A 69,426-nucleotide genomic window follows, 5' to 3' on the forward strand; every position below is an offset into this window, starting at 1 on the left:
AATTTTACAAAACTATGCAGGATAAACAAAACATAGATGGTCTCCTTAGAGCTGTTCTTCTCTTTGACTGCCCCCAAGGCATTTTATAAAGTACTTTATTAGTAAAGATAACTCACACTTATTGAGGCCTTACTATGTGCCAGATACTCTAAGAGCTTTGCATGTATTAACTCATTTAATCTCACAGCAATCCTATCAACAATGTGCTATTATTATTCCTGCTTTATGGATGAGCAAACTAAGGTGGAGAGCTTCAGTATTTTGTCCTGGGTCTCAGACATACTGAGTTGAAGAACCAGCATTCAAATTCAGACAGTCCAGCTCCCAAGCTCAAGCTCTCAACTACCACACACGACTGCTTTCTTCACTCAGCAGACAGGGAAACTGAGGTCCAGAGAGATTGAGAACTTGTCCAAGATCACAGGAGTGTAACCGGGCAAGTAGGGATTTGAAGCTATCACCACAGAGATAATACTTGCACTTCCTGCTGTTCTAGGATTAGCTACCTGTTTCCCTGCTAGACTGCAGCCCCAGCTCCCAGATCAGGAACTTGGATGCAAGCAAGCGTTTGACAAATGAGTGCCCCCCAACAGTCCATTCACTTCCGTTAATAACTTCATTTGCTTCTCGTACCAATCCCAAGGTAAGACAGTAGCTGACACTTAATCAGCACTTCCAGTGTGCGTTATTTCTTTTAACCTCTTGAACATACCATTCCATGGGGACTATTATCATCCCTATGTAACAGAAGAAGAAACTGAGGCTCAGCGCAGCTCAGTGACTCGCCCAAGATCGGGCAACTAGTAATCGGCAGAGCCAGGATTCTAGCTCAAAGTATATGACAGCAGAGCCCTCATTGCTGACTCCAAGGCCACAGTGTCGGTTGCACAGATGGGGAAACTGAGGGCCGGGACGGGGCACTGGCTTGTGTCCGCGGAGCCGCGGCTACCGGCGGGGGGGGGCGGGGAAGGTCCCGCTTCATACCTGCCCTTCCTCCTTTAGGTAGCGGGGTGCCGCTGCGGGGTTGTGAGGGTAGGCCACAAGCCGCAGCCCCGCCCCATAAGGTATGGAAAGCGGCGGGAGAAGCGCGTAACTCCGCACCAACCCCACGGGCACCTCGGCAACACGGCAACGGCTCAGACTGGAGGGCAGGAAGTGCGTCACCCGGTGGGAGGGACGAATAGGCGACACCTACCAATGGGAGCGCCGAGCCCGCGTTCGCCCCGCCCCGAAGGAGGAGCCGTGCCCGCCTTTCTGCTTTGGCCGCCGGCAGTGGGGGCTGCACCCGGGTACCGCGGTGGGTAATCTGGGCGCAGGGCCGCGAGGCTGCCGGGGATGGAAGAGGGCCGTGCAGAGAGGCGACGGAGGACGGAAGGTGGGGGTCAGGCCCCGGGGTCGGCCCATGTCTGTGCCGGAGTGCGGCGCTGGGGGCCCGGGGGCTTGGGACTCCTCATTTCCTGATGAGGGAACAGGCCCAGAGAGGGGCAGGAAGGCCAGTAGGCTGGAACGTAGTGCCCCCGACACACAGACGTTGTTAAATCGTAGTATTAGGTGCAAAAGTCGGTTTAATCCTAATATTAGGTGCCAAAGCAAAATACAGAATTCTGCCTGAACAGAATACGGAAAATATGGTCATCACGGACCACCTCTCCGTTACTCGCCGCCATCTGTGCTTGTGCTGTCTGTCGTGTTACAGAAATCCTTACTTTGTACAAGTCCACAGCCTCGTATTTTAAAGCCCCGAGGCTAGGAGTGCTCAGAATCCCCAGTTTTTTGGATTTTCGAAAGGAATGTGATGCATATGTGAGATGTGATGTCATACCTTCACTGGGGTCTGGGGCAGCTTCTTGTAATCAAATACATGAATATTTTCACAGCTGAATGTGTGCCTCTTTACCCCAAAGGAGATAAAGAACAGCCAGAAATAGTCTCATCTTAGGTCAGATCAGGTTTTCAAACTTAAAGGATTGGGTTTTAAGAGCTTTTTTTAGATTTGAGAATTGTAGGTAAGGGATCCCTGCCGATGAAGGATCATGATTGAATTGTTGCCTCCTATCTCTGGCTTACCTGGACAGGGGGTGCTACAGTTCCTGAACTCTGCTTTTGTTTTGCCACCCCCATGTACATCACTAATTCTGTGCATTGCCCTGTGCTTTCAGTCTGTTTCCTCGTCTGTAAAATGAGGTCAGTAATGCTTCCGTCCTGGTTCTGGCGAGGATGGAATGAGACTGCAGGGAAGCACTCACTCTATGCCTCGCCCATGGCTCAAATGGTGACGGTTGAGATCTACTTGTTGCACAGACTTTTCTGTGTTTTAATTATTTGGGTAGGCAGTTAACCATGGTTAACCTCTGTTACCCAGTGGCTCTTCACGACTGCCTCCTGTATATAAACAGGCCTATCTGTATCTATTCTCCTTTCCCCCAAATTATAGCCTTCTATGCTGTTCTATAGTTGGTCCTTATTAGCATTTATATTGGCTGTTACGTAACATATTTACACCATTTCTTCTTTTTTTAATCAAGATAGCTGACATTTCTATAAAAATGTTGGCAGTGTAAGTTTGAAGGATAAACACAAAACACTCATATACTCACCATCAAGTTAAGAAATGGAACATTATCATATCCTGAAAGCCCCAGAGGAATCCTTTCTTCCCCTCACCGAAGAGGACCACTGCCCTGAGTATCGTGTTACTCATTCCCTTGTTTTTCTTTGTGGTTTTTACTATGTATCTGTAATGACTGCTGCATACGGTTTCACTAGGTTTTGAATTTCATGTAGGATCCTCATACATATATTTGTGTGCCTTTATTTTTGCGTAAAATTACATATGTGAGATGCACCCATGGTGATATGAATAGCTCTACGTCACCTTCATTGCTTCCTTGCTATTTCGAATTCCAGGGTTTGATTATAAATGCCTTACATAGACATTCCTCAACTGACCGTAACGGATACTGTTGCCAGATTTTTGCTACCGTGTGGTGAGTTTATTACCGAATAGTGGCTTTCTGGGGATAACCCAAATTTGCCCGTAATATCGAACGGTCCCAGGTGGTTCATAAGAGTTTACCCCCCACCAGCAGTGGCCATTCTAAAGAACTTTTGCCTATCTGGCGATGAGTAAGACGTTGGTCACTGTGGTTTGAATACTCATTTGCCTGATGACTTCAAGACTGAGCAGCTTTTAATATATTTGTTAATCATTTGTCCATCCTCTTTGAAAGCTTCTCTTGCTTATTTTTCTCTTGTCGTTGTCTTCCCCTTACTGATTTGTAGGAATTCATTACATATTCTGAATATGAATCTTCCGTGGCTTCAGTGTGTTTCATATGCTTTCCAGTTTGTACCTTGTCTCCTCTCCCCCGCCCCCTGCCCCAGTATTTTTGGTGAACAGAGCTTCTTAATTTTAACAAAGTGGAATTTATCGGTATATTCCTTTATGGTTTGTGCTTTTTGTATTTATTATTATTATTATTATTGTATCTTTTAAAGAAATCCTTCCCTGCCTTCGGCTCATAAAGAATGTTCTGTATTGTCACCCAAAGTTTTATAGTGTTTTCTTTCTTACAACCCGACTCAAAAGTTTTTTGTGCATAGTGTGAGGTGAAGGTTGAGTTCTCTGTTTTTTCACATAAGGGTAATCCGTTGTCCTGGCATATCTTTTATTGAAGAGCTTGCTTTGATCCGGAGTTCCGTTTCTCCAACATGTCAAGTATCCATATCTGTGTGCGTTTCTGTGTCTGGGTTCTCTTGTTCTGTCCGCTGGTCTTATTTGGTCCGTGTGTGTAATATTTTCGCACATTATTCATTACTCTAGCTTTAAAATAAGCCACTACCTGGTAGGACAAGTCCTCCTGTCTTTACTTCTCCCAGAATGGCTGTTTGCCATTATGTGTTCCGTGTAAATTTTGGAATCATCTTGTTGAATCACACACAGACACACATAGTCTGTTGGGATTTTGATCAGAATCACGTGGGGTTAGTTGCATTGGACCAATTTGATTCGAAAGTGATCGCTTTCAATATTCCATCCTTAAGTATTATGTTTACCATGGGTTTTTGTAGATAGCATTTAGTAGATAAAGGAAGTTTCCTGCAATTCCAACTTTGTTAAGATTATTTACTATGAGTGACTGTTGAATTTAATTAATCATAGTTTATGAATCTGTTAAGATGGTTGTCGGCTTTTTCTTCTGTATTCCGTTAATATGGTGACTCACACTGATTGATTTTTTCAGCTTTATGAAATATTATTGACATATGACATTCGATTGATTTTCACATCTTAAATCGTTGAGGGGATAAGCCCAATTAGTCACCATGTAGTATCCTTTCTATGTTGTTAGATTCGATTAATAATGATTGAAAGGTACTGGCCATTTTATTTTCCTTTCTTTTGAAGCCTTGGTTAGGTTTTAATGCCCAACTTATGTCAGCCTTATCAGGGAGGGTTTGCTCTTTTGCAGGCCCTGGGGTAGTTTTGGGACATTTGAAGTCACTTGCTTCCAGAATGTTTGGTAGGGCTTCTTGATAAAACCATCTGGATCTGAAGTTTTCCTTGTGGGAAGATGGACTTCCCACAGAATGAATGTCTTCAGTGGTTATAAAACTTGTTAATTTTCAGATAATTTATTAGTTGGTTTTGTATGGCTTTCCTCTAACTTTGCATATATTTACAACTTGAGATTATTGTTAGGTTGTTTATGTCTTTTTTAAAAATATGTTTGTATCCTCAATTAGTTCCCCGTTTTCATGCCAAATAGTGTTTATTTGTCAGTCTTCTTTCTCTTGGAAAATCTTGTCAGAAGTTGGTCGCTTTTATTATGTTTTTTTTTTCCAAAAAATAATTTTGGTTTTGTTGATCTCAAGTGTACATTAATTTCATTGTTTTCCGCTCTTTATTATTCACTTTCTTTAACTTTTTTTGGATTTAATTTGCTGTTGGATTTAATGTTGCTGATCCCAGTGATAGGAAATAAACTTTGGCAGGACACAGTGACTAGCTGGATCTGGGGGGGGGAGGATCAGATTTGGATGCTCGGGCCTGTGGTGTTTGTGGGACTGCGTGGACCGCCCCCCCCCCCCCCCCCCCCCCCCCGCCCCGCCAAACCAGAAGATTCGTGAAGAGGACTCGGGCAAAGAAAAGGGTTGAGGATGGGGGAAGGAAAAGATGAGCCCAACTTAAGACCTTTTGAGGTTGAGTTCTCGCTGAGCTGTTCTCGAGGCTATCTAACAGGCAGTCCGAGAAACTGGTCCTGAGCTCCTGTGTCTTCCCACCGCTGAGGTCCAGCTGATGTGCCTTTTAAAAAGAACAGTGAGCAGCAACCAACCTTTTTGCATCTCTCCTACATGCCAGCTCCTTGTCAAACCTCTGGTAGTCATATCTCATTTAAACGGCATCTTCTGTCTTAAAGATAGTTTTTGTTATTCCCATTTTATAGCTGAAAAGACTGAGGCCGAGGGAGAGGAAGCTTGTTAGGTAGAAATGTTTTTGTGCTGTATTTGCCGAAGGGAACAGCGGATTTCTTGGCCGATCATGGCATCGCCTGAAGTGAATGTTAAACCCTCAAAATTCTAGGCCCCTCGGCTGTTGGAACCTCCAGGAACGGGGCCCGGGAATCTGTATTTTTCACCCGCAGGTTCGATGATTCTCGAGATCAAGCAGGTCTGGCAAACACCCGTCTCAACACCACCTGCCGATTTCTAAACCCACGCTCTTTGCCTCCGCATGGTGCCACCTCTCCGTGGCGAGAGCAGGCCGTTTGATCAGGACTCGTGCAATGCTTTTATCAGCTCTGATCTTTGTGGTTTGTGGAAAGATAACTTTTTAGTAGAGAGCAAGAGATTGAAAAAGCACCCCACGGTGACAGTTGTTTCATTAGTGGTTTGGGAGATGAGAAGGAAACTAGTACTGGTTAAGCGCTTACTAGCAGTTCTTTAGGCAGTGAATGCTGCTCTAAGTTGAGCGTGAGAAAATGGGGCCTCAGCTGCCTTTATCCAAGGTCATAGATCTGTTAAGTGGCTGAACCAAGCTTCAGACCCAGAATTGTCTAGGAGTAAATAGAGGTAACGTTTACATAGTGTTTAGCCTGTTACCCAGCTTTTATTATGTATTAACCCACTGAATGGAGTTAATTCCATGGCGGAAGCTTCTATCCTTAGTCTCGTAGATCAGAGACGGAAGCGCACGGAGGTCAGGTTGCCCGATTCCACACACTGAGTCGGTAGAGCAGGCCGGGTCCAGGCGTGCTGGCTGGTTCCAGAACCCATGCTTCTGCCCACCTGCTGGGGCTAGTCTTCTTGCCCCTGACCCCTGTCCTTTCATTTCGGGCCATTCGGCAGGATGCCCTTGATTTTGAGAACTATAACAAATGTCTAGCCATGAATGTAAGTTAGTACACAGCGCAGAACTTGGCTTTCGGAGCTCCCAGAGGTGACTGGGTTTCCTTTGCTTCTTTTCTTAGCTCCTTCGCACTCGCAGGGCGGTACCAGGAGGGCGGGTGTCATGACTGATGTCCACCGGCGATTCCTCCAGTTGCTGATGACTCACGGAGTGCTGGAGGAGTGGGACGTTCGGCGTCTGCAGAAGCACTGCTATCGGGTCCATGACCGTGAGTACCGTCTCCCGGGTCCCAGGATGCCCCCGGAACCGTATGATCGGGGCCGAGACGTGGGTATCAAACCACGGAGCCAGCCAAGCAATACACCTCACCTGGGCGCTCAGGTCTCTCACACGGTCTCATGCCCGCCCATGTGTTTCTCATCTCATCTTCCACTCTTTACTTTTTATTTTTTGACGTAAATCTGACATTTAGCCCAGGGGATAGGAATTTGGACTTTGAAGCCGTATAGTTGGGGCTCACACCAAGGCTCCAGTATCTTCTCCAGCTTGAGTCTCTTCATCTCTCTAGTGAGGACAATTCATCATCCTTGACACCTTAGGGAGGTTCGGAGGATTAAGAGACAAGATGCGTACAAAGCGCCTGGCCCCTCGGAAGGTGCTCATTTGGCTGTTGATGGTCAGAGGGCGACTTAGCACAGTGGGTCAGAGCGTAGCCTGGGACTCAGCCAGACCTGGAGATGGTACCGTCCTGCCCTGGGCCAGCTGTGGCCATTTGGAGCATCGTCTCAGTGGGCTGCCGAGACAGGAGGTAAGATAAGACACACAAAGCATTCAGAGACTGGGCCCGGCCGAGTTGTCAGTAACTAGAGGTCACAGCAGAAACAACAGGATCAATGCTGGCAGGTCAGTAAAATCAATATTAGTAGCTCAGGTTGAGTTGAGTGTCAGTATGGGTAGATCCTGTTGAGTGTAAAAGAAAGTGGATAAATTATACTTACTGTATGATGTCACTGTGCTACGCTTTTTGTAAAACTTAATGATGTTTTTTTAAAGATTTTATTTATTTGAGAGAGAGAGAAGAGTGTGAACACGTGATGAGCCAGGGGAGGGGCAGAGGGAGAGGGAGGAGCAGGCTCGCCACTGAGCAGAGAGCCAACGCGGGGCTCGATCCCAGGACCCTGGGGTCATGACCTGAGCCGAAGGCAGATACTTAAACGACTGAGCCCCCCAGGCGCCCCCACTGAACGATTTTTGTTGTTCGTGAATACAAACACCTGCATGTAAGAAAAATAAGGGTGGACGAGAAGGATACGTAACACACTTGTGAGGTGCTTGCCTTTGGGAAGAGATCGAAGGACACGGTCATCTTTATCGTATTTTGTTCTTTTATTAAAGAGCGAATTGAAGCAAACGGCATTTGTAGTGTGATCTGATGGTCATCACTTCTGACGAGTGGAAGTACAGGTGTTTGTTTATATTCTGTGCTTTTGTCTTTCTGTGTTTTCACTTCTCAAAAGAAGAGTGGAAAGCACGTAGAGGTGAGCCAGCCAAGAGGGCTGAGGAAAGGCGTGCGGGGCCCCAGGTTTACAGGTGAAGGCCCATGAGAAGAGGGGCGTGTGGAGAAGTGCCGTCGGTGGCATGGCCAAGGCAGGAGCCACGTGTCCGAGAGAGGTGAAGGGTAGGGATGGGAGCAGGACGGGCGAGGCGGTAGGTACAGAGACAGACCCTCTTCCACGATGTGCAGAAGGGAGACGAGAGGCGGTGTGTTAGGGCAGAGGCAGGTTGGGAGGGACTGGCCCCTCGAGGTCACCCACGTAAAGTGCCGGGAGCTTGCTGCGAGGGGCTGAATGGAGTGCTTGCAGGGATTCTACAGTAAGGAAACCTGGGGGACCTGGTTCAATCCCATGTATCCAGACTTCGTTGACCTACACCTGACATACTTTGGGAAGTCCCAGACGGGAAGATATGATATGTGGGAACGGCTGTGTTCTTTTGGTGTGTGGGTTTACAGAGCAGGGAGAACCCACCGTATGTACACCAGAATAATGGGGTTTCTTTTGTACTTCATGCTGGGGACAGTGCAGATGTCTGGAAGGGCTTGAAACAGGAAAGGGCCATAATTAGTGCTGTTAGAAAACCGTCCTTCTGGTGAAAACGTAACCGCTCTACTTGCGTGCACTGGGGGGGCTAGAGGTCTTGGTAAGGGCCTCCCGAATGGGAAAGGATTAGTACACCCGCCAGGCTAGCTGCCCCTGCTCCTTAAAAAGCACCACACGGTTTTCAGCCTCGCCCTCAGAATGCTCCAGTGAAGGGCATAAGAGTGTTTTTCTTAGTCTTTTATCTATATGACAAGTTCATTCCCCCTCCCCTTCAGTTTCTCAAGTAAGTCCTAAATGTGGGCTTTAATGCTAATGGGGAAGTTTCGTAGCTCACTGCAAGGAGCCATATGGTGCCTTAGTACTAAGAATGAAAGTGTTTTTGCCTTTGTTTGACCTTTAAAGTTGTTATGACCTAATTTAGGAAAGTCCTGTAGAATATATCTAGGAATTAATTTATTCTTCACGCTTTAGGTGCCGTATCTACGCGTCAAGATATCAAGATATGGTTATGGCTAGGGTAATCAGGATAGAGCTGGAGTTTGTTTTCCCCTACCCTTCATTTAAAAAAAAAAAAAAACTTTTTCTCAAGCATTATTGTTATTTTAGAGATTTTAAAATGAGAAGTGATGGAAAGAAATGATCTCAAATTAAGCAAATACTTACAAGACCCAACATCATTAATCTGTCTTTGGAAGAGATGCCCAGGAAAGTCCCCTTTTAGGAACTGGAAACATATTCAGCGTCTAAGATAATTATGAAATAGAGGAGTAGTTGAATTTATGGGTTATTCTGATTGCAGTTTCCCATGGCCTTTTGTCCAGCTTATCAAACATGCTTCCTATTCTGGGCTCTGGTTCCAGCTCTTCTTACCATCATGAAGCTGGAAGCAAATTCCCCAGTTCTCTGGGCTAGTGAGAGTTCAGGTTTTGTTGTGACGCTCCAGCGGAAAGCCTTGGGCCTGGGCTCTTTTTTTTTTTTTTTTTAATTAATTAATTTATTTATTTATTTTATTTATTCAACAGAGATAGAGACAGCCAGCGAGAGAGGGAACACAAGCAGGGGGAGTGGGAGAGGAAGAAGCAGGCTCATACCAGAGGAGCCTGATGTGGGGCTCGAATCCCATAACGCTGGGATCACGCCCTGAGCCGAAGGCAGACGCTTAACCGCTGTGCCACCCAGGCGCCCCGGGCCTGGGCTCTTTGAGTGGCACTGAGGGCCTGTGTGCTCTCCGAGGGCATCTGAGGTTGTGAGCTGGAGCTTGTGAACGTGCGTGCGGTCACCCAGCACCTCTTGCTGTGGCCTCGTGGGGGCCAGGCCCCTGTGCTGGGAAGTGTTGACACCAAGACAAAGCTTTTGCTTCGCCTTGGGTTTCATGAATCATGCAGACACAGAATCATATGATTCCGGTATAAGCCTCGCCTGATGGAAGTAGGTACAGGAAGCCGAGGGAGTGGTGGCTAAGAAGACTTGCATTTGAGGATTTCCACTTTTGACCAAGATCGAGTAACAGGGACCAATTTGCCTTCCTGTGTGAAACAATTAAAAATAAATGAAACAATGGACATTAGTCCGTGAAGGACAGTGAATCCTTGAGAAACAGGCAGTGAAGGTTTCTCCCCGCCTAGTGTTGTCTTTTCCAGTACCTCCTCTCCAGTTGTCTGGACAGTCGCTGGATGTCCAGTAACACAGCTCAGTTCTGACACTGTTTACCTGGAGTTAGCCTCAGATCCCACAGTTAAAGGGGTTCAGCCCCACCAGGCTGCCCCCACTTCAGATGCCAGTCTTAAGTCCGGGCCTCCAGTGCTTCTGACCGACTGGCTATAAATCAGGTCTTCTAGCCCACCCCTCAGGTTCAGTAATTGGCTAGAATGGCTCAGAGAACTCAGGAAAACCCTTGACTTACATTGCTAGCCTATTATAAAGGATACAGCTCAGGAACAGCCAAAGGGGAGAGATGCATAGGGCAGGGTATGGGGGGCAGGGGCGGCACCCTTTCTGGGTGTGTACCTTTATGTGTTCATCCCAGTGGATCTCCAAATGCCTCATTTGGGAGTTTTTGTGGAGCTTTCATGACACATGTGTGATTGATTAAATCATTGGCCATTGGTGATTAACTCTGTGTGTAGTCCCTCTGCCCTTCCCAGAGTTGGGGATGGGGCTGAAAGTTCCAAGCTTCTAATCAAGGCTTGGTCTTTCTGGCAACCAACCCCCCCATCCTTTAGGTACCTGCCAAGAGTTGCCTCATTAGAGCAAAACACTTCTGTCACCCTTGTCACTCAGGAAATTCCAAGAGTCTTAGGAGTTCTGTGCCAGGAACCGGGGATGACAACCAAGTTTTTTTCCCCCCCAAGCATGTTTTTTTGCACCACAGGCAAAAACAGAATGAGCACTCCAGTGGCCTCAGCTCACTGCCTGAGCATTTTCAGGCCATGGCGCAGGGGAAACCCAAGCCGAGCTAAACAGACTGTCTGAGCTGAGGGGATGGAGGATGAGAGCTCAAGGAGACCAGAGCGTTTGCAGGTCAGAGCAGGAGAAGGGGTGTGCAGAGAGGTGGAGTCGGGCGCCTCTCCCCACTCCCTGGCGGGGACCCAGCTACAAACAGATACACAGGGAGCTGCCCAAGGCCAGGCAAAGATGCAGGTGAAAGGATTAACAGAGAATTGGTGCCTGATGTTCACAGTACCTGCTGCAGGTAGAGTGGCTTCGCTGGGGAGTTCTACCAAGCGTTTAAGGAAGAAGTGCTACCAGTCCCACCCACACTCGTCCAGGAAATTGAAAAGAGGGAGCACTTCCCAACTCATTCTTCGAGGCCTGCATTATCCCAATACCAAAACCAGACAGAGACATTGCAAGGAGAGAAATCTGAAGACCGAGATCCGTCGTGAATATAGATGCTAAAATTCTAACCATAATTTTAGCAAATCTAATCCAGCAATATATGGAAAAGGATAATATAATATGACCAAAGTGGGGTTTAGCCCAAGAATGCAGGGTTGGTTTAATATTTGAAAATCACTCCATGTGGTTTATTTACTGTATTAACAGACTAAAAAAGAAAAACCATATGGTCATCTCAGTAGTGCAGAAAAAGCATTTGACAAACTCTGGTATCTCTCCTGGCGTGATGCAGCAGAAGTTTCATTCAGGAAACTGGAGATCCTAAGGGTCAGGGGAGAAGCAGGTTTACAGGGCCTTGTGGCTTAGAGCGGGAGAGAGGACTCAACTATCTGCACAGAGTTAAAAAAAAACTAACATCTGTTCTCAATAAAATCCCTCAGCCAAGTAACAAAAGAAGGGAGATTCTTTAACCCGTTAGAGAGAGTCTATGTAAAACCTACAGCTAACATACTTCACTGTGAAGACGAAATACTTTACCCTAATATCAGGAGGAAGACAAGAATGTCCATTCTAATCATTCCCGTTCTAGCCAGTGCACTTTGGCCAAGAAAAAAAAAAAAAGTCATTCAGTTTGGAAAGGAAAAAGTAGAACTGTCTATTGAAAGACATGATCATCTATGCAGAAAATCTGATGGATCTTCAAAAAACCTACTAGAGCTAATAAGTGGGTTCAGTAAAGTGGCAAGATACAAGATCAAGATCCAGAAATCCATTGTATTTCTGTATGCTCACAGTGAATCATCAGAAATTGAAATTTTAAAAAGCACTGTTCATAATAGCATCAAAAAGTATGAAATACTTAGAAACAAATGTGATAAAACTTTGTAAGCCCTGTACTCTGAAATGTATAAAATATTTCTAAGAGAGGTCAAAGAAGATCTAAATAAATGGAGAGACATACCATGCTCATGGGCTGGAAAACTCAATGTTGTTAAGATATCTGTTCTCAGATTGATCCAAAGATCCAGCTGAATCCCAATCAAATCCCAGCAGGGCTTGTTGTAGAAATTGACAAACTGATTCTGAAATTCACATGGAAGGGTAAAGGATCTAGAAAAATCAAAACTATTTTGAAAAAGACAATCAAATTTGGAGGATTAACACTGAGTAATTAAAGTTAATCAAGAGTCACCTGATCGTAAGATGTGTGATATAGCTATCCTATTGAGACAGTGTGGTATATGGCATAACGATAAACTCGTAGATCACTGGAATAGAACAGAGAGTCTAGAAGTAAACCCACACATAGATGGACAGCTAAGTTTTGACAGAAATGTAAAGGCAATTCAGTGGAGATAATCTTTTCAAAAAATGATGCTGGAATAATTGGATACCCTTTTATTTTATTTTATTTTATATTTTATTTATTTATTTATTTATTTTTATTTTAAAGATTTTATTTTTAAGCAATCCCTACACCCAGTGAGGGGTTTGAACTCACAACCCCGAGATCAAGAGTCATGTGCTCCACTGACCAGAAGGTGCCCTGGATACCCCATATTTTAAAAAATGAACCTTGAGCCATGCTTTGCACCATATACAAAAATTAACTCGAAATGAATCATAGACCTCAGTGTAAAACCTGAAACTATAACACTTCTAGAAGAAAATGTAGGAGAAAACCTTTGTGACCTTAGGTTAGGCAAAGATTTCTTTGATATAACACAAAGATGTGATCCATAAGAGTACAAGTTGATAAATTGGACTTCAGAATGAAAAACCTCTCTTTAAAATACACTAGGATAAAAAGACAAGCAAAATACTGGGAGAAAATATTGCAAATCTTATATCCAGTAAAGTGTTTGTATCCAAAATATATAGAGAACTCCCCAATTCAACAGTTAGAAAACATACAACTGAAAAAAATGGGCAAAAGACTTGAACAGACACTACACCAAAGAAGATATATAGATGGCCAATAAGTACACAAAACGTGCTCAGCTTCATTAGGGAAATGCACACTAACCAGAGTGAGGTACACGACATGCTCGTGGCTAAAATTGAGAAGACTGCATACGGAGTATTGACGAGAAAATAGAGGAACTGGAACTCCACCTGTCGGAATCTAAAATGGTATAGTCATTTTGAAAAAACATGGGCATTTTCATGACACAGCCATTTCTGTTTCAAGTAGTTGTTTTTAGACTCAAGAGAAATGAAGATACATGTCTGCACAAAGGCTTGTACCTAAACGTTCAGAGTAGGTTTGCTTGTAATGGCTGCAAACAGGAAACACCTAGCTGTCCATCAACAGGCAAACCGACAAACGGGCTGTGGGCTGATCCATCTGATGGAATACTACTCAGCAGTAAAAAGGAGTGAGCTGGGGCTACCAGCTCCTGTATGAGTGAATGTCAACGTGGTTATATGCTGAGCGGAAGAAGCGAGGCAAAGGGGATTATGTGCTGTAGGAATCCGTTAACATACAGTCCTAGACAGTGTGTAGTTGGGTGGAGTGACAGGTCAGTGATGGCCTGGGGATGGCGTAGGGGAGGGCGGTGAGGGGTGAGATAGAGATTACAGAGAGGCACGAAGGAGCTTTTGGCACGTGATGGATATGTTCGTTGTCTTGATTGTGGTGATGGTTTCAGGGGTGTATTCGTTTGTCAAAGCCTATTAAATTGTGCTCTTCATTGTATGTCAATTATATCTCACTAAAGCTGTTTTTTAAAAAAATCCTGAATTTAAAGCCACTTTGCTACTCAGTAGCTGTATAACCTTGGTCAAGTTGCTAGACCTTCCGTTTTCTTAGCTGTGAAGCGGGGCTGGAGATATTTGGCACCCGGGGTTATTTGTGAAGATTACGAATGTGATATGTATTATGTGCCTAAAGCTTGTATGTGTCCAAGATGGCAAAATGTAGGGGATAATCAGATTCACACAATAGAGCTCATTTTCTTGGTCTGGTGAGGCCCTGCGTCATCTGTGTGGGCCTCTAAGAAAATAGATGTAGCAACCAGGAAATAGAGCGTTTCTGTCCTATATCCAGGGTTCACCCAGAGGAGCTCCTTCCTTAAAGTCTGACTCACAAGAGAGTTGGGAAGTAGTTATGTAGTAGTCAGGTAGCCATGGAAAGTTTCTTCGGTTCAGTTTCCTAGAAAACAGAACAAACACGGAAGCCTGAATCCTGAAGCCTTCACAAGTGGCCCAAGGTCCTTTTGTCATGGAATGGTGTTGCTCAGCACGGGGTTTGACGGTGCCCCAAACCAGAGCCTGACTCTTGCTTGGCCTCTTTATTTTATTTCTCATGAGGTGTTACTAAACAGAAGACGAGGTCGCCATAGCTCCCAAGTTGCATGGCAACGATTCCGCTTTCCAGACCTTGTTAAAATGTTTTTGGGTCTGGTCTTTTGTTTTTGGATTGAACAGGTTGGGTTTTTAGGGAATCACTGGGTCCAGCCTCCCAGCACCCAGGTGCTTCTCACGTTGGCTCCGGCCCCACCACTGCCAAATGCTGCCCTCCGAATCAGCGGCATATTCGCTGTGGGCCTTCCTTGCCTGAAGCTCCTTCGGGAGCCTTTTCAACTTATTTTTTATTTTGAAATAATTCCAAACTCACAGGAAAGCTGTAAGAATAGTACAAGGAACTATTTTCCCCCTGGATCATTTGAGAGTTACCAATTTGAAGTTCCATCACCGCTAAATTCTTTAGGGAATGTGTCCTTCTAGCAAAGACATTCTCCTAAATCGTCATGGGATAACCATTCAAATCAGGACATTAACACTGATAATATCACTGCCTTCTCATCAGCAGACCCCACTAGAGTTTTCCAGTTGTCTCAATACTGTCTCCCGTAACCAAGGATCTGCCACAGGGACACGTGTCATACTTAGTTATGTACGTTTCTTTAGGTGCCTTCGTTGGGAATCATTCCTCAGCCTTTTCCTTGACTTTTATGATGTTGACATTTTTGAAGATTATAGGTTAATTACTGAGTAGAACAGAGCTGATGGAAATTTGATGTGAGCCACATAGGTAAATGAAAATTTTCTGGGGGCCACCGTAAAAGAGGTAGAAGGAAACAGGTGTAATTAATATCCCAAATAATATCATTTCAACCTGTAATGGCTATAAAAAATGATTCGTGAGATCTTTTCCATTTTCTAATATCACGGCTTCGAAATCCAGGATGTATTTTGCACTTGGGACACGTCTAAATTTGGACAACCCACGTTGCGAGCGCCAAGCCGCCCTGGGCCCGGTGGCGGCTGCTGTCGGACGGCAGAGCTGTAGGCTGTCCCTCAGTTCGGGTTTGTCTGCTGCTTCCTCCCGATTCGGTTATGGGTACGCTCTTTACTTTGCAGGAGTGATGCAGAAACCGTGTTCTCTCTGCATGCCGTCTGGTGGTGAACGGTGTTGGTGAAGACGGTGTCTCCGCTGTAAAGCTACCCCTTCCTGTGTGCTTAGGAAGTGTTTTGCAGGGCGGTTCTTTGAGGCAAAGTAAATATCCCACTTGTACCTGCTAGATAGACGCCCTGCGCTCGCATTTTGTAATTCATGGTGCTTATTGTTACGTGTTCATGTTAGCGGGTTTTTCGATTATCTGCAGTCCTAAGGACAAATTGGGTAAAATATCTCAAATTTTAGCTTAAAACAAATGAAGATCTGACATGATTTCAGGGGGCAGAATAAATAAGACGGTGTTCAAGCAAAAAAACCAGTTAACTGAACTGCACGTACCAAAAATAGATTGGTGAGCAGAGTAGGAGAAGAACAATGGGGTCTGACAGGTATTTTCCGTGTTTGTCAGACCTTCTACCTGCCTTCCCCGTGGCTCTGTTTTTGTCCTGCTGAGGTGCAGGGCTCCGTCTGCCCCGCCGCCTTGGTGCCCCGTCAGGATCCCTGCATATCATTAGGTGGCGTGCGTTACTGGTGAGTCACCGCGATGTGGTTGACACTTTGGCGTAGTGTTCCATCCTGTGTGTGGTCGTGAGTGTCTTCTCTTTCCAGGAGGGACTCTGTGATCATTCAAAGCCGACTCCCAACCAGGTTTCCCCCTGTTTTTAATGATTTCATTGTGTATTTGTCCCCTTTGGCTGCAAGGAACATTAATAAGCTTACCACCGTCCCAGCCCACCTGCCTTCCCCGTTAATCCGGGGTGGGGGGGATTAGGGATGTGGTCATAACTGAAACGTGGCAGAAATTTAGCATGAAAAGTCACCCTTACAATGTAACTGGGTGAATTTTTTGAACATACAGAATTCCATAATGGGCGGCTGTTTTCATGCTTCGACAGGACTTTGGGCTCAGCAAGCTCCGTAACCATGAGGAAGCGAATATTGCTTTCACGGCCCTGGCTCCCGAAGGACTTGGGTCCAAATCCCAGGCCACTCTTGACTGTGTGCGTCGCAGCCCCCAGGGTGGGACGGACCCCGGTGGCCAGCGCAGGTTTCCTGAGCCAGGACCTTTGGTGCTCCACACTCTTCTAAGCGTGGACATCATTGGTTTGGGGTTGCCTTTTCTACTGGATCCCAGGCACGAGGGAGGTGCTGTGTGGCCAGTGGAGGCCCGGGAGGATTTCTTCCACAGGATTGTCACAGAGGCCTTCGGCAAGAGCAGGGAAGCAATTTTTTTTTTTTTTTTTTGGCAGACAGAGTTCCAGTCAGGGACTTGGGGAAGTTCTTTCAGTTTCCAAGTCTCAGCTTTATTTTTTCAAAAGGAAATCTTAGTTGCGAGGGTTAAACAGGGAAACTTCTGTTATGTGCTGGTACGGGTGCTTCCTGGTGCATGTTCAGTACGTGCTCCTCGCTGCCCCTTCCTTCCTGTGTGACTCTTCCCGTGTCATCTGACCCTGCATCCTGGGGATGGGGGGTGGGGGTAGTAACTATCAGAAGTTCCATAGCGCTGATACGTAACATGATTGGGACCGTAGAGCTGAATTTCTGGTGCTGGCATTGTCTCCTCAAATCCAGAAAGTGTGGTCCCTGTGTCCTAGCGGAAGGAAGTCACAACTGTGGATGTGGAGCTGGGCAGGGGCCTTGTGGGCAGGCAGGAGGCCCACGTGATGGGGGTGTAGCGTGAGGGGGCACACGATGGGATCACGGAGTGTGGCTGAGGGTGATGGAGCCCCCCATGGCTGTGTGGAGGGGGGTGCCAGGAGCTGGCCCTGTTCCAGCTGTGTATGGGGGGCAAGGGTAGAGGGCTACGGTGGGTCTCCCAGGAGACCGTGGGAAGCCGGGCCACATTCCAGGGATGAGCAGAATTGGCCAGAGTGGCCAGAGTCTCCCGTCACAGCACCACAGGCCTGCACACACCATTCTGCCCCCTCGTTCACACTTCCAGGGGCAGGGCCCTGAGCTGAGGCTTGGCGTGGACCTGAACAAAGACCACCCGAAGGGGGCTAGGCAGAGGTGTTTGTCCGAGCAACTGTGGCAAGGGAGGCAGTCCCCTCGCTTGTGTTTCCGCAGAGAACCAGTGGCAGGCGGGGGAGTGGGAGAGAATGGCAGGCGTCGGGTGTGCCGGCCTGCAGGCGGGGGGCTGGTTAACCGGAAGCAGGACATCCTGCGGTTGGTGAGGGGAGCGTATTCGGCTTTCTCTGGCCGGTCCTACGTTGGAAGCAGGAAGCAAGAACTGGGCAAGTCGTCACAAATCACGTCCTGGTCCTCTTGCGCCGGTTACCACGGGGCTTATCGTTGGCCACCACGGGGCTTATCGTCGGCCTTCCGCGACTGGTAGCTAGAGGCCGTGGTCTGGCTTCTAGGTGGCGGGCTGGCTCCCGGGGCTGCTTACTCTACATGAGGGGTTGCTTCTCTGGGCTGGTGGCTGCGGATTGTGGGTCAGAGTCCTGTTCTTACGTGTGGTCTGGTCCTGGGCTGTAGATATCTTTTTCTTGCACTTCTCTTTATTGCACTTTCTCGATGTTGCTTTTCTTTCCTTTCCTTTCCCTTTCCCTTTCTTTGCTTTGCTTTGCTTTGCTTTGCTTTCTTTTTTAACAAATCAAAGGTTTGCGGCAGCCCTGCATCAAGCAAGTCTGTCGGTGCCTTTTTTCCAACAATGTACTTAGTGTCTCTGTGTCACATTCTGGTCCTTCTTGGCGGTATTTCAAACGTTTTCATACGATATTTGTTACCGTGGTCTGGGACCCGGGGTGACAATTTGCTGAAAGCTCAGATGATGATTAGCATTTTTAGCAAGCATGTATTTTTAAATGAAGGTACGTGCATTGTTTTTTCAGACACGATGACCTTGCATATTTAATAGACGACGGGGTAGCATAAGTGGAACTTTTATGGGCACCGGGAAGCCAGAACATTCGCTTGACTCGCTTCACTGTGGTCCTGCTTGATTGTGGTGATTTGGAATGGAGCCCGAGCTATCTCTGAGCTATGTCTGCCCTCAGTCTCTCAGAAGAATGAGTGTGTCACAGTCCCTTCCTTTGAGTTATTCACAGTTCAGCCCACAGACTCTTTATCTGGTGGGTCAGGGAACAGAGTGGCCCCATTAGTCATTGAGTCTCTTTATGGCAGGGTCTCTCAGCCCACATCAGGATTAGAAAACCAGGGACGGTCAGTGGTATCTAGCTGACAGGTACAGTATGTTTGCCCTATAGTGTTTTAACAATTAATGACCATGTTAAAGAACAAACCAACCGGGAGATTTCTGATAAAAACCTGAAGACTGGGTACGTGGCTGAATTAGAGTAGTCCTGCAGCTCTCGGCGGGATGCACGTCCTCCATGTCACCCACTGCGTCCGCTCTTGTCCCCATCTGGGCTTCTGCCTGGCCTCCACGGGCATCCGATTGAGTCAGGACCAACAAGCTTGGCTCAACTGAAACCCGGGGAGGAGGAAGCTCACACGCCAGGGATAAAGCAAAGCCACTTTGCTCCTAGCGGGTGGGTGGTCAGCCCCACACACCCTTTCCTCTGCTCCGGGAGATTCCCTGGGGGGCTTGGGAGGGTGGGAGTGAGGGCCGCCTCTCGTCTCAACGGTTGATGGCCCACCTGTGTTCGAAGGCTGAGATGAAGTGAAAGGCACATTAATAGCATCAACAGTCAAGTTCTGCTGAAAGTGGCTTAGTTTTCTGTGATGACTCACATTGTAATTCAGGATGCCACCTGCCCCAGCACCGTAGTGACAGGAGACACCACTGCTCAGTTGCCGACTGGAGTACTGACCCACGGAGCTCTGGCGAGGGGCCTGGCCGATCGGTGGGTTTACTGCCACACGGAGACAGTCGGCGCACGACCCGTTACCACCCCGGCAGTGCTGTCGTAGGGCCCTTGGTGCCTGTGGCCGAGATGCAGGAACTGTGCTGAGCTGTGTGAAAGAAGTTTTATGTACTGCCATTTGAAGGAAGGCCCAAAAAGCAGACTTTCTAACTAAAGTCAGACGAAAAAAAAAGGTCTCTGTGTATTTGGAAACAGCTCTCTAAACAACAGATTTAAGAACAGTCTGTTATTCAAAGCCTATCTGCCCCCCTTACCATCAGAGGTCTGAGCTCACCCGCCTTGTCACGGGGCACGGCCATTTTTCTCTTTCTGGATTCAGAAGCCTGAGGGTGAAGGCATCAGGTCACACTGTTGGTGAGGATTGAGATTTTTTTTTTTACCCTTAAATGGGATAAGTCGAACAGAAGTAGAATACTGCAGCGAAGCCCATTGCCCAGCTAAAGTGGCAACTCATGACTAATCCTGTTTTGTCTACACGTCTCCTACCTACTTAACCCATAGTATTTTGAAGTAATTCTCATTGTTGCGTATCTAAACAACTTCTTTGTTTCAATGAATGCTCAAGTCCTTTTGTCACCAGACCCAAATCTAGAGGCCAGACATCGCATTTCCAGTCTGCACCTTGTCCCTCGCTGGCCCTGTGGTCTTGGGTAAGCCCTTAAGCTCCATGACCCTTGGTGTCCTCGGCAGAAGCGCCCAGACCGTGCTGTATCCCGGCTCACCTCCGTGGTTGTTCACGAGGCTCTGATGAGATCACTAGCGGGTGGAAGCAGGGTACACGGTGAACTGACGCACAGATACAGAGAATTACTCTTCGCACGTATTTGCCACATGAAAGACCGCTCCCTCCCTGCTCTTCCGGCGCCGTTCACCGGCCAGACTTTGGAAGTGGCATGGTTGTCCGTGCCCGTCTCTCTCCCACGTAGCTGAACGTCCAGAGAGTCCTTCTCCTGGGCAGTTGATGGGAAGGTCGCAGGCTGAGATGTGATGCCTTGTACAAGCTCTCCGGCCCCGTGTCCCTGCCCGCTAGCCTTTCCCAGCCCCGGGGCTGGGGGCTCTCTCTTCCCGGTGTGCCCCAGCCCCTGTGTCCGATCCAGGGCCTGGCCTGCCCTGTCCTCAGTGCCGTGCTCAGGTGGACCGCCCGGCTGGCCCCATCAGATGAGAGGCCTGTCACAGGGCGAGTTGGCCCACAAGTGGGTTTGGTCCCTAGGGGTCTTATTTTTTGCTGTTATTTCCTCTGCCTAAAAATAGCATTTTCTATCTATAGTTGCCTAGTTTGGAACAGAACTATTTGTTGCTCTGAAGTTAGGGCAGCAGACTTCCTGACCGCCTGCCACCCAAGTGTGGTGAGCCCCAGGTTCCAGTAGTCTTCTGGGAAGCAGGGACCGTGATTAGCAAGAAGAGGTTTGTTGGTTAAACCAAAACGGACAGAAAAAGCAGTCTCAAAATGAAGCAGCCCCGCTTGTCAGAGGAGCGGTGTCCCCTCTCGTGTGGTGCCGCCCTGGCCCGTGCACTGCGCTGAGCCCCCTTTCTTTAATTGTCCCATTGGACGGGTATTTCCTGCTAAAGAAAGAACCGATCTGTCCTCTCCTGGGCCTTGGCCTCTCGGACCCCCACATGGCAGGGTGCGTGTTCCCAGAGATCACTCTCTTCGCTTTGCTGAGGCTCTGTGGCTTCGTGCGCCGGAGCTCGGGCTGTGGGGTCAGGCTGGCCTGGGTGCACTTGCTAAGCGATGGGGACTGTCCGCAAGCCTCTTGTGTGTCACGATGGTATTCGTGACGTGCAGTGTCTGGTAGTGATGACGTGAAGCAGGCGAGTGAGCAGTGCCCGGCACGCACACCGGTGAATTACAGCCGCACGTTGTAGGCTTGCTCTTGGTAGCCCGTCTCGAGCAGGTTTGCCTGGCCCACAAGGAAGGCCCAGGGACACCCTGCTCCCAAGGAGAGGGGACCCAGGGGGCTCCTACGATCCGTAGACCTCTGCTTGGTTGGGACGCGGTGCCGCGTGCCCTGGTCCGGGAATTACCTGCTCTCTGAGAAGAGACAGTGGTGGTGGGTCCGGGGCCTTGCCCGCTGCTTTTTAGAGCTGGTCCTCCCACGGTGCTGGCTGCAGGTCCATGGTGTCGAGGGACCCAGCCCCTGATCCAGCTCAACCTGCAAAAAAGCTGGTAATCAGTACTTAGCTGAAGCCTGTCTTTTTTCTCAATGGGTTTGGGGTTCTGAAGGGAGGAGTGATGTTATTAATTCACTCTCATAAGTCGTCAACCTGGCGGGACTAAGACTGGAAGTAACGCCTCAGAAGTGTGTGGTTCAGCCTTTTATCTCACGCACTTTATCATGACCGTGGCCTTCCAGGATATTGGGGCCCAAGGGCTCCTCCGAGCCTCCTTTGGCCCGGGGTGTTCATACAGATCTGCAGACTGGAGCTCCACAGGGGCTTCGGGAGCAGGGCAGGGGGTGGAGGCACGACCATGAAAACCACTCCTCAGAAGACTGGAGGTCGGGAAGCACCGGTCCAGTGTGCCCTTGACATTTGATGGGCCCGTCAGGGAGCTTGGTAGCAAGCAAATGACCTCAGTTCTGGCTGACTTTAAAAGAACCATGTTGGAAGGGCACTGGGGACAGGGGCACACAGGACTAGTTGGCAGCCAGGGGCCAGGCTGGGGAATGGGCAGGACCCGGAGGGCACCAGGACACGGGATGACTTTCTGGCCAAAACCTTCTTCCTACCTTCCCACCTCGAGCTCTCCTTTTGTCCCTTCCTAGATTGAGAGTGTCCGTCCGATAGGCTGAGCATGGGGTCTGGGGCCATTCCTCCTGACCTCAGATATGGTCCCTTCAGCTTCCTGCCTTCCGGTTCTCTGGATGTGGGTACCTGGAATTATTCTCCTCCCCAAATCACACATATAGGGGAAAGACCAAAAAAAAGGCTAAGATCTGGTTAGAGATGGCAATGGCTATCGGCAATCAAACGTTACCAGAGGTCTCCAGGTGTGGGGCGGCCAGATTGGGAACTGGAGCAGCCAAGTGATTGGGGAAGGCAGTGCTTGGGAGCTGCAGGAGGCCAGGCACAGAACCTTCCCTCGGCTGGTCTGCTCAGAGAGGCGTGCCCGGGAGGGGACATGTCCAGGATGCCGGGGGAGTGGGAGGCTGGGGGGTTGGAGCGAGGGGTGGCGCTAGAGAGAGGGTCAGAGGGATGTGTTCTAGACTCATGAAGTTGGAGGTGAGGCAGTGGGTGGCCTTCAGGGATGAGAGAAAGGGCGAGACTCACGTGGGGTCCCCCAGAAAGGCGGGGTGGAACTGGCTTAGCCCTCGGCACCATGCTGTGCCCCCAAAACTCAAGTCGGGTCGGGGTGTTCCTGGACACAAGGGAAGTGTATTCTCAGTAACGAATAAGAAGGAGATAGTTTGTCACAGGGCGTGAGACACATGCACGGTGTCAGCAATGGGCAGGGACGCGGACATGCCCTTGCCGTAGGAAGCCGTGTGGTCAGACACGGTGAGGCGAGAGAATGTGAGCTTGAGCAGGTGGCTGGTTTCTGCAAGGAGGGCAGCAGTAGGAAGTGGGTTTTTTTGTTTTTTGGGTTTTTTTTTTGTCTTTTTGGGTTTTTTTTGTTCAGTGAAAACACTCATGTTTCTGAAAAATGAGAGTGGACGACACGGTGGAGGGGCGGGAGAGGGGGAAGCGCGGAGGGGCTGTTAGCTCACCTCCATGCAGACGAGGTACCTGGAAAGTCCGCCGTCTTGGAGTGTTTGTGATCTGCCCACAGGGTACATTTTTGTGAACGACACCCTAGAGTGGCCTTTTCGGTGGAAAATGTGCATTATCACTTTCAGAGGGAGGCGGGACTTGCCATTGTGTCATATTGGGTGGACAGAGCGGCTCCTGCCCACGAAGAGCCCTGTCACCCACCCCCAGGCGGTGAGAAGTGGCTCCTGAAGGCCCAACTGCATGCAGCCGGCTTCCCAGGGTCGGGCGCTCTGTGGCAGAAGGGCTTCCCGCCAGCCGAGAAGCTTCCTGGCCACCCTGCACAAGCCCAGGTCCCCATGCCATGCATGGCCATCTGTGTGGCAGAGGAAGGATGGCAAAGGCCCTGTGTAATGGGGGCTGCAGAGAACCTTTCATGGAAAAAGTGCTATTTGAGTCGCTTCCGTAACGAGTAGGCAGAAATGGGGGTGAGGAGGAGGGAGGCATTTCGGAAAGGAAGGGTGCGAGTGGAGGCAGGAAGTACCACCTGGGCCGCCTTGCTCCCAGGCACTCAGCAGCTGGGGCCACATCCCATCGTCGTCTGTCCTCGCCGTTTGTCCCATGTCCATGCACCACCTATTTATTACTACTGATTTTTTATTTAAAGGGCTTTTTTTTTTTTTTATATAACTTAAGTTTACTTAAAAAAGGAAGATTTGATCCCTGCTGTGATTTGCGTGTTAATATTATCGTCCTGGTCTTTGTCATTAGCTTTTCTGGGCCCTCTCTGCCTGTGTCAAAACTGTCCCTTGCATGCCTTACATGCCTGTGAACCTTCACTGCCACCAGTGTGACTGGGCATTTTTTTTTTAAACTTCAGCTTTTTAAAACTTCAACTCCTTAGGTGCACAAGGAGCTCAGAAATCTCTCTGTAGGAAGTTAAACGCAGATAAGGTGCCTGGGCTGACCCCTTCATCTGTCTCCCTCCTGGCAATGGCCTTAGCCATCAGCTTGGTGGGTACCCTTCCAGGCCTTTCTCCTGCAGTATTTCATTGGTTTTATTGTTGTTTTTTAACATAAGTGGTATCATATTGTCTGTTGGTGTACTGGCTTCTTCTCTTCATAAATCTTTTGAAATTATTTCAATAAGTTAAAACAGTAATAAAGACTTCTTGTTGAAAAAAGTATCACAGTACACAAAAGGGTAATTCCAAGACGCAGAGCTGACCGTATCCTTTCTCTGCTTCTGACTCTGAAAGGCTCCCCATTGCCACCTCCCCTGAGCTGCAGGGCCCTGCCCTGCCTCCTGCTGCAGCCTCATTGGCCCCTGGACCTCTTCCATCCCCAGCTCCCCTGCACACGGGGATGGTGATCGCTCCCCGGGTTCTGTACGGACCCCTCATCTATGGACCGGTGGCACCGGGCAGCATGGAGGTGGGATAGCATGTAGATCAGAGCCCAGGCCTTGGCCATGCTGCCAGGCTCCCCGCTGCTCACTGTGCCTGGGGGTGCAGTGTGGGCACGTCAGCCCCCCGTGCATCTGGGCCTCACCACCGAGCTGGAGGAGGACGCTGGTGCCTGCCTCGGACAGCTGCTGGCAGGATGGACTAATGACTGGAAAGTGCTTGGTGCAGGGCCTCTCCCAGGGCCGGGGGTGTGCTCAGTGTGAGTTGGTGCTCTTTCCCTGGTCTGATTATTTAGTTAGACTTCACCACTGCCCCCCGCCCCCCAGCCCCTGGGCCCAGCACGCAGGCTGGCACGGGAGTGTTCAGTGTGTGTCTGGATGGCGGATAAAGGGAAGAAGGTATAGAGACAGACCCAGCACGGGTGAGGCTGTGTAGGGACAGCCTCCTTTTGGGGAAGCGTGTGGAGAGCAGCACAGTGTGGGGGGGGGCAGCAGGGGGCAGCAGGTGGGGGCTTCCAGCAAGGATAGGAAGAGCTGGGCAGGCTCAAGACACCATTTTGCTGGCCTTCCTGCTCACAGCACCTTCCCTGTCTGAATACTCGAGGAAGGAAGAAGCCACACAATTGGCATTGACCCAGGGGGCCTGGGCCTTCACCTGCTCCTGGCCTTGCTGTCACGGGCTCAGGTGGATGGAATGACTAGACAGCCACAATTTCCTGGTGCCCATCGCCCCCCCACCGCCCCGGCCTGTTTCTCTCCAGGCACTGCCGCCGTGGAGGAGCTGGAGGACTTTATCAACAACATTAACAGTGTCTTGGAATCCTTGTATATTGAGATAAAGAAAGGAGCCACCGAAGACGATGGGAGACCCGTTTACGCGCTGGTGAGTGCACGCTGGCGCCCTCTTGTGGTGTCCGTGAGGAACTGGTGGGTGGAGGTGGAGGTGCCCCGCCCCAGCAGCCCTGCAGTGGGGGACACAGACACAGCCCAGCATGGCCGCCCCGCCCTGCCCGGGTCACCGGCACTGCTATCAGTGTCCTTTGCCGTGATCAGGGTGGGGGGCGGTTACCTCCGTGCTCACTTCACTGTCCCCCATGGAGCCCCTTGCCCAAGACAGGGCAGCATGTGTTAGGCTTGGTTTTGTTTGTTGACAGTTCAACATCAGAAGTCCCCTCAAATGTGTGCAACACTAGGATTAAAGGGTGGGAAGTGATTTTTCATTTGGAATAAGACATGGACACTGTGAGAAGGAAGAATGTGTGGCGCTGGGATTGAGAGCCCTCTGGGCCTCCTGTTGGGCTCCGGTGTCCCTCCTGGCTAGGGAGCGAGGGGAGAAACAGGTGGGCGGAGCAGACAACACCCCCACCCAAGGTAGGCCCATCCAAGGAGGCCAGGCTCCCCCCAGCCAGGCCCACCCAGAGAGGGGCACTGGCCAGGGACTCCCACACTCTTCCAGGGCAAAAGGGTTGTGGCATCAAATAACTCTGGGAATGCTGAATTAAATCAGTAAATCGGATTTGTTTACTGCTGGGCTTCTCAGTGCCTTTTGCTTGTGAAGCTCCATTATGCGTGCAGACAAGTTCCCCAAATGTATCTGAGTTTGGAAGATACTACACGAGCTTTGGAGTTCTGAAACTCCCCGAGAAGCAGACGTGCTGACTGAGCTCGAGCTTGAATGTAGGACTGGCCACAGATCCAGCCCCGTGGCTGGCAGCGCCTGGACCCCAGTGCTCAGTGGCCATCGAGGGGCCTGGCCTGACTGCCACGCTGACCTCTTTTGTAGGTGAATCTGGCAACGACGTCTGTTTCCAAAATGGCCTCAGATTTTGCAGAGAATGAGCTGGATCTGTTCAGAAAGGCTGTAAGTACAGTAGCTCCTGTTTATCGGCCGGGCTTCTTATGGGAAACTTGCTGTCTTCCATCATCAGAAGTGGAAACCGTCATCTTGGAGGGTGACCACCGCTGCCCCAGGGGCCACGTGCCAGGGGATCACTGAGCAGCTCACCGCCGTCGGGCGATGACGGGAGGGCACGGCTGCCCGGGAAGGAAGAACTTCTCTAGGTTTGAACCGGATTGGTTGTGCCCCAGGCTTCTGGGTGTGCGATGCAGGCGAACAGGGGTTACTGCCTGGTGCTTGCAGCACGGTCCAGACCCGCAGCAGCAGCAGCAGCAGCAGGGGGCTTGCTAGAAAGGCCGAATCCCGGTACCCCTCCTCCCCGGTCTGTTGAATCTGGGTCTGCATTGTAACGAGCCGCCCTGACGGAACGTTTCCCTGTCCACGTTTGAGAGGCGCTGCTCTGCCTCCCCAGCATCAGAGCCGTTGGCTCAGCCCTCCCGTCACTCAGCTGGCCACGCACCTGGCCGCCGCAGTGGTTCTCGGTCCTGCGTGCACCGTCGGATAACTGGGAGGTAAAGAGTTGAGACATTCTGGCCTCATCCGGGTCTGGCGAATCCAAGTCTCTGACGACTAGTCCTAGAATCATTCCTTCCTGAGCCTCTCTGGTGACCATTAGCCCCTGAGCGTACCTGCTTCTGGGCCCACCGTGGCTTTGCGGTCCCGGCCTTCCTGCCTTCAGCTTGCCCCTGAGCCCTGATGTCCTGCGCACGTGTGAGGAGGAGGGTGCCGCCTCCTGATGCATCCGTTCCTCAGCTGCTCTGCTTTCAGGGAGGCGGGGGGCAAGAGAGGACTCTTGATTTGGGGGCATTAAGGTCGTTCATGGGGCATGTCACAGGGTGAGCGTGGAGTCAAAAGGATTGGCCGTGGTTACGGCTTTTGGTGCTGGTTAGGAAACCGGCTTCCTGAAGAATCGTCCCACCCAGAGCCCAGTTCTGCCTGCGACTAGGAGCACTTTCGCTGCCCGCTCCCCGCCCCCCGCCCCCCGCCACCATCGGCGCTCTTGCTCCAATGTTTTTGCCGATTTGATCGATGAACGTGGCACCTGCTGTTTCTTTCAGTTGGAACTGATTATTGACTCCGACACCGGCTTTGCATCTTCCACAAATGTTTTGAACCTGGTGGATCAGCTCAAAGGCAAGAAGATGAGGAAGAAGGAGGCGGAGCAGGTGCTGCAGAAGTTCGTACAAAACAAATGGCTCATCGAGGTCAGTGTCACGTTATTCCAGGCCTTTTGCTTAGACGCTGGCCCGTAAGGAGCCGAGAGGACGGGTGGGCGGGTGCTGGAGAGGAGCTGGGGCTCTCCGGGAAGGGACCAGACGGTGTAGACGTTCCCATTGCTAGACCCGTGGCTGCTTCTGCTGGCTGGAGCAGAGCGGATGTTTCTGGGCTTTTCCCACAGAAGGCAGCAGCGCTGCCAGGAACCCGAGGCCGACCAGCCGCGCTGGCCCCTGACCTCGGCCGAGTCCCCAAGCGCTCAGGTCAGCCCTCCACTTCCTCACTTGGTGGTCGGAGCCGTGGCTGGAGGCCGAGCTCGTGGTGAGGCGCTGCTGCACTTCCCTTCCCGGGAGAGCCTGCCTCTGGTCCCCAGAGCTGTGGTGCTGGGTCCTTGCTCCCGCGGGGGTTTGTCCCTGCAAAGTGGCAGTGAGTGCTTCTCTGGCTGCAGAGGCCGTGGGGCCGAAGGCAGGGCTGCCGGGACCCCCGGGCATGATCGTGCCCACTGCAGCCTCAGGTCTTCCTGCAGCCCTGTGATGACAGAGAGCCCCTCGGCTCTGCTGTTGAGCGGAACGCGCTGCGGCTCTGGGGCGTGGGGGACGCCGCCCATCCGGCCAGCGACAGAGCCCCGTCCAGGCTCCGGCTGGGGTGACTGCAGCTCCCAACGGTTGCCCCGTGCTCTCTTCCTCTCCGGGGAAGGCCTGGCAAGACGGAACATTCTCAGGCAGCTTGGGTTGTAACCGATGGAGCTCTGCCCGCACACGGAGTGTTTTAAAGTGTGGGGCTACGACTTTTCCTTGCACCTTACTGCCCTGCAGACGCTCTGTCAGTGCTGCTGGGGGCATGGCTGGGACGGGGCGTTCCAGAGGGACGGGCCTTATTTAAAACTTCCCCCAAATACAGGAGAAGTACTTGTTCCTCATGCGAAGGTGAGGAAATAACCGGTCTTCCTGCAGAAACACACCGTAGTCACCTGTTCGTCCTCCTACCCAGAGCCACCCACCCTGCCACTCCAGGAGCCCCGAGCACCCTGCTTTGGCCCCATGAGTTATCATGCGCACCCAGGGCCCAGTGGTGGGCCGGAGGGCAGGTGGATGGGGTCGGGGGGAGGCCCCTGGGTGGGTGCGGATCCTCAGAGTGTGGGCCTCTGCTGATGGCCGCACCCCCACACCTCAGGGGCCACTGCACTGCGGGGCCTGAGCCCCAAGAGTAGTTGCGAGGCCTGGGAGATCTTGTGCAGTTGGGTCTTCTTTGGGGGTTAGGGCACCTTGCCTGCCCTCCCTGTGACGGGGCCCCCACAGGCCGAGTAGGGTCATGAACGATAAGCACCAGGCACGGTTCCAGGCACAAAGATGTTTAGAATGTGGCTTGGGCCCGACCATGAACTTGTACTTGTTCACTGGAGCCTTGGGCATTCCTCTGTGGTCTCAGTGCAGGGTCGACTTCACCTTCCCTGGGTGGTTTATCATGGGACTGCCAAGCACTGAGCTCCACACTAGGCCTGGGGACACTAAGAGCAGAACCAGGCCTGGCGCTGCTGCCCAGGGCCCACGGTCTGGGGAGGAGCCAGAGATCGGGCAGGCAGCTCGCTGAAGTCGAGTTACAAATGGACGGAAACACAATCCCAGGAAAGCCCTTCCCCAACTGGGGCAATGACCCTGGAGCTGAAGGCAGTGCAGGGGCGCAGGAGGCGGCTGGGATGCTGGCTGGGGAAGGAGAGGAAGGGGTGAGTGCTCGGACAGGGGCTGTGCCCACTTCGCCCCGTGGGGAGACTGCCTCCCTCTCCCAGCTACGTGTCCTCCCCATAGGAGGACCAGCCCTGCTCGGGGGCTGCTGGCACCTCTATCACGCGTGTGTGGTACAAGTGAGGTATCGAGCCAGGGGTGCGGGGAACCTCACCTCGGCTCTTTTTTGGTCTTGGCCTAGGTTTTCCTGCCTGGTGGGTCTGCCAAGGGGCCAGCGTGGACACCTGCCAAGGGGCTGGTGGAAACCGGCAGTGTGAGGGGCGCCCAGCCCTGCTCGGCTTCCTGGGCCGTGGGCCTGCCGGGCGGGGAAGGGGCCGGCATGCTAGGGGCTGAGACACTGCGGCGTCCCGTTCTGTCCTGCAGAAGGAAGGGGAGTTCACCCTGCACAGCCGGGCCATCCTGGAGATGGAGCAGTACATCCGCGAGACGTACCCCGACGCCGTGAAGATCTGTAACATCTGCCACAGCCTCCTCATCCAGGTACTGGGTGGCGGGGTGCGTGCTGGCTCCCCGGGCTCTGCGGCCTCCCAGCCCCACCTCCGGCACGGGCACACGCAGGCCATCCCCTCGAAGTGTCTGAGGATGACCACGCGTGCGCCCGCCTCTCCTTCCTGGTCCTCGGTTCTAGTCCAGGGCTCTCGGAGCTGTGTGCGCAGCCCGGGTCGTCTTAGCGGGGGTGTGGGAACATCTGGCTCTGGTGACCGCTGCCGTTCTGCTTTATGCTGCCCGCTTGGTGGGGCTTCACTGCGGGGGGCCAGCGCTGGACATTTGGGTTTCCTCTTTCTGACTCTCAGCTCTACGCTCTGACGAGCCTCTGCACAGGTACCCTCGGGCACCTGGGGCTGGATTCCCAGAAGTGCAATTTCTGGCACAGCGTACACAGGTTTTCCTAAAGCCTTTGATCCGCGTTGCCAGATGGCCTTCGGAAAGGCTGAAGCCATGCATGGTCCCGCACGCTCTGAGGGCCTGCGTGCGCCGGGAGCCCGAGTTTCCCGCCGCCACTGCGCTCTGGCTGTTAGAGTTTTGTTTTTTGTTTAAGATTTCTATTCATTTGAGAGAGAGGAGAGAAAGAGTGGGTGGGGGAGCAGCAGAGGGAGAGGGACAAGCAGACTCCCTGCTGAGCAGGGAGCCCGACACGGGGCTCGGTCCCAGGACCCTGGGATCATGATGTGAGCTGAAGGCAGATACTTAACTGACTGAGCCCCCCAGGCGCCCCGCTGTTAGAGTTTTGAGTGTCTTTCATCTACATTCATTTCTCAGAATTTTTTAATAACAATTCCTGCAAGCCCTTGTGCTGAGGGCTCTGGGATTATCCTCATTCATCTGGAGTCTGCTGGTCGTTTTCCTTGCCATCTGCGGAAGGCTTGTGAACACGGAGGCGTGCACGAAGCTCCACGGCTGTCGCCTTTCTGGTTTCAGGGTCAAAGCTGCGAGACGTGTGGGATCAAGATGCACTTACCTTGCGTGGCCAAGTATTTCCAGTCCAGTTCCGAGCCACGCTGCCCCCACTGTAATGACTACTGGCCCCACGAGATACCAGGTTCGCGTCCCTGCGGTGCTCAGGGGCTGTCCCCCAGCCTCAGGGAGGGGCTGGCTGGCAGGACTGAGGGACACCTGGGGACGGGAGCGCTCAGGCGAGGGCTCTGCGTGTGCAGGTCTGTGTGAGCCGAACCCACGTGCTGAAGCGGTTCCTGCAGGACGCGGTGGCCTTCCTGCTCACACTTCTAAGGGCTCTTGGAACCCAGGAGAACTCCCAGGGACGGGAGGGTCTGGTCTAGACAAGCCCCCCACTGACAGCCGTCCTGGGATGGGAGGTGACCCCCCTTCCCGGCTGCGGCGTGGAGGGGATCAGCAGGGAGGGGCGAGGACAGAGCCCTCGGCAGGCGACACGTAGCTGTAGCCTTGAGCGGCTGCCGTGTGTGTGCCTGGCGCTACCACTCATGGTACCTTCCGGCCTTTTCCATGCACAGAAGTCTTCGACCCTGAGAAGGAGCGGGAGGCTGGGCCCTCCAAGGTCAGCAAGAGGTCCTTGCGGTCCAGGCAGCACTAGTCGGCGCGCTGGCACAGGGCTCGCTGCCTTTGGGGGACAGCGGACAAGCCCTGTTTGGGAGACAAGCATCAGTGTTTCACGTTGCACCTGAACCCCGGTCTTTGTGTTCACTTGTGAGCAGGTTTGGAATAAAAGTTACTACGGAGTCCTCTGTCTGCACCCTCGGTCTGCGGTCGTGTGCCCCCAGGAGGCTTCTCATGGTGGCCAGTCCTTCCCTGGGCTCGCGGATAACAGAGAACCCCTTGGCTTGGGGCCCAGCAGGGGAAGCTGGCAGAGCTTCTCCTGCACGACACCCACCTGGCGGCTCTGCCTCAGCCCCCGGCTTGGGTCACTTGTCATATCGACACTGGCCGGCCCAGCCCTCCCCAGCCCTCCACAGTCCGGAGCTTGCTTGATGGGCAGGCGGCTGGTGGGCCGGGCCCAAGGCTGCTCTCCTCAGTGGGTCCCTCCACCCCTGCCTGGCATTGGGCAGCCCCGCCATCAGCTGTCCTGTCGGCCTAGAGGCCCCCTCCTCCCTGGCTCTCCTGCAGCGAACCAGCCACCAAACCCTGTCCAGGCCACCTGCCTCCTCCTGTGCCAGCTCTGCTCCTGGCTGTAGCCGGCCCGCCTACTCCGTGCTCTTCCATCGCTGCCATCTGCCCACCACCCCAGTCAGTGCAGTGTGCCCACTGTAGACCTGGCGGCCCCACCGCCCCAGGGCTCAGGTGCGGACTGAGGATTCATGAGGCTGGTGCTGAGGCCCATCTCACCACCTCTCCGGGCCCGCTTTGCCACACATGGCATTTCCTTCCGTTCCGAAAGCGCCCTCTGTTCCTGGCTGCTGAGCCCCTGCACGCATTGTGCCCTTGGCCTGCGCGCTTTCCCTCCTTGTTTCCCTCCACTGGCCGGCTCCCCGGGTGCTCTCTGGATCTTGTCCTGGCTTCTAGCCCTTGGCCCTGTCTCCCCACACGTCCCGCTCATCGCACCTGCCACACTTCTGACTCCCGTCTGTCTCTTCTACCCCAATATCCGTCAACCCGACCCAGTCTGCCTAAAACAGGGAACAACTTGGCCAGATGGGGTCCTTCAGGAGAGGCTTGACCTGGGAGGTCCAGTGAGGTCACCAAGCAGCCACCTTGCTGCCTCTGCTGGATTTTCATTGAGCTGGCCTTGTGCTCGGGGCCTGCAAGACGGTCCCAGAAAATCCAGCCACTTTGTTCCTGCTGGCCATCCTTCCAGGCCTCACACACCAATGTGCCAGTGTCGGGAGGAAGAGGGCATGTCTCATTAACTGGCTCGCCTGCCCCAGCAAACAGCCTTGTGGTCACAGCTCCACCCTGGATACTTAGGGAGGCGGGGACGGGATAGTCCAGTTGGCATCGGCACATCGGGGCTTGCCTCTGAGCCACAGAGTTATTTCCCTCTTATCAGGCAAACAGGGAATGGACTTGGCACCAAATGGGCAGGTGGCCTCCCCCGTGGTCTGTTCCATAAGCCCAGTGTGCAGGGGGCATCTAGCATCTAGGACGTGGGCAAACGATGCTGGCGGGTGGGAGGCTCACCCTCCCAGCCTCAGGTGGGTCTCCTTGTCACCCAGCTCCCAGGCAGTGAGGATGCTACCAACTAGAGCCTCTGGGAGCCAGCCTGGGATCCCGGTGCAGCCCTCAGGAGGCAAACAGCAGCCCACCGATGGAGCCCCATGGGTGCCCCCGACTGTGGGGGGGCAGGCAGGCAACGGAAAGCATCCCCACCGGCTTAACCAGGGAAAGGCTTTCTTGGAAGCATTCAAGCCTGCAGAGATGATAGGAAGGCAGGAAAACCAGTGGAGAAAGGATGGACCTTGGAGTTGGGGGTTTGGGAGGGCCGGGCAGGGGGGAGGTTCCCACAGCCACTTCCTGCCTGCCTGCCTGGGCAGGTGGTCTGGCTGTCGAGGAGGGGCAGGGTCGTACCACGCAGGTCCAGGTGAGTCCTAGCTGTGACTCCAGAAGCTCTAAGCACCTGGCCACTGAGGGACACAGCTCCCCGGCTCTCAGTCTCCCTGTGTTGATCCCAACGTGAACTTCCCGAGGACTCCTTGACAGCACCCGACAAAACCCTCACACACGCAATTCTGAAGACTGTGTCTGGCACTCGAGGCTTTTGGGATCGGGCCATTGTCCACCTCCCTGCCCCGCCTGTCTTCCACCCTCTGCTCCCTGCCGACACCCCTGACTCAGTCACTCTGGGAACTACCAATGGGACAAGTGACACAACGGCTCTCCTGTTTTCCGGGCTTACCGTGCCAGCCCTTCTCACAGCAGCTCGCAGACCCGTACCCATGACTCCGCGCCCTCGTCCCTCCCCCTGCTGGTGCAGTCCTCCTTCCTCTCCCCCAGTGCCAGAGCCTTCATGCCCCCGGGCTGCTGCACCTGCTGCTGGGAGCTCTTCAAACCTCATGACCAGTTCTGGCCTCCTGGTCATTCGGCTACTCAGATGTCGTCTATGCTAAGTCCCATTCCTCGTCCCCCCGTCCTGGTCCCTTCATGGCCCTTGCCACGATCTGCACCTTACTGCACTGTCCCTTCTGTCTGGAGGAGAGTGCCTGCATCGGACAGGCCCCGGGCAGGCCCCTGCAGCTTGGGTGGGTGAGTGACGGCGGCCCCATGCTTGCCCGTCCTTGGCTCGGGGAACAGCTGGTGGGCACTCGTCTTGCAAGCGGACTGAGTCCGCGCTCCCCAGAGCAAAGCCAGCTCTCTGGCTCGCCGCCGTTGCTGGCGGCCTTGCAGCCCGGCCCCGAGGGCACATCAAGACTTCGTCTTTTGCCGTCTTCCCACAAGGGACATTTGCTGGAGGCGGCCAGGCCTCCGTGTCATGTTTACTGCCTGTGTCCTCTCGTCCCTAACTTCAGAAGCACTACATTGTGGTTGAGAATGGCGGCCGGAGCAGCAGTGGGGCCGCCAGCTGGGGGAGAGGGACCGGAAGGGCTGCAGCCACACAGTGGCCGTGGGGGGTGCTGTGAGGGATGCAGGCAGGCCCCCGAGTTACGGCCCCTTCCTCCCGCATGGCCAGCGTGCCAGACGCAGCGGCACTCCTATTTTATGCCCTGCTACCTTCAGTGGTGTTGATATCTGGTTGGTATAAGTTGTTCATCTGAAAAACGAGGCAAAGAGCTATTAATAACTCCAGATAGGGGAACGAGCAGTCTCCGCAGAGGGCCCTCCGTTTCACTTCCCAAAGAGCTGGCCTTTCCCTCTGCCCTCTGTGCCCCCGCCGTGCCCCGACCTCACTCCACATTAGCTCCACCGCCTCCCCGCAGGGGTCAGGCTCCCCCTGGCCCCCGCCCTGCCAACGGTCCGCCTGCTCCATGCATATACTCATGGTCTCCCTGCTCCAAACTCTGCAGCCGCCCCAAGCCCTGCGTGATGAAACTCTGGCCTGCTTGCGGAGGACGCGAGCAGCTCGAGTTCCAGCTGCCCGCCGATGTTTCCCCATCCCTGCTCTCGGTTACCCTAGGGTCCACGTGTTAGCCAGGCCCCGGCTGCAGGAATTGCACTTGCTGGTTCCCGGCTCGCCAGAATCTTCCCTGGGGCCTCGGAGCTTGTGGGCCCTGGCGCTGCAGGGATATGGAGCTGACCCGCAGGGCCATGTACCCCCCCAGGCGTCAGGCCCTCCGCAAGAGGGGAATGGATGAGACCGAGGGACAGGAGGGGGGCTCCTGGGTGCCGCTGAGGGTTGTTTCATGATGTGGGGACTGGCTGCTTCGAGGGGGCACAGTTGAAAATACAGGCTGCGGGGCACCTGGGTGGCACAGCGGTTAAGCGTCTGCCTTCGGCTCAGGGCGTGATCCCGGCGTTATGGGATCGCCCCACATCAGGCTCCTCTGCTATGAGCCTGCTTCTTCCTCTCCCACTCCCCCTGCTTGTGTTCCCTCTCTCGCTGGCTGTCTCTATCTCTGTCGAATAAATAAATAAAATCTTTAAAAAAAAAAAAAAAGAAAATACAGGCTGGGAGATGGCCATGGCCATAATGACAACAGTAACCTCCCCAGACTCCCCGCCACGGGTCCCCCGAGACGAGAGAGACCCTCGCCCGTGACCAGTGCCACCTCCAGAGTGTGTGGGTTGGGGCTGTCCTGTCAGGCCCAGTCATGACAAACAAGTCGGTGGCAATCATAGGGATTTATTAAGATGAGACGGCAGCTAACGTTCATGGACCTGCTGGACTCTGTCCGCGCACCGCCTCTCGGACTCTCCGTGGTGGGTGCTCGAGCTGCCGTTTTCCACATGGAGACACACACACGGTGATGTAACCGTCCCAACTCTTCCACGGCAAGTAAGCCAAGGGCCGGAATCCAGGCAGCCGAGCTCAAAGCAGTGTCCTCCCGGGGGCCCGCCCCTGCTGCGTGCACCTGGCCTGGAGTGTGCACCTCGCTGCGCCCTCGCCCCGTGTCCGTGCAGCGCCCAGCCTGGTCCCCAGCGAAGGCTCCAGCACAGGCCAGGTCTGGCTCACTCTAGATGCCGGGCATGGAGCAGGGAACGCGTCTCAGACCCTCGCACCCGGGACCTCGCTACGACCACCAGAAGCTGACCGAGAAGCTCAAGTCCAGAGCCCGCACGTAGTGCCAGTACTGAACCGGGATAAACAGGATCTCTCCAGGAGACAGGACGCAGGACAGGAACGGGGCCTCGGCAAACTTGGGGAACTTCTCCAGGTCGGGATTCTCCACGTCAACCTGAGGAAAACCCGAGCCGTCACGTGCCTGGTCTCCAGGGACAGGGACACAATCTGCAGCATCACAGGGGTCCCCGAGCACCCACCTGGCTTGTGTTATGGAGAAGGTGCGTCTCGTGCGGATACAAGGCCTCTGACTCCTGCGGGGAATACAGCCGGATGTACTTCCTGCCGATCACCTGGGGAGACGGTGACTGGTCACTCTGCTGCTGCCCCCGAACCACCACAGGTCCCTGAACCCCCCGGCCTCCCGCACCTCTGCGTGCCTTTCCATGTGCTGTTCCCTGCACCCAGACTGCCCCATCCCTGCCACGCACGTTCCGGGCCAGGTGTCGGTTTAGCCTCCAAATATATTACGGATCAAGAACTAGAGAGGCTAGCCAAGTGGCCCAAGGTCACGGCTGATAGGTGACTGGGCCGGCGTTCATGTTTTTTGTAAAAAATAAGGAGGTTTTACAACAGATGCCCCTCCCCTTGCAATAAACACACCCGCTCCTCTGTCTGGGTCTCAGGACACACCATCCAGTGGCTGAGAAGCCGGGCCTCATCTGGGGAGAGGTGCCGGTGGGGGTAACCGGCCTGGTCCTGATGGACGGGCGGGTGGGGGCTGGGGAGAAGGCAGAGGGCACTCACTCCGTCCCCAGACGGCGCCCCAGCCCTGCTCTGCCTGAGTGGTGTGGCCACCATCCCCCGGGCTGCTGGTCCCGGAATCACATCTGGAAGCAGCCGCTGCTGGAGGGAGAGCCCCACAGGCGGCCTGGTACCATCTCTCTCTTTTCATTTTTGTCCTCTCTCTGGTGTTTAAACACAGATCGAAGGGCCACGCCGCGTAGGGCCGGGAGGCCGACACTCTGGAGCAACTCCCACCTGGACCAGGAAGTTCTGCTGCGGGTCCTGATGAAGGGGGGACACAGTTCCCTGGGGACCAAACCAGGCATTAATGGTGATCTCTTCCTCCTCCCCGTCGCCCAGGCAGCAGTAGTCGGGGATGCTGATGTCCCGCTTCAGCTCCGGGATCTGTGGGGGTTAGAGCACAGGTGGGAGGCCGAGCCCCAGCCAGGGACACACCAGCCCCGAAGTCAACGGACCATCTCACGGGAGGGCCAAACACACACAGCCTTGTTAGGTAACAGCACGACTGTGTCTGTGTCTTACTGTGCGGGAACTGAAAAACCAATTAAAAAAATAAATACACAGAGGCACCTGGGTGGCTCAGTCCGTTGAGGATCCGAATTTTGAGTTCGGCTCAGGTCGTGATCTCCTGAGATCAAGCCCCATGTTGGGCTCTGTGCTCAGCATGGCGTCTGCTTGTCCCTCTCCCTATGCAAGCTCGCTCGCGCGCTCTCTCTCTCTCTCTCAAATAAATACATAAAAATTTTTTAAAAAGGAAGAGTAAATAAATATATAATTATTAGGAAAGAGTTATATATAATTTTATGTCCAGATCTGTTTCCCTGTCGTGTGCATTTTATCGTTTCCTGTTTGAAAACCTGGTAGCATGGCTCTACACTTAAAAATACAGCCGGTCGCAATGTTCTGCAGAATGCCACATTTTTGAAAATCAAATTGAAGAAAAACCAGAAAGAAAACAGGGTTGGGTATTTATCAAATCTTTGGAAAGGAAGATTCCCCAAAATGGACTAAGGAGAAAGCGGTCACCATGTGTGCATTTTTTTTTTTTAAGATTTTTATTTTATTTTATTTTTTATTTTTATTTATTCGTCAGAGATAGACACAGCCAGGGAGAGAGGGAACACAAGCAGGGGGAGTGGGAGAGGAAGAAGCAGGCTCACAGCAGAGGAGCCTGATGTGGGGCTCGACCCCAGAACGCCGGGATCACGCCCTGAGCCGAAGGCAGACGCTTAACCGCTGTGCCACCCAGGCGCCCCACCATGTGTGCATTTTAAATGCGTTCATGAATACGAAGGCCAATAAAGGGAGAAACTTTTGCACTGTGGGATACGAGGGTTAGTGTGGATGGCACATACAAAATAACAAGGAAAAATAATAAGGATCCCGGTACATAAGCTACACAAATAATCAAAGGGCAAAAACCAGATACTACACAGAAATGACTTTAATACAAGGGAGGCGCTGTGGGCTGCCGCCGTCCCTGACCTGCTGACCAGGGTGCTTTCAGACAGCAAGCACGGTGTCCCCCCTGGAGTTTTCTTCTAGCCCTGTGTCCTTCCCGCTCCCTGTCTGGGCCTTTGGAGAGCCCAGCTGGGGCTGCACACAGCAGAGGGGGCCCCAGCACCCCGGTTCAGGGCTGGTGAGGGGTCCAGACACCCTGGGGAGGGGGCCGTGGGCCAGCTCTGCTGGTATAACCCCGGCCGGGCCTTCTGAAGCCTGGCCAGGGGCCTGTTCACTCACCATCAGACGCCAGTTCTCTCCCATGGAGGGCAGGCCCCCATGGCCCCCTGCAGCCCCAAACCTGTAAGACTGCCTACTGAAGGGGCAGGTGGCTTGAAGGCCAGGGAAATTCCACAGAAACCGAAGTCTGGTCCCTAATGGGTGGCAATGGGGGACCCCTCTGCTACTTTCCTCCGGTACTTTAAGAGGGACATCTCCCTGCTCTGAAGGGGCAGCTGCAGGCAGACTTTTGCCATTCTTTCAGTCGTAGCTGCTCCAAGGTCAGGGTGCTGGCCAAGAAGCCATCATTGATCGATCCTAGGAATGGCTGGAATGTTCTCCCTGCAGGGACCTCAGCTGTTCTGTCTCAAACAGCCTGTGCAGAAATGCAGAAATGCTGCTGTGTCCACTGCTCTGTGCTAGCGTACAAGTTCCCAATCTGGGGTCCCCTGTCCTGTCGGCCGGGAGGGCCGGGTGGGGGTGGTGGCGGCAGGAGATCCCAAGGCCTCTGGGAACCTCCTGCTTCTCCATCACATGGGCTCCATCACTCACAGCTGCTTCCCGCTGGGGCGACACCGACCGTGGAATGCTCAGAAGCTATTGGTCCCTGATGACACCATCAGGATTTCTGGACTGTGACTGGTTGATCAAATGGAGTAATGTGAGCCACTGGACAAGGATTCAGAGACCCCCCCCCCCACCAAAGGGAAGGAATGCTCCTAGGATGTGACCGGTATTTAAAGGGAGGCCTAGCGTGGTGGCCACGATCTCCCACAACGTGGGGTCCTTTGGAGAAAAGTCAGTACGAGGTTTTTGGGCAAGAGGTTTTGGGTGGGAGCCCTTGAGCTTCGTGGAGGTGGAGAAAGCCCCGGAGAGTAGTACAGGGGCCTACCAGGTGGCACTCTGGGCAGCAGATGGGAAAACACACCTCTGGGGACCCAAGAGAAAGACCCAGGTGGCCATCCAAAAGCTAAAATGTCTTCAAGGTCTTGGTTCGTCTTAAAAACCATCGGGCACTTTGCCTTCTGCTTCTAAAACTGCTTCTTCTTGTTCTAGTAAAATGGAAAATGGCTGCTCTAGGACAGGGAGGCGGGTTTTCCTGTGGCTTCACAGGGCCCCCCGGAGGTGTGACTGAGGTCAGGGGGCAGGCTGGTGACTTGGGATGGCACAGGAGGGGCCTGCTGGCTGAGACTCCCCCTTCCCTTCAGAGAGGACAGGAGGAGGGATCTACAAGTCCTTCTTCGGGAGGCCTGGGAAAGAGACGGCAGCCCACCCCGGCCCCACCTGCTCCGGTCCCTTGAATTTCACGTGCAAAGGCTCCTGGAGGCTGGCACAGCCCCAACTGGACCTGGGTCCCCATTGGGACAGGCAGTGAGAGTAGCCCCAGCCGAGGGGCAGACCTGGCAGAGTCATGCCCCAGCTCACCCTTGACTGTGGTTTGGGCCCTGACTGACCCAGATCTGCCCCCTGCGGGGCATAACCCCCGTCCTCGCCCAGGCCCAGTGCTGCCCTGCCTGGGCATTCCTGCGGAGCCCCACCTGGCCTGGCTGAGACACCAGCGAGGTCCCTCCTGGATTCCTCAGCTCCAGAACGGGCGCTCGGGTCTCAAGTCTAGAGATTTCCTTGACTGCTCCTTTTCCCTCGGCCACACCCAACCACCTGTGTCCAAATGCCAGCAGTTGGCGCCAACCTGGAACCTGTCTGCTTCCCCGGGCATCAGCTCTCCCTGGACTATGGCAGCAGCCTCCTGGGGGTCTCCCCGCTCCCCCACCTGCCACCTTCCATTCCCCTCCGGGACGGGGCCTCGGCCATCTGAGAAACACTGCAACCCTGCCACGCTCCCCCGAGCGTGAGGAAGACCCTCCTTCCTCTTCCAGCCACACCTGCTACTTCCCTCCCCGCCAGGCACTTGGCTCCGGCCCCGCTCCAGGAGCAAGTCCGCTCCTGCTGGCCCCCTGGCTGGCATGCCCCCCTCTTGTCTCCTTTTAGATAAAATAAGAAAGTTCAGGACTGGCAGAAAATACGGCGCTTATAGTCGACCACTAGCTTATCCCCAGAACGTATACAGAGAACTCCTAACACTCAAAAGACAAATGACCCAATAAAAAAATGGGCAAGACATCCACCCGGTGGCTGGAGGCTGCTGGTCTCTGAGTCGCACTGAGGTCTCAGCTCCTGGAGACCCCTTCTGGCCCGTGGCTCTCAAGAGCCCTCCTTCCTGCCCAGCCACCTCCACAAGGCTGCCTCCAGTCTTCTCTTGGGGGTGCTCGTCCCCAGCTGATGTCCTTGGATTTCAGGTCCACTGGGGCGGGTGGGGGGAGGGCGACTCTTCCTTACCCTGTCGCCCCAGGGCCGGGCTCAGAGCAGGGTGCAGAGGGGCCCAGAGGAAGCCTAGGGCCTGGGGGCAGTGTTCTGGCCCCTCCCTGCTCCCAGGACAGAGTGAAGTGAGTGGGGGACAGAGCAGGGGGGTGCACAGGCCAAACTGTTTGATGATCTCCCCGGGATAAGCCATCAGATCGTTCCAGCCTAACCAGACAGCTCTGAAAACGAGGAAGGCAATCGCGTTCCACGTCACTTTGTTCCCCTGTTGTGTCTACACTTAAAAATAAAGTCTAGTTTTTCTCCTGATGATGAGTATTCGTACTCACTCTAGATGCTTTGCAAACTGTAGGAGAAACCACACACGGTCTGACCACCACACGCGTGGTTCATCTTCTGGGGCGCTGACTTCCTCCTGTCCTCACCGGAGCGCAGCTCCCTCTGTCCACAGCGCGTCTCACTTCCCTGCAGCCGGGAGCCCCCGGGGTCCCACGACTGCATTGTGCATGAGTCCCCCCTCACCGTGCGCTCGGGGCCCCAGGTGACAGGTGTGTGGGACAGGCGCTGCCAGGGTGGGGCTGGGAGCCAGCCTGCATTGCTGTCAGCTCCCGGGGCGCTGGTGGGGCCCCCCTGTGATGCTCCCTTCTTGGGGCTGACTGGTGAAGGAGAAAGAGCTGGCATGGGACTTCCGTCCCCTGGGCACTCTCCCGCACAACCGCCCGGTTCTTCTGGGACTACCTCCTCTAACCAGGACCTTCCTGCTCAGAAACCCCCCAGGGCTCCCTGCGGCCTTGCACATAAATCCGAGTTCTTGGTCTGGCCTTCAAGGCTCGCCCAGCTGGGGCCTAGGCTCCCTCTCGGCCTTCTTGCTTTGCTCTGCTGAATGCGCCCTCCCAGGCAGGTGGACGCACCCCCATGTGGGGCCCACTCCAGAGTGCGCCCTCAGCCCTGGTAGGGGAGGCGCCTCTCCCTGCAGTGTCCTCCCGCCTCCGGCCTGGCTGGGCCCTGCTCTTCCTCTTAGCCCCAGCCTGAGGCCCCCTCCGCTTTGAGCCTTCAACCAGTCTGTCCTGAGGGTCTTCAGTCTGGCTGACCAGGGCTGGAGACCCACAGGAACTGAACCCAGCCCCTGCCAGGAGTGCTCAGGCCCAGCCGTGGGGACACGGTCTCATGAGGTGACAACCGATGGGATAAGGACGGTGCCAGGAATCCCCTGGAAAACCCACAGTCAAGGAAGGCAGCGACCGGCTTTTTCCCGGTCCGGTCAGAGCCGGACGCCCTTACTCCTGGCTCTCCAGGCCCCACTTCTCGGGTCCGGCTACCCCTGCTCAGGCTTTGGGCTCCACCCGCCGGGGCCACCTCCTTCCGATGCCATAGCCGCCTCCCTCCGACGCCATGGCTGCCTCACCGCCCCACCCCAGGCTTGGGGCCCTGGGGTCGGCACGCGCAGTCTCCCGCTCACCACCTGGCAGCCTCGTCTACTCTCCTGCCGCCCGCTGGTGAGGGGACACGGGCGCCCCCCTGTGTGTGGCCCACAGGGCTGCTAGAGCCCTTCAGAGCTCAGAGCCCAGGAAGGGAGGTGGCACGGGTGGGGGCGTCAAGCACAAAGGAGCGTGGGCAGACTTACCTGGTCAAAGAGCTGGTGCTGCGCGAGGTACCCGATGTCCCTCGACGACTCCGCAGAAGACAAACACAGAAATAGCCCGGTTAGTCGTAAGCACCGCCCTCCGGGACCTACCGCTCCACTGGCTCTCGGCACCGGGCGCACCCCAGCCACAGGCCACCAGCTGGCAAGGGCCGTCACTGCGTCCTGTCCCGTTCTGCCCCCTCTGTGCCCTGGGGGCGAACGCGAGGCCCCCCTCTCACCGGCAGGGCTGGGCCTTGGGGAGACTCGGGATCTGAGGCCGCCTGTGTAGGGACTGCCCCAGACTCGGTTTCCCCGCAAGAAAATGAAGAGGCCATACATACATGAGGATTTCTTTAATACATAAAAACGGAATCGTATTATATGTATTACTTTGAAATCTTGGTGTCCTTGGATGACGAGCTCACGAATATCTCCTCAGGGGAGTACGTACAGATCTGCCTCATTTTTTTTGACGGTACATGTTTCATAGGCAGGACACATCATTGATTCAACCATCCCCCGCTGGTGGACAGTCAGGTTATTTAGCCAGTGTTTCCACAAACACCCTAAATGCTCTGGGCCTTATATTTATGTTCCCTCAAAAATAGAACATCTGAGTCAAGGAGTGTGTGCATTTTGAATTCTAATAGCTTCTGCCAGCTTCTTTTCCCAAAATGAACCACATACTGTCTTCCCAGCACAACCGTGAGCACCCGTTTCCGACATCCTGGCCCGCACTCCCCGGACATGATCATCTTGTGAACACTTCTGCCATCAGACGGATGAAAAGCTCAGTGCCTTACAAACGGCGCTCCATGAGGCTCCAGCCCTTCTTGGGAGTTGGTACGGGCTCTGGAAGGGTCGCTGGGGGTGCAGCACGCGGGAGGTCAGGCCCCACCCGCCCCCAACCACAGCCAGAGCCCAGACGGCCTGGGTCTCACGGGCTCTGAGGCTCACGCCGTGTTGAAGGAGATGGCAGCTTCTCTCTAGAATCCCTCGAGGCTTTCTGTGCTTTCAGCCCTCTCCCTCACTTCCTTCCCTTCCTGACAACTCTAAAGGTCACAACAAGCCAGGCCCAGGGCTCCGCGGCGGGCAGGGCCGGATCTGTGTGATCTCTGCTGTCACGGAGATCTACTCCAAAGATGCTATCTCAGGTTAGCCCGGTGCTGACCATGCTGCGCCTAGAGCTTTCCGCGGTTTACTCTTCCGTGTTTTCAACTGTCAGCCGGCATGGTCATCCCCCGGGGCCCTTGGACTGCACCAGACCCACAATGAAACCGGATCAGAACTTTCCAGGAGCTGGGCCTGGGGCTGCCTCGGGTGTGGGTTGCTAGGAAGTGTGTGAACAATCACACACCACGGATTCGAGATTCCCCGACCTCGGGAAGGACTCTGTTCTCCGGGCCAGGAAGGGCGGCCGGGACCGTGGATGCTGGGTGGACAGACCCTCCCCTTAAGGGTCCGTGCACCGCGTGCAGGCTTCCCTTCGGAGCCCAGAGGAATGCTTCGGGAACTCCAGGGCACACAGGCTACATTCTCTGCCACCTGGGCCTCAGGAAGGGGAAGCCACCCCCGGCCCTTACTGTGAACAATCAGACATGATAGCACGGCACAGCGGCTTTTGGACACCGTCTGGCAGTTCCTCAAAACGGTCACAGAGTCACCATCTGACCCAGTGACTCCATATCTAGTATATACCTGAGAGGAACGAAAACAGATGTCCACACAGAAACTGGACAGGAATGTTCACAGTGGCGCATTTCACACCAGCCAGTGTAGATCACCTGAACGGCCATCAGCGGACGATAAACAAAATGCGGTGTGTCCACACCCCGGGATATCACCCAGCCACAGCAGGCAGCCCCGAGAGTGCGGTGTGGACAGTGGTCGGACGCAGAAGGCCACATACTGTCCAATTCTGTTTCTATGCAAAGTCCAGAATTGGGAAATCCACAGAAACAGAAAGGAGATTAGCGGTTGTCTGCGGACCGGGGCAGGGGGCACTCGAAGAGTCATGACTGCTCATGACTACAGCATTTCTTGGGGGAGTGATGAGAATGTTCTGGAATTAGATAGTGGGGGTGGTTGCAAAATCTTATAAAGATGCTAAAAAAAACACCACCTTATTGTAGGAAAAAAAAAAAAAAAGGACCTGAAATGAGTCAGCGTTCCTCCTGCCCTGCAGCTGGCCTTCCTCACTCTGGCCCCCCTACTGACACCTCCAAACGCTCATCCTGCAATGCCCGGATGTCCTGTGTGCGCCCCACCGTAAGCGCTGTGGGACAGCAGGCACGACGACATACCTCATTCCTGACGTATTTGCTGATGAACTCATTGACCGTCATGAGCGTCTGCGACCATTCCTCGTCCGTGTACCTGGAACCGACCTCCACTGGGACAGTTCGGCAGCCAGCAATTTCTTGGATGTACTCCAAACTATGAGACAGATATGCATGGTCACCATTGTCACTTTGGCTAAGACCTGCTGGGCACCTTGGCCACACTGGCCTCCTCTCGTCTCCACACAGCCCCACGGGGAGAGACTGCTGTCAGCCCCCTTCACTGGCGGAGCGCACTCGGGCACAGACACGTGGGGTGACGTGCCCACTGGCGCCACGTGGTTTGCAGAGAGACCCGGTGAGGCTGGTTTGCCAAGGTATCTGCAGGGCGGTTCCATCGCCCCGCTGGCCGAGAGCCTCCCGGCTCTCTCTCTGCTCACCTTGTCTTGGAGCGAAGAGCAGACAGCATGGTGGGAGTGCTGGTTTCTGAACTCGGGCGGCCTGGCCCTGCCCGTGATGGGCTGGGGACCTCTGCCCATTTGTAAGCCAGGGTGATGACAGTACCTGTCCCATGGGATGGGAACCAGGCAGGACAGAGAGAGAGAAAACACGGCAAGTGCCGATCGTGGTGGCTGATCTGCAGTAAAACACGTAACGAACGTTTGCGGGACGCGGGCCCCTGCGGCCGGAACCCTTCACACGGCCTTGGCGGGAACCACTCCCTCCACGACCCACCGGAGACAGGGGACCTGATCTGCCATCCTCAGAGACCCCTGCTCCTTTCTGCAGCTGCGGCCTGCTGGCCACCGCCCAGCGGCCTGACCTGCGGTCACCACCACGCATCCGAGCAGAGGTGAGGAGGGAGCAAGCTCAGGGGAGCCCCGCCTGGAGGGGAGGGGACACGTCTCGGGTTCTTACTTCTGCTCTTAAGCCTCAGGGCCCCTGGGAAGGTCCATGGAATGCCTCAGATCATGCAAAACGGCATTAACAGACTTCACGCCACACCGCACAGCCAAGCGAGCACTCACTAGAACCCGCTTGGAGCTGGGAGCGGTGGAAGGTATGGAGCTTTCCACCTCTGCCTTGAACTTGGAGCACTGCACCTGTAATCCCTGGCTAAAGCCTAGCGATCCACGCAGGGACGGTCGGGACGTGTGTGCAAGGCTGCATTTCCTTGGGACCAAGGGAGGTGGAACTGGGGAGTCCCCGGGTCGGGGGACGCTGGAATGGGTAGAACCACCCACCTCCACTTGGTCATGCACGGCCACTCGTCCGCCACGCCTTCCAGGATCACAGGCCTCCCGGGAGCCAGAAACTGCTTCCTGAAATGCTGGAGCGACGGACAGCGAAGCCGGGGGACCGGTCTCTCCGACGCCACATCTGGAACTGGAACAGGGTCGTTCCTTGCTTTCTGGTGGGGACAAGCGCAGAGAAGTTCACACTTGAGGCCCGGGCTGGGCACCGGCGTCCCCAGCAGGCTAGACAGTCCTTGGTAACAGCAGCCGACGTGCACTACCACTGTCCCCGCTGCTCCTCCTATTCACGCTGGCGACATCCAGACTTTTCTCTTTACCAGTTCATGTCAAGTGTCTGTTCGATTGTGAAAGGAACGTACGGCTTTCACAGAAACTCCCCAGGAGAGGGGAAGTCGCCACCCCAAACGCCCTCTGCAGTCAAAGGACCCTTTCCTGGGACCACGTGTTCCTGGCCCAGCTTCTGACGCCCCGGCAGGAACGTGCGGGACGAGCCACCCTGGAAAGCAGGTCGCACGACACCGCTCTGGCCCCACGAGGTCGTGGGAGCGGCTACACCAGAACTGCCTGAACCACCTCCCAGCCGAGTGACCTGAGCAAGTCACTCTCTCGGGCCTCAGTTTCCTCGTCTGCTACGTTACTGGGAGAGGAGCCCTCCCAGGTAGAGTGCCCAGGATCACTGATTCGGGGGTTCTGCTCCCTCTGCCCCCGCAGGCTGGGCGCGAGGCCTCTTCCTAGCCTGTACTTGGCCTGTATACCCTCTGCTTTTGTTGTCACACCCCAAAGAGGCCTCCCCGACCGCCCTGTGTGAGCGGAGCTGTCCCCCCCACCTTTCTCACCACGCGAGAGAAGACGTTCTTTTACGGCCTCCTAGAACCCAGGCTCTTCTGGATCGCGCCCGTAGCTCCTGGCACATGTGGGCCACCGCTGGTGCTCCAGAGAGCCGCCGAGCAAACCCCCTTATAGGAATGGGAGTGTGGGCGGACACCGAGAGGCCTAGACGCTCGGCCAACTCAGGCAGGCCGACTCCAGAGAGTGAGCTCTCCCCTCAGCTACACACACTGCCCAGCGCCACCCACGCCACGAGCACCACCTCGGGACGGGGCCGCCTCCACGTTCCCTTGGGACAGACTTGGCGTGGGAAAGGAAAGTGCAACCCCTGGGTCCAAGGGCACAGGCACTCTGCCCTGCCCCCTGGAAGGTTAACCAATGCGCCATGCCCATGGCCCTCTGGGGGTCCTCGGCAGCACCGGGTGTTACAGAAAACCTACTTTGAGCATTTCATGGCCAAAAATGGCTGCCTCCCTGTTCTCGCTTTAAAAAAAATTTTTTTTAAACCACAGGTGAGGTGGAACACTTTCCCACATGCCTGCGTCACAGACCTATTTCCTCCTGGCGAACCGACATGCCCAGCAGTATTGCAACTGAGGGCTGCGCGCCAGCGCTGGGGCCTGAAGCCCCGTCTGCCACCGCCCTCAGCTCTGCTCGGTGTTCTCTGCGCCCCCAAATACCGGGAACCACCCACGCCAGGACCTCAAGGGTGGGCCCGATCGGCCACGGGACCAGAAGGCGGCTGGAGGCAGTAGCTCGCCCCGACTCAGCTGCACAGACAGCGAGGCAGCCAGGAAAGCGGGAGATGCTTCAGCCAGCTGACCAAGAACAGGCTGGAAGGGGTGGGCCACGGCTGCCCGCAGCTCTGGCCCACGCAAGCCCTTCAAGCGGCTGCTCTTGGGGGCCACCAAGCTTCCACCCTCGCTCTCTCCTGAAAGGGCACTGCTTTTGCAGAAAGTAGGGGGATAAACTGAGAAAACAGACCAAGCCGTTCCATTTCTAAATCCGCAGAGATGCTATTTTCCACCAAAAGTCAGCATACCATGAGGGCTCACCCCAGGGGACAGCTGACTCCTCCCTTCTAGAAAAAACGGGGCTGTGGGGGCGTGTGAGGTGTGGCGGACCACAATCCCACCCAGATACCTTCGTGCTGGGCTGCTCCTGGGCCAGGCCTGGGCCAGGCCTCTTTCCTGAGGGAAGGTGCGCTTGGAGGACGGCTGCGACTTTAATGAGGATGTCCCCATGGATGGCCGCCCCCATCAGCAGGCCCATGTCACAGACCTTCAGGGCCGCAGCCACCGCGGGGGCGTCCCCAGGCTCCTCGCACAGACATACGGCCTTCAGGAGGCAGCCGAAGGCATAGACGCGGCGCCAGTCCTTGTGGACGTCCCGCCACGGGCCCGTGTTGAGTCTCTCCCAGGAGTAGTCCAGGATGGCCTCGCTGGCCTGTAGACACTCACTCCGGCGGCCCCCGCAGAACAGCTCGGCGGCCTCCTGCAGCAGCCACACCACGCTGGGCTCCACCTTCTCCCCGAGCTCCAGCACCAGCTCCTCCTTCGTGGGGGGCAGGAGCGCCCGGAGGGCCTCCTGGAGGGCACCGGCTCCTGCCAGGGGCTCTTGGTTGTCTTCAGCCATGGGGCCCTCTGCCAGCCTAGTCAGAGAAAGGTGGAGGGGGAAGACAGAACAGTTAGAGCAAAAAACCATGTTGGACACCTAAATATGCACACTTGTAGGTTTTCATAAAATCAAACTTGGGGGGGTGGGGGGAAGCTAGATCTGTGATGACATCCAGTGGCCAAAACATCAACCACTGAGTTTAAAAATATATATTTGGAAAGGCAACCTACTGAATGGCGGGGGGGGAATATTTGCAAATGACATATCCAATAAAGAGTAAAGAGTTGGTATCCAAAATATATAAAGGACTGACACAACTCAACACTCAAAAAACAAATAATCCAATTGAAAAATGGACAGAAGACATGAACAGATATTTCTCCAAAGAAGACATCCAGGCGGCCAACAGACACGTGAAAAGATGCTCAATGTCACTCATCATGAGGGAAATGCAAATGAAAACTGCAACGAGATTTCACCTCGCACCTGTCAGAATGGCTAAACTCAACAGCACAAGAAACAACAGGTGTTGGCAAGGATGTGGAGAAAGGGGAACCCTCTTCCGTTCCCACGTTGGTGGGAATGCAAACTGGTGCAGCCACCCTAGAAAAGAGTATGGAGGGTCCTCAAAAAATTAAAAATAGAACTACCCTTCAACTCAGCCATCGCACTACCGAGTACCCCCAAAATACAAAAACACTAATTCAAAGGGATACATGCACTCCTCTGTTTATTGCAGCATTATTTATAATAGGCGAACTACGGAAGCAGCTCATGTGTGCACTGACTGACGAATGGATAAAGATGTGATGTGTGGGGAGCCTGGGTGGCACAACGGTTAAGCGTCTGCCTTCGGCTCAGGGCGTGATCCCGGCGTTATGGGATCGAGCCCCACATCAGGCTCCTCTGCTGTGGGCCTGCTTCTTCCTCTCCCACTCCCCCTGTGTTCCCTCTCTGCTGGCTGTCTCTATCTCTGTCAAATAAATAAATAAATAAAAATAAAAATAATAATAAAAAAAAGAAGAAGATGTGATGTGTGTGTGCGTGCATGCGCATGTGTGAGATGGAATATCATTCAGCCATAAAAAATGAAATCTTGCCATTTACAATGATGTGGATGGAACTAGAGAGTATTATGCTAAGTGAAATAAGTCAATCAGAGAAAGACAAATACCATATGATCTCCCTCATATGTGATATTTAAGAAATAAAGCAAATGAGCAAACGAAGAGAGAGATAGAGAGAGAAACCAAGAAACAGACTCTTAACTATGGAGAACAAACTGATGGTTACCAGAGGGGAGTGGAGGGAGGGATGGGCGAGATAGGTGATGGGGATTAAGCCGTGCACTTATTATGATGAAAAAAAATGATTAAAAAACTAAAAAGTGATAAAAGAAAAGTAAAAACTATATAAAGTTATTTTCCAGAGAGAGAGACCACGCAGACTTCCTCCCTTTCAGATTTCCATAGCTTCCCACACATGTCCTTTGTGACAGCATCTCATGGGTCATGATTGTACTGTGGCCTTCTCTGCCGGGCATGAACCTGGCACAGTACAGGCTTGCCGTGGGCACTGGATAAATGTTTGCTCAGAGAGGAACATGCACTGTCCTTGTCTGGAATGCCTCCGACGCCCGCCTCTCTGGCAAACTATCCAACCTTTAAGGTCCAGCCTCCAGGACCCCCTATGGGAAGCCTGCCAGGACTCTCTGACAGCATTTTGTGTTGGAATAGCTCTCGGCTTTCTTGAGCCACTCTTGTCTCAAATGTACCACGAATACCGGCCTACATGTCTGTCTCTCCAACGCTAGCTGGTGAGCTTCTCCAGGGCAAGAACAGGTCCCAGTTCTCTACAGTTCCCTAGAGTCTGGCTCACAGTAGGCACTCAGTTGAGGGTACGGAAGGAATGAGATCTTAACTTCACAGGAAGAGACCTGGAAATACATGAAACCTACAGAGAGAGGACAAACATCACAGCTGGTGCTTTTGGTGGCATTATCCACGATGGCAGGCCAACCTAAGGCAGGAGTACCACTATGTGAATAGGTTCTCACGGGTTCAGTGCTCACAACCGATTACCTGCCTGTGCTACTATGCGCTAGGTACGCTAGCCGTGGGTATATCCCCTACCTGTCTCGTTGGATGCCCAGAAATAGGGACCATCGTGCTTTCGGTAGAGACTGCTGTATGCCAGGGCTCAGCAGACTCTTTCTGTAGAGGGCCAGGCAGTCCACATTTGAGGCCTGGCAGGCGGTACAGTCACGCTCTGCCAATGCGCACGTACGGTATGAACACAAACAGGCATGGCCGTGTTCCAATAAAACTTTATTTACAAAAACACACCCTTGCTTCAAGCTCACCAAAATCCAGTTCATTTTCTTCCTGGGCACACAGACTACATTTCCAGATCTTCCTTGCACTTAGATGTGACCATGCCACCAAGTGGTAGCTAACGGGAATGTCAGCGATGGTGCCACTTCCAGGGCTGGCCTGCACACACCTCCTGGAGGATTCCCCACACTTTCCCTACCCCCTGGCTAGGAGTGAAGGACCCTGAGGCCCTGGGGGATGACAGCCACAAGAGCCCCCCAACCAGGCATATATACCCATGCTGGAATGCCTCGTGAGCCAAAATTAACCTGTATTGTGATCAGCGGGCACTCCGTTGTCTCCCACTGGCTGTTTCTGGACCAGACTGTTCTTGCTAGGGCCCCACAGTGCTCGTTCTCCATTCCGAGATTACAGAGCCACTTCTCTTCTTGTTCTTTTCCAATTGCAGCTTTCCAGCTTTCCATTCGTTTTGTGGCCCCACTAGCCCTCCAAGAAACGTCTTCTTCCTTACATCAGCCAGGCTTGGCTTCTTTAGTTGACAGACAGAGAACCCTACTGGGCCCACAGAAGTCACAGTCACCCAACATCCCCTGGAGGATGGTGAAGGCAAGAATGAAGGCTTGCCTGTGACGAAGCTGTCTCAGGTTCCCCCAATGAGGGGGGAGAAAGGCAGAGTTCCCCAGTGGTCCCTGCCTCCTGTTACTAACACCCTTACCCAACTCCCTCCTCCTGAGCAAGGGCAGGACCTATAACTGAGTGAGTAAACAGAATAATGGCTTTTGCAAATGCCATTAGAAATAAGGACCTTGAGATGGGAAGATCATCCTGGATTATGTGGGTGGGCCCAACTGAATACAGGAGTCCTTGAAAGAATCTTTCCTGGGTAAGTCAGAGTCAGAGGGACAGGTGATTGTAGAAGGGTCAGAGACATGCAGTGTTGCTGGCTTTGAAGATGGGGGAGGGTCACAAACCAAGGGGTGTGGAAGCCTCTAGAAGCTGGACAAGGCAAGGAAATGGATTCTCCCCTGCAGCTTCCAAAAAGGAAGGCTGCCTGGTCGAGACCTTGATTTTAGCCGTCGGTCCCATGTTGTTGAACTAACCGAGAGAACTGTAAGCCACCAAGTCTGTAGTAATTTGTCACAGCAGCAATAGAAAACCATTATGACTTGCTTCTAATCAACAGATGTGCAAGTTTGATATGTGTGGCTATTGTTTTTTCTCTTGGTCTAAGACGGCAAAGGTGATGGGATGCCCCTTGATCGGGATACATGAGACTGTAACTTCCGCGGCTAGCGGACTCTCCCTACTGCCTTCCTGGCTTGTGTGCATCGATGAAGCAAGTGGCCACGTTGGAGAGGTCCACATGGCAAACAGTTGCTGGTGGCTTCGAGCCAACAGCAAGCTCGGAACTGAGGCCCTCAGTCCAACAGCCTCCAGGAACTGAATTGTTCCAACGACCACAGGGATTTAGATACTTGTCCAGTTGAGCCTTCAGATTAGATCTTCGTCCTGACTGACACCATAATTGGAGCCTTGCGAGATCCTGACACAAAGGACCCAACTAAGCCACACCCAGACTCTCGACCCAAAGAAGCTAATACATACGTGTTGTTTTAAGCAACTAAGTTTATGGTGATGTGTTATACAGCAGTAGATAACTAATAAACAACCCTATCCAGATTTCCCTGACACCCTGGGACTCAACTGTACAACTCACACAACAGAACGGGAAGAAAAAGCATGCTTCCTTTAGCACCAACGTGTATGAAGAAGCCAGCAGGGAAGTGAAGACATACAAATGCTAGAGGTATGGTCCCTAAAGGTAGGCTGGACAGCCCCACCCCTACCTCTGGGCTCCATGTTAGCTCATTTCTCCCCAGCTCATGAGTAATGGGAGGTAGAATACTGACAGTATTACATAATTGCCTCACCAAATCTCACAATGACCTTGGGACGCCAAGAACATACAACGTATTTAGTGTAGGCCAGGTATGTTGCAGGCACTTTTTCATTCTTACAGAAACTCTAAGGAAGTATCATCATTCCCATTTCACAGAAAGCTAAAGCAGAGAAGTTAAATGACTTGCCCAAAGCACTCGGGTGGGAAGAGGTGACGCAGAGATTTAAAACTCAGGCCATCTGGCCCTCACTTCCATGGTCTTACAGGTGAAGGAACGGAGGCACACCATCTCCAGCCAGCCCATGATGAAGCTGGGAGTCCAGGTTGCTTAACTCAAGAAAAATCTGTCAAGGAGTAGTTATTATTCCCATTTAACAGATGAGAAAATCCCATCACTTCATGGAAGGCAAGGACCCCTCTTTCTCGTGTGTCATTAGGTTTGAAGTACCTCTTCCTGGGCGTGTCCTCTAGTTACAGCCATAATGTACAGTGTTCTCAGTCCTGCCGTCTATTCCATGGTTCCCCCACCTTTCCTCTCCCTCTCCTTTTATTGGCACCTCCCAGCTCTGTCAAGTGGATACAGAACGATGTGATCATTCTCCCCACAATCCCACCCTCTTTTGCTGATGAAGAAACTAAAGTCCAGGGAAAAATGAAGTGACTTTCCTATGTGCCGTGTCAATGCTCCATGTTTTATGTACACTGCCTAACATATTCCTCCTAATCCCATGATGTGTGGGTTTACAAATATGAACAAAGATTTGGGAGATTAAGCAACTTGTCCAAAACTACACAGTACGCGGTAGTGTCTATGCAGAACACTATTTGGTTTCGGGGGTGAGGACCGATTCTGTTTTAGGACCTTTGTTTCCTAGCTTGGTCCTTGGCGCACAAGAGGTATCCTTCCCAGCTGGCCCAGTGAATGATGGGACTGAGAGCCTGGAGTGGCCTAGCCCTCGCCTGCCAGGATGATTTCTATCTCCAGCCTCCTAGATGATTTGTAAATGTCTTGTGTTGGCCTCATGAACAGCCTTCTTGGGAGCGCTTCACAGTCCAACCTTCCACCGTGGCCATATCCACGACCCACCCACAAAAATGCATGTGAGCCCATCAGCTGGACTCCCTGGGTGGCTTCATGGCTCATCCCCCTCAGAGTGATTCATGTGTCTTATGAAGCAACCTCGAGAAGTCTTGAGTATCCAAAAGACCTCAGAGACCTCACATCCTGGCTTCTCACAAAGGTCTATAAAAAAGCCTCCCAGAAGACCACTTACTTGCCTTACTATAAAAATGGCTTCCACCGGGGCCTTATGAACCAGCTTCGTAAACTGGTCTCTTAGTGGCCTTAAAAAATGGCTTCCCAGAGGATTTTAAAAGGGCTATAAACTGGTTCCCTGGGATGCAGATTACGGACTTCGTGAACGGACCTCTCAGGGTGACCTTACCAAACAGCCCTTCATAGAGCTCACGAAGGCCTTACAAAGCGAACCTTTACAGGTAGCCTCGTGTGCTGCTTCGCAAACTGGCTTCCCAAGGTGGTCTCGTGTTCGGTCCCCATAAACCGGCCTCCTCAGGCAGCCTCTGGGTTGCTTTGCCAACTGGCCTTGGAGAGGGCCTCCTGTAAATGGCCATGTCAAAGAGCCTTCTGGGAGAGGGCCCGCACAAAACAGTCTCCCCTTGGCCACATAACAGGGCTTAGTAGTTCATTTCTCATCCAGAGTTCCTCGGTGAATGGCCTTATGTAAAGGTCTTCGGATACTTACGTTACACTTTATGACAAAGTCTTCCAGAGGTGGACGTTCCAGGATAGCTCTGAGTTAGTTTCCAAAATGATTTTTCAGACTGACTCTGTTTTTGCCTCTCGAATGGCCTCTCAAAGGGCCTCATGACTGATCTGAAAACACTGGGGCGCCCGGGTGGCTCAGTCAGTGGAGCGTGGGACTCTTGATCTCGGGGCTGTGAGCCTGAGCCCCACGTTAGGTGTAGAGATTACTTAAAAAATCTTTTAAAAAAACAAACCACTAGCCTCCCCGAAGACCTTATGTTGGCAGCATGAAGCAACTATGCTCGGGGAGGTGGCAAGCTGGTCATTATCTGAGTAATCTTACAGTAATCTTCATCTTACCGCTTCTCAGAACCTTTGCCTTTTAAATAGTTGCCATATCAACCAGCCTTTGGGGGAGGAGCCACACCCTGCTACGTGAAACGGTCTTCCAAAGAAGACTGCTGAACAGTTTCAAAAACGGGCTTCTTTACACACTGGGCCCTCGTCTGGGGGGCCAGGTGAAACCCGGCTTCATCTTGGTTTTACAAACCAATCTATCTTCCGTGGTGTCTTCAGGACACCGGCAATCAGGATACGTTCTGCCAACCCACCCTCCTGCTAGCTCCTATTAGCATGTGAAGTGCCCTCACAGGAGAAAGGGCCTTCGCTGGCTGGGTCAAACACCTTCTTGCTGACTGTATGAAACTATCTTCCAGAGCAGGCGGCCTCACGTGGGCTGTAAGCAGCGGCCTGCACACAACCACCCATTCCATTTGCTCCCTCTGCTGAAGGCCAGGTATAGGCTACACGAAACCCCTTTCTAAATGGCCTCAAGCCCTAGCTTTACAAGTCAGCCTTCTAGCATCCCCCACGTACTGGTCTGACAAAAAAGTCTTCTTGATAATTCTATTAAACACTTTTACAGAGGAAGGCATCAAGCCAGAGTATCCTTGTGGCCTGGCTTTATTGACTGGCTTCCCAGAGTTGCTCACTGAATTGCCTTTTATAAAAGGTTATACTAAACAGCTTTCCAGAGGAGTAAAAAATAAACTGTGTGAAAGTCTTCCAGAGTGGTGCTGTAGACTGGTCTTCATACTGGCCTCCCAAAGTTCCACATAAAAGGGAAGGGCGTAAGGAGAGATTGTATAAACAGCCTTCGGGTGGTCAGGTATAGGAGGGTTAACTCTAGAATATTTCTGACAAACCAGGATGCTATAGATACGCCCCCTCTTTTTTTTTTTTTGGCTTGGTATACATTTTTCTTTTATAAAATTTTTTATTCTCGTCATTTTCTCCAATGCTGTCTTTCATTGCTTGGAATATTCATTTCTGCAAGTAGGAATTTCATTTTACACAAGCTGAGTACCGGGAGTGCTCTTCTCAGCTTTCTTTCATATTTATGTAAGTTTCAATATTCCAGTATTTATTAACTATCTAAATATTTAATACTTAGAACTGGACAAATCAGAAATCAGGGTTATTCCAGACCAACTGAGACCTATGGTCACCCTAATTATGAAAAAGTCTGAGGGGTCCTGTATCATCACATTAGTCAGTCTCTGAGAACTCCACAGGTTATCAGCCTCAAGACTTGTTAGTCATAGGATTTTTTTGAAGAAAGTGAGTGTGCAGGTCAAGTGCTTGTGTGTCCTGACTTTGTAAACTGACCTTTCAGAGTGCCACATGTACTGGCGTCACGACATGTGACAGCTTTCAGGGGAAGGGAAGGTACAGATTGCATAAAAGAGCTTCTCAGCAGACTGGATCTTGGTTTCTTTTATAAAAGGCCTTTTGGTTGATGCACGAAATGATATTAATGGCATGGGGGTCACGTAAGGGTTGTAGGAGCTAACCCCTCCGAGTGGCTGTTGTCCGGGCTTTGTAAATCAACCTAAGGCAAACTTCATACAAGGCTTCTCGTCGGTTGTATTAAACACAAAGGCGCCGAGTATAGGCTATATAAGACGGCCCGCGTGGACTCTGGTCCTGACTTCCTAAATTCACCATCCAGATAGAGCACCTTCTATAAGTAAGCTGGTCTTTCATTAGTGAACAGCACAAGTGGGTTCTGTTGGTTACAAAAGAAAAGCCTGCTAGGAAGACATCATAGTCATCCTAGAATTCTCTTAAATTATCTTTAAAAACCTAAAGCAGCTCCCAGAGTAGTCTTTAAATTGGGAGAAATCCCTTCTTGGAGAATCTCACTGGGATTCGCAGAGGGTCTCAGGTCGGCCTTATGAAAGGGCTCCCAACACCCAAGAGCCCCACAAAGGTCTCAGGCTGACCCGAAACAACCGTCCCGAAGGTGGCATGCTGGTCCTGAGAAACTTCCCACGGGTGCCTTCCGTAATAGATGCCTCTATCCGGCCTTCTGGGAACAGGCTGTGCAGTTTTGAAATCTCTCCAATTTTACTGTGGCACTATTTCACAAAAGTTGTGCAAAAACAAGAGCTTCCTAGGGAGCTATGAAAAACTTCAGAGAGGTTTGGAAATATTTGGAAAGCTTTATTCACTGGCGCAAGAATACGTCTGGCATTCGAAGGGCCACGCTGTTTCGGGTTCGGGCCGTAGGTGTGGTCCCAACACCTGACTACTCCCTGACCCTGCTGAGCACGGTGACTTACCTCTGCTGGATCTACCGCGAGGTGCTTAATGCGACACCTATGCTCAGCGTTAACTCCTATCGAACCAGACATCCCTGTCCTTCAGGCCCACACCAACACTCTACCCAAGGCCTCGCACCCCTTCCCCTCCCTGGACTTCACTGCTCGCGGCCCCACATTCGGTTTGTAGCCGGCTCCCCTTCAGGCCGGTGACAAAAGTAGGTTCGGTCCGAGATCAACAGCAGAAAACTAGCTGACGGTACCTTCGCGAAGTAAAAACTCGCGCAAGCGCACTAGGGTTGCACCAACGTGGGGGGAGGGGGCAAGAACTGCGCAGGCCCACACCAGCTGGGCTGGCCCTCACGCATGCGCAAAGACGAAATTACAGGCGTAAAGGGAGCATCACGCAGCGCCCGAAAGCCGAAGAGCCGCTAAATAGCGTTTCCAGGGCGCATGCGCCGTCTGTTTCCCTTCCCCACTCACACTCCCGTGTCGCTACTTCCCGCTTCGTCTTTAAAGACAGCGCCTGCGCAGTCCTCCCCTCCGCGTCTATAGAGCCAGAGCCGCCCGCCCTCTGGAGCTGCCCAAGCTCACCTATCTCGTGTCTGGGCTGTGTCGAGTCGCCCGGAGCCTGGCGGCGACTTGTTCCGTTTGGTCGGGCCACTCCGGCCCTCTCCTCCTGAGTAGTCAGGCTTGCCGAGGTATCGATCACTCGGTGCTCGTCTGATCAGCACGGAGTGCCTAGCCGAGCGCCGAGTGATCGATGCCGAGGCCACGCCCCGTCCTGTTTGAAGGCCCGCGGGTGGCGGCGGCAAGCCAGGGTGGGCGTGTTTTCCTCGGTTTCTTTTCCCACGTGGGGGACAGCCGAGACTTCTTCGGCTCTGATAACTTCGTGGGTTAGTCAGCTCCACATCCACCATTTCATCTGAACCGTACAGTTAAGAGGATTCATTTTCCTGGATTAGAGAGGTCAACCAATGCCCACCGAAAGAAAGTGGCCAAATCCTTGTGCTTTGGGAAAGCCACAGATCCTAAATTTGAACCCCCGAGTGCTGCCTCCGCGGCTCGTGGGTGTGGGAAGGTCCTGGGTTTCAGTGGGGAGGCCAGAATCACTCCTGACCCCAAATGGTGTGGGCATCCCTGAGGGTTTGAGTTTTGAGCACGCTGCCTGTGGCCTCCAGGGACTCAGGCCTTCTGAAGCGTTGAACAGACGCAGTAGAAAGTTCTGCTCATACTGAGTCTGGAGTCCAAGGAGGAAGACGCAGTAAAAGTTCTGCTCATACTGGGTCTGGAGTCCAAGGAGGAACGGGAAGGTATCAAAGAAAAAATTATTCATGACACCTGTCAAAGGTGGTAGGCAGACTACTTACCTCTGCAATGGGGGGGGGGGGGGGGGGGTTCGTGATAGGGAGAAGTGGGCACAACTCCAAATATAACAAAGACAAGTGCAGATTTATAGCCAAGGAGCAGGGTCTAGGTCAGTGGATGGGAAATTACTAAGAGGAAGCACCAGGGGTAAGGGGAATTCTGCTAAACCAACCACATAGGCCAGAGTGATAAGATATCAAGGGTAGAGGATAAGGAATTTGAGCAGATATCAAAGGTGGGGGATTTTGCTGAACTGACCCAATAGGATTCTTGCTAAAACTGGACTCAACAAGCCAAGGACAATGCCCAAGGTCAAGGGCTAGTCAGAAAAAGGATTCAGAAGGGCCTGACTAAAGTTAGTTCAAGGAGAGGGTCTTTGTCACTGCTCGCCAGGGCTGTGTTGGGCATTATCTGGGGCCCTGAGACTCCTTGGTATTATGTGATTACCTTAAGAGCTCTATTAGGTGGAGATTACTGTCTTAATAGACAAGGAGACTGGGGCTTGCTCAAGGCCCATTCAGCAGATCAGTGAGTTCTAAGAAGTATGCGAGCATCAAAGAAAACACCAACTGAGCTCAGCCCCTCGCCCTGGAGGATCTTACAGGTAAGAGATTGAAAAATATGTATTGAGCATTTACTATCAAAGCACTTTAAAGATAGTAAACTCCTGGGGCGCCTGGGACACTCAGTTGAGTGGAGTGTCTGACTCTTAATTTCAGCTCAGGTCATGATCTCAGGGTGGTGATATTGAGTCGCACGTCGGGCTTTGTGGTGAGGGTGGAGTCTGCTTGAGATTCTCTCTCTCTCTCTCCCTCTGCCCCTTTCCCTCCCACTGCTCTCATGCACTCTCTCAAATAAATAAAATTTTTAAAATCTTTCAAAAAATGCTAAACCCATAGATTAATTATTATCATAATTATCACTCCCAGTTGAGTAGTGACAACATTGAATTTTGCCTGAGCCCCGTGTTCCTAGAAAACAGTGAAGATTGAAGGAATTCCCCTCACCCTTTTGTGTTCCAGAAAACAGGTTGCTGCAAAGAACCCCATTTTCCATAGGACTTAGGGAAGACTCATGGATGCCCTGCCCTGTCTACCTATGGCAAGGCCAGACACAGACCCTCCCAATTCCCATTCTTTGCCTTTTAAGTGATTAGTGAACTGCTTGTCCCCAGTAATCAATCCAAGCGAAATGCTTCTTAACCAGATTTGGTTAAATTCTCGTCTTCCTCCACCCCCTGAACTTTGGCACACCTTCAGCCTAAGGGAGCAGACAGGCCCTCCTGAGAACAGGGCAGAATATTCTCTGACCTATTGTTCCAGTTTGCCACCTTATCATCCTACTTCCTAGTTCTGCTGCCTATAAAAGAAAAAAAAAATCTTTTTGCCTGACCCCGAAGACGCTCTCCAGACCTTCTGGTCACAGCTTTCTCTCTAGGACAGTAGATCCCTCCCCCCGTTGCAGTCATGCTTACAAGTGAGTCTGCCCTTACTACTTCCAGTTTTATTTTTTGTTAGACAGTGGGTGGGCAGAGACTACGGGAGGGTGGACACTGGGCCTCTAGGAGCCCAAACAGGCCCCACAGTAAAGGGTCAAAAGAGATGTGAACACAGACCCTCTGATTCTCTTCCACAGTGATCAGGAATGGGGTTCTGGTCTATCCCAGTGAGTAGGGAGTGCTGCCAGCCAGGCAGAGACAGACAGCCCTTTTGCCAACTTGTGTTTTCAAAACTGGCTTGTTGAGATGAATTCTAGGCACCAATGAATTGTTTTTGTAAAAGAAAAGAACCACAGTCTTTCGTGGGGCTTCACTTCCCGTGTGTCAGTGCCAGTCCCCACCCCTCCCCCTACCTCTCCTTGTCCCAGGCAGCCTTGGAATTGGCCATCAAGCTGACAGAACCCTTTGAGTGCTGCGGGAAGGCGGGGAACCAACAAAAGGCACCGTTTATGTCCATGTTTGTGGATTTTCTGTTTGATCAGCAGCCTGTAATTTAAATATATCCAAGTGTGCTGGGAACATTTGTGGCTTAATTACCAAATTTATTTAAAACACACACATACAAACAAAACTCTAAGCTGGAAAACAACATTTAGCTTGTCCACAGACAAGACATTTCATTGTCTCCAGTTGCTTAAAGACAGTGTGAAAACCTCCCGCTACTGAATCTTCCATTCACTGGAGGACCTAAGGCTGGTCACTTACCCAGCCTTCATTGGGTGCCTTCATTCTCCTTAAGCATTACCACCTCAGCAAGGAGCTAGTGGCCTGAAGTGACCTTAAAAGAGTAGGAAGACAAAAGCCAAAGTGTTTTGTTGAGTGGATGCCGCTGGGGTGGAAGCAAAAAGTCGCTGACAGGAAATCAGGTAGCCTGGAACACTAACTACCTCTCTGAGCCTCCAGTGTTCTCCTCCATGAAATGGGTATAAGATTCTGTACCCCTGTGGTGGTGAGGATTGATAGGACAGCTATATGTCTCCAGCCTCTAGTCCCTAGTCTGTTCCAGACCCCTATGTTCCAGCCTATTAGCACAGCCCCCCCCCTTCCTGTTCTGCGTCCATAGGTCCCCTAGGGCAGTGTGGAGTTTCTTAAAATCGAGGCTCTTGGCCACCGCCCCTGGAGTTTTGGGTATAGCAGTTCTGGAGTCAGGCCCAGGATTCTGCATTTTTCACTAGCTATCTGGACTACTCAGAGGCAGATGGTAACTGCATTTTGAGAGAGGCAGCTCTGGGGCTCACGGGTGTCTGGAACGGTGGGTGGGGGAGGTGGTAGAAGGTTCTGGAAGCTGCATAAAGCTGACCTGAGGAGGGACCCAGAGCTTCCTGGCCAGGCTGGGTCCTCTCTCCTGCTGTTGCACAGCCCCTCCTCCACCAGTATTTCTTTGGATTCTCACATACCACTGCCCAGACCGCAGCCAGCCCAAAGATCCTGGTCAGGACAGACTCAAGCATTGCTCCCTTATAGACTAAACACTACTACCTTCCCTTCTTCTGTGGATCCCAGGGGATGTTTTTCTTCTAAGCCCTTGAAAAGCCAAAGGGTTTTTTGTTTGGTTGCTTTGGCTGCATAATAGGACCCGTCACCCTCTCCTCATCATCCCTCAATACATGCCAAGCACTGTGTTCGGTATTGGAGTGATCGTGACCAACAAGACAAATATTCTCCTCTTTGTTATTCATCAATTCATTTGTGTTACAAATATGTATTGAGCACGTATTTCATGCAGGCATTGAGCTAAGTGCATGTATCGGTTACCCATTACTGCAAATAATGCTGCGTAACAAACCGTCCCCAAGCTGGATAACTTAAAACATTAGGACTACAGAGATCTGGATGGTTGGGCCAACTGCTTCTGACTCCGTTGGTCTTGGTGCAGCTTGCTTGTGTGAAGATGGCCTTACTCACATGTCTGGTGGTCAGCTGGGGGTTGGCCAGGGCAGTGGGGATAACTGGACTAGTGGTCACTCATCAAGCAGCAGCCCAGCCTGGGCTTGGTCACATGACAGTGGCGGGATTCCACGAGAGGGAATGGGAACTGTGAGTCTCTCGAGGCTTAGAGGCCTCCGTGGCACAAAGCACTTCTGTTGGCTAAGTCAAGTCACGTGCTATTGGCCAAAGTAAGCCATACGGTGAGTCACATTCAAGGTAGGTGAGGAAAGAGACTCCACCACTTGGTGAGAGGAACTCTGAGTCCTAGTGCAAGAGGCTTGCGTGTGCATGTGTGTAACTTACAAGTAAAGCAGAGAAAGGAGAACGGGTGATGCCAGGTGTATGTAGGATGGGGGTTGCTATTTTACATGGCAGAGACTTTTCTGACAAGGTGCCCTCTGGGCAGACACCTGAAGGAAGTGAGAGACCAGGTCCTGTATTCATGCGCTGGAAGGGAGTTTCAAGGCAGAAGAAGGAAGGGCCCAGAGTCTGGGGTGGCTGGAGTCCCAGGAGCCAGTGGCGGCATGGGAACAGGCATGGTCAGAGAGAGGAGACATCTAGCAGTGGTGTGAGAAATAGGGTAACTGTGAGGAGTGTCCTGGCGGGTGAGGCATAGGCGGCCGCAAGCACATGTCACAAGTGGACAAGGGTAGGGAGGAGTGGGGCAGTGTTAAAGAATGGCCACAGGCCTTGGCACTGCTCCCATGGAGAGGTGCAGCGTGTGCCTCTCCTTAGAGTCTGTGGGCTTGGGATCACTTTGGTTGATAGAGTAGGTCAGGAGGGACGCTATGGAACTTTGGGGCTGGGTCACAGAAAGCGAGGTGGCTTCTGCTTTGTTCCCTGGAACTCTCGGGAGCCTGGGGCTGTTTGTGAGAAATCTGACCACCCCGAGGCCTAGTGTTTGAGTCATCTCAGCCCAGGCAGCAGGTGCCGAGAGAACAAGCCTCCGGGAGGTTCTAGCCCCAACCATAGGAGTCTTCCCAGCTGAACCCTGGAAGTCACGGGGCAAAGACAAGCTATCTCCACCAAGCCATCTCCCACCCCACTAAATAAGGGGAAGACGAGTAATTCAGATTCCTTGCCATGGGAAGAGAGTGTTCCAGGCAAAGAAAACAGCCCATCTGCAGGAGGGGGGTATGGGGGGGTGGTGGGGGTGGGCAGGGCAGGAGAGGCCATTGGTGGTGACTTACAGCAAAGTTCCCCGAGTGTGGGCGCTCCCACCGGTGGTACTGGGAGGCCTGGGGAGGCATGTACTTCCATCCTGGGTTTGCTGCCTCAAGGCCTCGCACCCTGCTCTTACATCTCCAAGGTCCACCAGGCTGCTTCTGCAATCTCAATGGACCTGTGATCTTGGAACATCTGCTGCTCTTCTTCCTGCAGGAATTTTGGTCCAGAATGAAAGCAGTGGGGGAGGAAGCTTGACACTCCGGGCTGTCTTGAGAGGGAACAGCCTGGGCTCTGCTCCTTACAGATCTGTCCCTGCCACACTGGACCCTGCTGCGAAGACATCTCAGGCTTGCCAGGAGCAGCCTAGTCTTGGCCCTGCTGGCCCCCAGCTGCAGGAGCTTTCTGGGAGCTGCTTGCAGCCTGGTGTATTAATGCTTCTGAGGATGAAGCAGAAGGAAGACTAGAACAGTCTATCCTGTCCTCAGGCTGAGCTGATTTTCCATGGGGACTGCAGGGGTGGGGGGACTGCAACTCCACAAATACTTTCCTGAGACCTCCTACGTGCCAGGCACTGTTAGGCACTAGTGTGGCTGGGGTTACAGCTACAAAGATGAAAAAGGTACATTTTATGAACTTAACACCAATAAGGGGAATAAAAATAAAGAAACAACCCTAACCCAAATAATTGTCACTGAATTGCATTTGACATCTTTCTGTTATAAATTGCAGAAATCCAATTCAAACGATCACATTTATTTGATTCATAGGACAGAAAATTCTGAGGATTGATCTAGCTTCAGGCAAGGCTGGACCTAGGTGCTCAGATGGCATTGCCTCATGGCTTGGCCTCTCTTTTCCTCTGAGCCGGTTTTATTTCCAGGCCGACTTTCTTCTTATGATAGCCCCTGACAACTCCAAGTTCAAATCCTAGGTTTGGCAACTCCGGAGGAAGTAGAGTGCCTCTTTCCTAAGAATTTCAGCAAAAGACCCTGAGAAGACTCCCATTGGCCTGGTTTGAGTCTCTCTGCATTTGCCTGAGCCAATCGCTGTGCAAGGTGGATGTGATTCTGCCACTGGCCGAGACTGGGAATTTCCCCTCTTGACTGAGAGTGGAGGTTGGGCAGTTCTGCTCGTAGAAGTTGGGCTGCTGTTACTGGAAGAAAAGGAACAGATGCTGGGCAGGCAAATAACCACATGTAACTGAAGCCTCAGAGGCAGAACGATCCTTGGCGTGCATCTTATTCAGTACCTTCGTTTTATAGGTAGGAGAACCGAGAACCTTCACATCTATCTCTTCCGCTTGGCAGGCCCTGAGCAATCCCATCATGTCTCTGTGACTCAGTTTCCCTATCTCAAGGGGGTATAATGACATCATAGCGGGAATTGGAAGGATTACTTCATATAAATGTTGTAACCCGATTACAACAGTGAAACCTATTAGGTGCCCAGTAAACGTTGTTCTTTCTCCTCTCTTCTGGCATCCCTGGATCTCTGGGAGTCATTCATTCCCTTCTCTGTGTCTCGGAAATACTGTATCCACCCCTTTGTTTGGATTCAGCGTTATTTGTTTTTCCTCTCTTGGGACTCAGTTTCCAACACTCACAGGAGAGTTCTTGAAGAGCAGGGCCCAGTTCTTGTGACTCTGTGTCCACTGCCCGGCCCCTAGCAGAGGCAAAGACAGATGTGTAGGGGAAAGCCATCAATGCCCCGACTCGGTTTGGCGGACCAGTTGTCCCATTGAATGAATGCCGCGTGACAAACCATCATGGTGTTTAGTGACTTCAGAAAACATTTATTTTCTGCATGTATCTACAGTTTGAGCAGAGCTTGGTGGGGACAGCTAGTCTATCTTCCAGTTGGTTGTCAGCTGGAGTGGCTAGAAGGCCAGGAGCTGGGGACATCTGAAAGGCCCCCTGGCCCACATCTGGCCCTTGGGGCCGGGGAGGCTGTGACAGCTGGGAAGACTCCAGGGGCTGGGACAGCCAGGGCTCTCTGGGCATCTCTAGGTGCATGGTGCCAGGGAGGGGGGCTTGCATGAGTCCGCGCAGGACCCCTCAGGTCTGTGCCCTAAAAGAGAGAACCAGGAGGAAGCGGTATTACTTACAAAAAAAAAAAAAGAAATTAAAAACAAACAAAAGGAAACAACCTCTTGATTTTAGAATGGCTTTAGATTTACAGAAAAATTGCTGAGATAATAGAGTTCCCAGGTATCCCACCCCTATTTCCCTTATTAACTTAATGTACATTTGTCACAATTAATGAGCCAATATGGATACATTCTTATAACTTTACAACTAAAGCCCGTCCCTTAGTCAGATTTTCTTAGTTTTTACCTAAGGTCCTTTTTCTGTCCTAGGATAGACTGCGGGATCCAGGATACCATATTACATTGAATTGTCGTGTGTGCCTCGTGCCCCCAGGCCGTGACAGCTTCTCGTACTTTCCGTGTTTTGACGACTCTGACAGTTTCCAGGAGTGCTGGTGAGGCATTTTGTTAGACGGTCCCTCAGCTGGGATCTTTCTGAGGTTTTTCTGGGGATTGCACTGGGGGATGGGTTTTGGGGACCAAGACTGCAGAGGGGAAAGGCCCTTCTGAACACGTCACGTCGAGGGCACATTACCATCAGCATGACGATCACTGTTGGTGTTCCTCTCGATCACTTGGCCACAGTGGTGTCCCCACCGTAAAATTGCTCTTCGTCCCCCTTTTCCACACAATTAGTTTTTGCAGGGAAGTCACTAGCTCTGTGCAGCGTACACATAGGGAGTGGGGAGAGGTGCTCCACCTCCTTGAGGCCAGAGCATCTGCAGAGATTACTTGGAATTCTTCTCCATGAGAGGTTTGTTTATGTTTCCCGATTTATTTATTTATGCGATCGTTGATTTATATCCGTGTTGACTCGTGGTTATTTATTTTCTATTTTGGGTATCATCCACTAGTATGTTATTTACTCTGTTGCTTGAATTGTTCCATTGTTGCCATTGGGGAGCTCTTCAGGGTGGCTCCATGACCTTTTCATTCCCCCATCATTCAGAGCGTGTGTGTGTATGTGTGCGCGCGTGCGTGCGCGCTTGACCACTTTCTTACTTTCTGTCACTGTAAGATGCTCCAGGCTTGTTGCGTTTATTTCGCACCCCAGTGCCAGGATCAGCCAATTCTCCAAGGAACCCTGGTACCTGTTATTGGAGAATGGTTTTAGAACCTAAGATCTGGATGCCAAGTGTACTCATGACTGCTGGGGTATAACACCCTTTTTAACAAAGACTCCGAAGTCATGGAGTTTAATTCTGTTGCAGTCACAGGCTCACTCAGAATCACAGGGAGAGAATGTAGACTCTTGCGCCTCTTGGTAGAGGTCTGTCCTTGTCACCTAACCGGAGCTTATGAGATGCGGGCCACTGGTGTCATCATCTTTGGAAAGTACCACTGCCACATCAGTGATGCTGTCGCCCGCCCAAGGATTCTTATCTGACTTGAAACACCCTTCATCCCCTTCTGGTTTCAATTTTGCTTCAGAGAAACTCTTTCCATGGTTTGGTTTTGCCTGGAGATGGTTTCAGGTGATACAGGGACACACCCTACCTAACACTGGGTCCCCGTGTGAGATGGCCGTTGCCTTCCCACGTCTCTCCTAGTCCTTTTGCTCTGGGGTCAAGGGGAAAGTCTCAGCTTCGTGCTGTAAACGTCTGTAGTGCATTTATAATGCTTGCGAATCTCCTTTCTTTTGTCATGTTCTGGCCCGGAGCGTTATCATGGCGCAGCCTTCTTGGAGGAACTCCATCATATTGTTTTATTTTCATTTTATGTACTTGGGAGCTACTCTCTGCAGCAGAGACACTTACCACTTACCAGTATGAGTGTGCACCCCCATATTTCCCAGTCCCCTTGCAGGTAGGTGGAGCCACGTGATTATTTGGGGCCAATGGGCTGTGCGTGGAAGATTTGAAAGCCCATGAGTGTTGCTCCAGCTCTGTTATTTCCCGTCATAGGATGGCGTGACTCCGTCTGCTGAGGCTCTCGCTGACGGAGTGGGGCCTCTGTCAACCCACATCGGTTATTCTGTGTTAAACCTTTGAACTCTCGGGAGCAACTATGATTGCTATGCTGCCTAATCTTTCTTGACTAATACAATTTTTAAATAGGGTGAGCGATCCTGGATTTTTCATTTACATAATGATGCAAGATTTACCCCCCCCCACCAAAAATGAGTGCTTCAAAGAAAAATAGGTGAATAATTTGCTAGGGGATAGTCAGACATGGCGAAAATCCTCAGTGGAAAGCTTCAAATGAGTAGCATTTGGGCAAATACTGCCACTGTGTTTTTGTCTTGCTGTCGGCGGGGAACTCTGGTCTTTATTGGAATTGGCCAGAAAGGAAATTTCTGTTAATTCCCATTTGTTTCCTGTATGTCCTGTGGTTTGAACAACAACCATCAAAACCTCTTCATTAAAGCTTATTAGTCAGAGATTACGTGAAAAGATCTGGATTTTCTATTGGATTTTAGAGCCAAATAGCTTGCCTTTGCCTATAGTGTTCTCCAGACATCAATCACGGGTATAAACTTGGTGAGAGGGGGTGCTTCAAGGCTTTCTGCTCATCAGCTCCTGTTTAAAGGCACAAGCAAATGATAACTGACTCGCTATGAGAGAACGCCCTAACACCACAGCCAAGAGGGAAAGGATGGAGTGTCATTCCAACCCAGTGCACCGAAAGCCGGGCCTGTGTGTGCTGATTAGTGGGTAATTGGGCCTTGGCACGGTGATTTGCATGCTGGAAACTGCTAAAGTATTCACGTACTTGACTGTGTCTCTTCCAATTAGATGTAATAAATGCAGATTTGGGTGACCATATGTTTTATTTTGTGTAACGGTTTTAACCTTTAAGGTGTGTGTGTGTGCGTGCCTGTGCAAGTGCAGCTCTCCAGTTCTCTGGGGCTGGCCCGATTGGAGGCAAGCTGCTATTTTAAGTTGCAATGTGATTAGCTTATTATTAGAGACTCCTTGGGACTGGAAGCACAGGCGCTGTTAGCTTTCTAGTGTGAATCGTACTTTCTTCCTCCCTCTCTCCTTCCTCCCTCCTTCTCTTGAGCAAGTTGACTCATATCTCTAAGCCTTACTTCCCTCCTCTGTAAAATAGGGCTGATAACAACACCTATGAGAATTTTTGAGGAATAAAGAAGATACTGTGTATGAGGCATGTAATGCAGTGTTTGGCACATAGTGAGTGTTCAATGAATGGTAGCTGTTACTCTTATTATCGGCTGTTCATCTTTCAGCGGGTTCCTTAGCCTTCTGAACCTCAGTTTCTCCGTCTGAAAAATGGGCTCATGCCGTTGCTCACATGAGATTTTTGTGATGTGCGAAGGAGATAATTAGGTATTATTTTTATTACATGCTCAGGGAAGGAAGGAAGGAAGGAAGGGAGGAAGGGAGGGAGGAAGGAAGGAAGGGAGGAAGGAAGGAAGGAAAGGAAGGGAAGGAAGGAAGGAAGGAAAGGAAGGGAAGGAAGGAAGGAAGGAAGGGAAGGAAGGAAGGAATGAATGAATGAATTCTGGGATGCATTGTGTATTAACCAGGGTAGGATTTTTAGAGTAAAAACTTCCCCTAAATTTTGGCCTGAGACAGTAAATTTATTTCTCTCTCTCGTCTCACCTCAATGCAGATGGACAGGAGGCTCTGCTCCACGTACTCATTCAGGGACCCACACTCCTTCCAGCCAAGGCTGCGCCCACTGCAGGAGCCCCCAAGTCATCCTCCTTTGGTCCATGCGTGGGAAAGATGGTGGCAGATCTCAGGCAGAATTCGATGGGCCACCTTGGCTCTGGTTCCAGCGGCCTCTTAGTACAAACCTGGCCACAGGGAAAGCGAGGGGATGTCCTCACTGTGCACCCAGGATAGCAAAGAGGATGACAGCTCAGTCTGGATTGAGGTTCCTAGAAGCCATGATGTGAGGGTTGCTGACTGCTTCTGAGACTCATAAAATTACACTGAAGGAGCCCCACTTGAGGTCATACTGGGTTGGAAGAAGGACAAAGGGGAGACGCACGTGTGGAAGAACAGTGGAGCCCCGCGTCTCTTTTATGGCTCTGGGTCCTGGACGTTGAAGCCACAAGGTCCCTCCCTCTGCCCTTGGCTACGCTCTCCTTTGGAATCCATTAGTGAGCTCCGCCATTGTTTTTCTGATTTCATTAAAAATGCCACCAAGACACATGCTGTGTAGTATGCCACTTCAGTCCTAAGTGGGGCATTTTTGCTAGCTGGATCGATTTTTTTAAATGACAGCATCTGTCTGCTTGTACACATTTATTTATAATTCTTCCCTTGGCAATTAGAGCCGGGGAATCGGTGAGCGGTAACCAGCTGTTTGAATTAGCCAGGAAGGGAG

The 69,426-nt window shown here is 52.4% G+C and overlaps 2 protein-coding genes and 1 long non-coding RNA gene across 7 annotated transcripts in view; 2 read left to right on the forward strand and 1 right to left on the reverse strand.

The window, feature by feature from the left end:
* The first annotated feature begins 1,182 nt into the window (after positions 1-1,182).
* Positions 1,183-31,660, forward strand: NSMCE1 (NSE1 homolog, SMC5-SMC6 complex component). Of its 2 annotated transcripts, none has more exons than XM_034670227.1 (8): positions 1,183-1,297; positions 6,471-6,617; positions 25,372-25,493; positions 26,394-26,471; positions 27,566-27,712; positions 29,828-29,944; positions 30,884-31,004; positions 31,435-31,660. In XM_034670227.1, the coding sequence occupies exons 1-8, from the start codon at positions 1,198-1,200 to the stop codon at positions 31,512-31,514; spliced, it is 912 nt and encodes a 303-aa protein (XP_034526118.1). In that variant the 5' UTR covers positions 1,183-1,197; the 3' UTR covers positions 31,515-31,660. The 2 variants fall into 2 exon arrangements, with proteins under 2 accessions (XP_034526118.1, XP_002929249.1); XM_002929203.4 differs by having other exon boundaries at positions 1,223-1,375.
* Positions 31,661-35,635: 3,975 nt separating this feature from the next.
* KDM8 (lysine demethylase 8) lies at positions 35,636-57,803 on the reverse strand. Its single transcript, XM_011237206.3, has 8 exons — positions 57,674-57,803; positions 48,005-48,512; positions 46,022-46,188; positions 44,802-44,934; positions 42,499-42,546; positions 37,071-37,220; positions 36,290-36,382; positions 35,636-36,204 (listed from the first exon to the last, which is right to left on the reverse strand). Exons 2-8 carry the CDS (start codon positions 48,494-48,496, stop codon positions 36,040-36,042), a joined length of 1,248 nt encoding a protein of 415 aa, XP_011235508.1. The 5' UTR covers positions 48,497-48,512; positions 57,674-57,803; the 3' UTR covers positions 35,636-36,039.
* Positions 57,804-57,857: 54 nt separating this feature from the next.
* Positions 57,858-69,426, forward strand: part of LOC105242022 — a 62,126-nt gene continuing 50,557 nt past the window's right edge. The window contains exons 1-3 of one of the 4 annotated variants that reach the window (XR_004628441.1): positions 57,858-58,392; positions 58,934-59,051; positions 65,398-65,522. This is a non-coding gene — a long non-coding RNA (uncharacterized LOC105242022). Of the gene's footprint in view, positions 58,393-58,457; positions 59,052-65,397; positions 65,523-69,426 lie in introns of those variants that run through there. The other 3 variants (XR_004628440.1, XR_004628442.1, XR_004628443.1) reach the window with 3 other exon arrangements.

The sequence above is a fragment of the Ailuropoda melanoleuca genome, chromosome 10 (genome assembly GCF_002007445.2).
Source record: "Ailuropoda melanoleuca isolate Jingjing chromosome 10, ASM200744v2, whole genome shotgun sequence".
NCBI classification, from domain to species: Eukaryota; Metazoa; Chordata; class Mammalia; order Carnivora; family Ursidae; genus Ailuropoda; species Ailuropoda melanoleuca.

Excerpts from the sequence above, each read along its gene's own strand:
- NSMCE1 (XM_034670227.1), top strand. The coding sequence starts at position 1,198 with ATGGGAGCGCCGAGCCCGCGTTCGCCCCGCCCCGAAGGAGGAGCCGTG. Across the intron at positions 6,618-25,371 it reads CTGCTATCGGGTCCATGACC|GCACTGCCGCCGTGGAGGAG; the intron begins GTGAGTACCGTC and ends GTTTCTCTCCAG. Across the intron at positions 31,005-31,434 it reads CTGGCCCCACGAGATACCAG|AAGTCTTCGACCCTGAGAAG; the intron begins GTTCGCGTCCCT and ends TTCCATGCACAG.
- KDM8 (XM_011237206.3), bottom strand. The coding sequence starts at position 48,496 with ATGGCTGAAGACAACCAAGAGCCCCTGGCAGGAGCCGGTGCCCTCCAG. Across the intron at positions 42,547-44,801 it reads GCAAATACGTCAGGAATGAG|TCGTCGAGGGACATCGGGTA; the intron begins GTATGTCGTCGT and ends TCTTCTGCGGAG. Across the intron at positions 36,383-37,070 it reads AGCAGAACTTCCTGGTCCAG|GTGATCGGCAGGAAGTACAT; the intron begins GTGGGAGTTGCT and ends CCGTCTCCCCAG.